Consider the following 72,089-nt stretch of genomic DNA (forward strand, 5'->3'; position numbering starts at 1 on the left):
AGTCCACGCACCAATTGTTTCTGTAGCCTTGTGCTTGGAACTTCACCTTTCTGCCTCAGTTCCCTCATTTACAGCTCAGAATTACATTTTCGATCTGCTTCACAAGAGGACTAAGTTCTGTGCATGAACAGGTATATTATTCACACTTTCAGATAGTCAGTGATTTGTATATGGCTACATAAAGCTCTGCGACAGCAAGTATTATTTTTGGAATTAAAATGAATATTAAGTTAATACTGCATTTGATGAAGTTACTAATTCATAAACAGAATGTGTGCTCAAGAAACTTTCTTCTTTTCTTTTCTGAAGACATAAGGGCTATTCCAGTTTATTGACAACAGCATTATTTGGAATGCTGCATCAGCTTCACTAAACAAACAACTCATAGTTGATAACTATGGGGACATGAGGAAGCAAAGTATACCAGTACAATTCTTACGGCAAGAGACAGTATCTTCCTCTGGGTTTAAACAAAACCACACAGAATGGTCCCAACTTCTGAATGCTTCTGTGCTATAAATACCAAATCATAAGTCAAAGCCTAAACTTCTCAAACTTTTTCTGCTGTTATGTCAGCAGAATAAAATGCTAAGCCTCCTGTAATGAGGAAGAAATTAGTCAAAAGGGGGTGGAAAAAAAGCATATTTTGTACGGTTAATATATGGTATTAGTTTAGCTCAGTGAAGCTGGCAGCCAGCACTGCTTTTCTAAGGAGGGTGGTACAAAGTTTCAGGTTGATCCTGCGGTTCCCTCCCACCACCTTCCAGCATGTATATAAATTGTCAGCTCTCCAGACCCTTTGCCAGTTCTCTCTTCTAGTGTTGCCAGAAGCAATAGAGGACTAAAGATGAAGATCCTTTCCTTATTCGCGTTTTCCGCTTTTTTATTGTCTGCTTTTGAACAAGCAGATGCTTCTGCTCACTATGACAAGATTTTAACCCATAGTCGAATAAGGGCACGTGACCAAGGGTAAGTACATGAGTTTTTCTATATATATATTTTAAAAGGGGACTTGTTAATCTTTCTTCTCCTTGTATTGTATTAAATGTGATTTGTGTGCTATGAATTTTTACTGAGCATGATTCAAGTAAAGCTTTCTTTCTAAATTAATTATTATGTTAACTATTTCACAGGAACAGTTCCTAAATAAAAAATTTTCTGGGGATTTTCAAAGAGAGACAGCATACTGTTAAACTTCATAAAATCTGGAAAAATCTAAAAAAATCACTTAGCAATAAATAAACCACATGCATTTTACTATCACAGAAGTTAATTACAATTCACGGTTAATATAATGAGGCATCATATATGTTTAATGCTTATTATCAAACGTTTTAATAGAATTGACCCCTAATCCATGGCATTTGTTCTCTTTATCCTGTCCTAATGAAAATCATGAACTCTACATAAATCCTTTTTAACACGGGATTATACACTGGGACCCCTCTGTGAAACGTCCGTTCCCACTAGAACAGTGGGGAAGACTTCTTGGCAGGGCGCGCAAAAGGCAACGCGTACAAGCCAGTCCGCTCAGGGAAATGCAACTAATTTGAACAAGCAGTGTCAGGGAAACACATGCGTCTCAACAGTTTTTCTTTCGATTGTAAAAGGTATTCTGTGGAAGAGGATTGTCTACTATCCTATCTTCCTTTGTTGCATTCCCCCCCTACATGCATGCACGCACACACACACACACTCACACTTATTTTTTAAATAAATAGTTAACTGTTTTCCCACTGTTGTAAAGCAAATGTGAACTAACTTTTGAACTGCTGAACTTTTATACTGTAAAAGTGTGGTAATTAGTGACAAAATACTTTTGCTTCTTTAAAGTTGCTCTCAAGTAATTCCTCTCCTGTACACCACCGTACTAAGAATAAGTTCTCCTCACTTCAAATCTCTGACTCTTTTTATTTACATAGCATTTTGCCCTCTGATCCCCAGTAACTCCCAAAATGTTTACTTAGACGCCTGCGGTATGCCAGACGGTTGGTAATCAAAATAGCTGATTGACTTACAGAAGACAGGGTTTCCTTCTACATAAAAAAGTCACTTTTCTTCCCCAATTCCCCACGACCCTCAGCAGCACAGATGTGCACAAAACAAAACCTTCAGTGTGAGAAGCGCGATCGCATTCACAGCTGAGCCCCTGGTGGGTGGTAATCCACTTTTCGGGGTGGGGGAGATGTGTAAGGCATATTGAAGCTTGACACAGCTGGCAGTTGCTGTCCGTCAGAGGCAGAGGGCCAAGCCAGGACGGAGGGGAATTGCCTCTCCCCCGGGGAAGGTGGGCTGTCCAAGGAACTGTGCTTGCCTGAAATCACACCTGCCCTGAGGAGAGAAGCCAGATGTCCATTTCTCACCCTTGCCCGTTAGAGACTGTTTGCTGCTATTCTACATGTAAGTTTTCCAGAGGTGCACAACAAATTCTTTTTAAAATGATTCCCATTCCCCCCGTAGCCCAAATGTCTGTGCCCTTCAGCAAGTTATGGGAACGAAAAAGAAATATTTCAGCACCTGCAGAAACTGGTACCAGGGAGCCATCTGCGGAAAGAAAGCGTAAGTATCCTATTTGAAAACTATTCCCCATTCATAGAGATAGTATAACATACTATTAGAAAACCTTTCTTTTCTCAGGGGCAAACCACCTTTTTGTTTCAAATGCATGGGCAGGAAAAATTTGCTTCATAAGTTTAAAGCATTTCAGCTTCTCTTTAGCTGCTTTAAAACCAGCTGGATAACTGACTCAATAACTGTGGCCAAAAAATAATTACAAAAGGAGTGGAAAGTCTGAAAATGACAGCACAGTGTGCAGTGCCTTTCTAAGTTCAAAGGGCTTTAAGGCGTTAGTTGAAGCAATACTCAGGAGTGAAGTGTTAGCAGTTCTGTTTTTAACACAAGGAGATAGGAGGATAAATGACCTGCCCCAAAAACACAGAGGGAAGTAATAGGCAAACTGTGAAAAGAACTCAGCAACACATGGCGGAGTCGTGTGCCCAGACCACACCTCTCCACAGACGCATGAAATCAGAGCACGCTTGTGGATATAGAGTAGGCATCTTCAGTCTGCGTCCTTTGGGGGAGTTTGGCATTCTGTTGAGATCTGCGCCTACAGTTCTGTTTTGATTGTCACCTGTTCTCACAACGCCAGTCTCTGCTTTCTCTGTGGTGAAGAATCGATAGTACCAGAATCACTGCTTCTGCTTCAACTGCAGGGTATGAACACACCGAAAAACCCAGTCCAGAACTCTACCCCACCTCTCTCACTTAGAATTCAGTAATTTATCACAGAGAGATATTTTTTACTGAATGGAATAAACTAATATTTTCCTAGCGTAGCACTTTTTCTCCTGCTGTTATGCAATTACTCGGACAACTTTCTTAGCAGTTGTCACAGGAAATCTTTACGTTCATTTTCCCATTAGCTTTTCACAGCATCCAGACAGATCTAAGGCGACAAGACTTTGTGAACTTGTGTGAAATTCATTAAATGGTCTTTTCAGAAAGTCCAAGAAGTTTATTTTAACAAAGTAAATGCAACCACAATCTGAGTTTGTGCTGGTGGATAGGGGGCACAAACGTGATGTAACTGTACTTCTCTAACTATGTAATATGATGCAGAGTGTGCATGCCTCACTAGCAGGGCTAAAATGCGAAGTGCACTACATTTCCTCCTGCTATCCTCAGTACATCTACATATATGACAATTTCTTAATGATTAAAAAAATACCATTTCATATTTAAAATTGTTATTTTACTTCAAAGTCAACTTTCCATTTTATTTCATTTCTCACTTGGTTCAGCTGTCATGGCTAAAAAAACAATTATTTAGTAGTTCTTCTTGGCCATGATCCCTACACTTATTGAGGTAAAAGATTAAGACTCCCAAATTATGGTCATGTACATGAGAGAGATGCATGAAGTAATGATTTTTGCATTGTTAAAGTCAATCATATGAATTTGCTGACAGCAGTCAGGCAAAGACCTGAAGCTTGTACTGTGTTTTCTGGTGGGCGTCAGAAGTTTTGAGTTTTCTGAGATTCCGGAAAGATGCTATGTATCATGACACAATGTTGGAAAGGATCCTTCCTCAATGAGGAAATATGTCGCGGGAGGAAGTTGTCTCCTATTTTCTTTCTGAGAAAATGTTTTCAGTACTCTGACAGCATACCAAAAAAAGATGGAGCTGAGCTATACTTCTAATACAGTGAGGCAGATAGATAGCCTCACAGTCTTGCCTTTCAAGTACTGCCATGGCTTTGAAGTCTAAACTCTAAAGTCAGTCTAGACATAAGGAATGATATCATGGCCCCATCAGAGCCCAAAAAAGACTTCATTTTCATTGGTCAATTTGTCACCCTGAGCTATTATAAGCTTTGTTGGATTAATCATTACTTTCTTTCTTTCTTTCACCTCCTTAAGGAACAGCGTTAAGCGAGAGCAGGACTAGCACAAATCATATTGAACTTCCTAACCAAACAGGTGACGCGATTATTCTAAATCCCCAGAAGTTTCTCGGGAATGCAGTTTGCTACCTAGAATTCTAACCAGTCCGTTGCTCCCATTTTGATTTTGGCTTTGTTTTTATAAGCAGTTCCAGCCAGATTAGAACCTTTTTTTCATGCAAATTGTGCATAAGGTTTGGGGATTTGAGGATGATAATAAAGATCAATTTGCAGTCAAATTAGACTCTGTCTGGTCATTTGTCCCACCTCCATGTTCAGCTTTTGAGGCTCTACAGTTTGATAGTCTTCATCAGAATCTTCCCTTGCCCTCCAGGGGGCATTATAATGCTAACTTCCCCGTTTCGTCAATGTACGTATTGTAAACAGTCCAAAATATTTCACCTTTCAGTAAAGTCTGCCATACCACTGACTTCTTTGGCACTGCATTTTATTCCACTACAGACACATTAGGAAGAAAGATATTTCCTGAAAATGATTTAGACTGAAATTTGGATATTCTCAAAGCCAATTTTAGAAAAAAAAACTGTTTCTGTGGTTTTATTCCTAGATAGATGTCATGTCTTCCCATAAGCAAAAGTGCTCTCAGCACAAAGCTGAGAGGAAATTCATCGCTTTACTGAGCTACAGCAGTAACATGAGTTATGCAATGAGAGATACCTTGATAAGCCAGAAAAAATAGTTTGAAGCAATAGACAGTTTGGATACAATGAACTATAGTTAGATGGTGACTTGGTTCACCTCACTGATGAGGCTTTAGAGGAAGGTAGGCTGAAAAGCATTTCCCAGAGCCTATGTAAGACCCTAAAGAAGAAACCTGCTGGAGCCAACCACTGGAAGACACTTAGCAGTGGGACTCGGGTGTTATTTTTGAACATATGAGGCTCCACAAAAAAGAGAGGCTGGAGGGGGGAAAAGGATATTTATAAGACTAAGTTAAATTATAGAACTTCTGCTATTATTTTGGCTATAATAGAGCATTGGTATAATTCAGTCTTAGCGGTTAATGGAAAGTTTTATAATCTGTGTACACACACACACACACACACACACAAAAGTAAGACCAGCAGATATTACTAAAGAGGTTACTTTAACAAGAAGAACAGCTATGCAAACAAAATCACTGTTTGTTCTTCGTGTTAATATCAATGTTAGCTATTCTTCTCCCAACTTTTGTACATGATCTATAGAATGTTAATTTAAGATTGGCTTTTCAATCATTTACATTTCCTATCCACTACTGTTAATTTCCAAGTGGGATACAATCTAAAGATTTACTAAAGATTTACTAAAATAGAAGTCTATTGGACTAGAAAGCTAGGCATTATTTTTTTAGAGAATATTTTATCATCATGCCAGCAAGGAGAAGAACCGGATGAGTCTCAGACCTGATCTGAATAAACTGCCAGCTGCTAAGACAAAGAGAACATAAGATAGTCTAGCTCTGTCCCCTTTCGCTAGAGATTATACTTTCCACATCAGAATGAGGTGGGAATGGCTTAAGTGCTTAAAAAAAAAAAAAAAAAAACCTTAAGAATGCAGCATTGCACACTATCTGATTATCTGAGTATCTACTCTCTTCACTTGGACTTCATCTTATCCTGAACAAGCAGGGTGATACAGATGAGGATAAATTATGGTGTGAGATGGTACTTCCCCTGTGTACTGCCTCAGTACGTGGGTGGTGCTGAGGAACTGCATCTTGCATTGAATTTTAACTGATTCTGATTTTATCTTGGGATCTGCCTAACAGACTCCCCTTCTCCCATTTCATCTTCCTCACTACATTTTGAGCACAGCTGATACAGGGACTTTTTAATTGTAATCAACCATGAGGGACTGTGAATACTATAAGTAGGAAGTTATAGTCATTCAGATTTGGATGACTGGAAAATATTGCACTTTACATTACAAGTAGTATGACAAAAAAGGCACTGATCTTGCAATGCTTGGCTGGAGGAGCATTATCTTGGTTAACTATGCTCGTCAGCCAATTCTCTGCATTTCATTAGTTATATCGTAGTTGGACATTGTAAAAAGAGCAAACTTGCCATATCTTATGCTATGCTTATAACTCAGCTTCCTCTTTGCTTTCTCCAAAAGCTAATTAAGACTGCAGTCTTCCATTGTTGCCTAGGGGTGTGGGGCAGGGTCGTGGTGGGGGGAGATAAAAAGTATTTTCTCATGAAAAAACGGTTCACAGAGTTGGGAGGACATTCTGACTGCTATTCTGCTGTACAGTTTTCTTTAGTCAGATTTCTTTTTCCATTAGCTTCTGGCAGGGATGTCACTAGGAGGAAAGGGGCAAGGTTAATTTCCTTATTAGTTAGAGAATCTATAGCCCAAACTGCATACTCATCTTGCCTTCCCTTGAGATAGCCATTCAGTAAACGGCTCTTTTCAAAAAGCTGCACGAACACTTTTGATAGATGTCTTGTCACCTGAAAAGATACACATGCCAGAAAGATGAATATGTCATGTGTGTATGTGTATATGAGAAAACAGAGATGAGAGACAATGTATTTTCATAGCACAGAGAAATTGAGATTTTTTTTTCATTCTTTGCCAGCTCTATCAATTTGCCGTGAATTATGGAATTATGATCCTCACTTTTAAAAACACACTTTGTAATTCTTCTATTGCTGTTCCAGTCTGTTTTCATTTTTTTAGTCTCTTCAAATAGTTTAGATAGACAGTGCAGTTGAAGTCCAACTTTTCATTTGAGTAAGCTTTTCAGTTTAATGTGTTTGTGGCTAATGTTTTGTCAGCTTTAGCTTATGAAAAATGAGAGAACCCTACACAGCTGCCGCTGAGAGTCTCCAGTTTAAAAGCTGGAATGCAGTGGTAAAGACTCAGCAAAAATCTTCAAGAAATTACTGTTTAGAACTCTAGTACTGCCAACATCAGCCACACATATAAAAATACATCTGTTAAGTAAAACTAGAATTGAAAATTGGCCTGGTAATTCACAGTGTATCATAATTTGAAAAGAAATAACTGAAGTCTAAGGTCTAAAGGTGCAAATTTTATTTTAAATTTTGTTAAGATGGTGCAATTTTTTGGCATTCTTTCTCCTAAAGCGGCCAAAAGCAACTCTGCAATAACTCTGTGGGCTTGACTCTGTGGGCTTTAGTAAAGTCATGCTTTCTTATAGGAGAGCAGAATTTGTCAGTCACGTCCTTTTTAAAGCTTTTGTTTCCATCATATTAACTAATAAGACATTACGCCTTTTAAGACATTCAATGTTAGGTTGAATGTTTATAAAATTATGACTATTAGCCTTGTTCTGCTGTTGTGTATACTTTACACATATTCAAGAATGAAGCTATTTTATTAACATCATCATACAACAGTTCCTTGGTATCAATGTATTGCTAAATTGTCATACATGCTATGATGACATACTCTTCTCACTCTCTTTTTGAATGATTGCAGTCTGGTTTTCACCCTCACTAAATTTACCAGTGAACTTTCCCTTGTCTCCAGACATCCTGTCTTTATTGACTTCCTTCTTCCTTCTCCATGGAGTGCTTTAATGCTTGTTTGTAGTTAGTTCTCTCGCTTATTCTTGAGCTTCTTCAGAGTCTTCCTTGGTAGCCTGAGGCTCTGCCTCTGCTGACTTTCTGTCGGCATCTATCAGTAGGACCTTCTCCTAAATACCTATTCTGTTCCTCTGTCCAGTATGTAGTTGACCTCACCTAGTTTAATTTCTGTTCAGTTTAAATAAACTTTCTTCTTTTGCCTTTACAGCCCTGCTGCCATGACTTCCACACAGTATCCCCACCATCTTTATGTCTGCCCTTCCTCAGTTTCAACTAATCTTTTCAGAATAGACCCATCAAATTAATTTTCCTCAGCAGCTATTCTAGTCACATCGTCTTTTAATAACTACATGATTTTCACATCACCTCCCATGCTCCTTCCTTGCATTTAGTCTAAACTTAATGGCCGCAATCATACTGTAAATTCAAAAGTCCTGCATGTAGTATACAGTACACCCTAACTAATTAGTAGTCTATATCGAAAAAAGTTGAATGGTAAAAAAGAGATGAAGATCTGGAGAGTGTTTACATAGCAATGCAAAAGTAGCAATAAAAAAGTAAAAATGAGAATGTGAGATAAATTTGATATAATTTTTTCCTAGCTATTATTTAACTGAGGCTTTAACTGTATTCCACAGAACTGTTTTATATGAATGTTGTCCAGGCTATATGAAGATGGATGGTATGAGAGGATGTCCTGCAGGTATAACCTTATTTTCATATGGATGAGTCAGTATACGAGAAGCATCACAACTCAGGAGAATTTAAAAGGTGGCCAATGTGAGATACTATCACCTGTTTTTAAGAAGAGTTGCCTGAGAATATGCAACTGCATTTCTGTACGGCCAGCAGAGTTAAAAAATCAGCGTGCGTTGAATTTGATCATGGTAGAAGGAGTAGAAAGGAGGACGGGAGTTTTTAATTTCTCTTACTTGTGCTATTATATTTGTGCATAAATAAACATAATTGCAACAGGGGACAGTCATCCGAGGTGGGATATATTTTATAACTTTAGATCCCTATATCTGAACCATCCTTTTATAGTCAATAGAATTTATAATAGAATTGGGCGTATCTTGGGCAGAGCTAATCTTGTTTAGATTAATTCATCTAACTTCAGATGTTTACTGAGTTTGAATGAGGTTAGTCACATTCTAAAATTGCCTGTTCCCCCCCATGACCATAAAGAGAGCCAAGGGTAACTAGCTCACGTGCAGTTGTCTGACCTATAGATGCCTAAAATTAGGAGACATCACTCCTGTTCTCATGTAGCAGTGTTTTAACAATGAGACTACAGCCATTCTTTTTCTCTGACTGAATTAATATCTACACATGTCACACACTGGAAGAACAGCAAGAGTCCTCAGAGGAAGAATTATAGTCCACCATGCCCAAATGCTGCCCACTCCTTTGCAGTTTTTGTGATTATGGATGGCATTTACTTTCCTCCTCCTCCAAAGGTCCCAAAAGGACAAACTCCCATTTCAGGTTGGGTTTGGCACAAAGCAAAACATTTTTCTACGGAAATTATTACAATATTTGTTTTTGTTTGATCGGAGTAATTTTTCAGCTCATTAAATAAACCAAAAAAAATAGCGAACAGATGTGTTTGAATGGATTTGGAATATGTTGACCATACAATTTTAATCCAAGTGCGCACTGTTTTAATATTGATTCGAACAGTTTCATAAAGCGAATTCTATTGTCCAAGCAAAACAGCCAAAGCAGATTTGATTGTGAGAAACTGAATGAAGAGTTTGCAGTGTTCTTGCCTCTTGTCTATTTTAGTTGCTCCTATTGATCATGTGTATGGCACCCTTGGTATTGTGGGAGCTACCTCCACTCAGCAGTATTCTGACATGTCAAAGCTGAGAGAAGAGATTGAAGGGCGGGGATCATTCACGTTTTTTGCACCAAGCAATGAAGCCTGGGAGCAATTAAATTCAGTAAGTGTGTGTGCGTATGTGTGTGTGTGTTTGTGTGTGTGTGTGTGTGTGCAAGCATATTTCACTTTCAGCTACTGTTGCTCTGTTAGCTGGAACTCCTAGTCTATTGTAAATTAGACTAGAAACAATAGTGAGATCTTAGATGTAAATGGACATTTCAAAAGTTACAATAAATGAAAGCATATGCTTAGCAGATACTACTGAAGCTAGAGAGGGAGTCTGAATTTATTTCAGTAGCACGAAGCAGCTATAAATGGTTCTTATTTAAGCAGAAGCATGACAAATATTAAAATTGTTGCTGTTTTTAACATAATTTGGGGGAAATTAACAGGAATATCATCAATATCAGGGAGTAAAGTGCAATTGTTTTGCTTTGTTGATGACTCAGGGGTCCTCCTTTTAGTAATGCTTTTACTTAAAATCAGTATTGAATCAAAGCACCTTCAGTGACTTGTCTGTCATGAAACCTCTTCTTTTCCATTTGTAACCAAATCAGATTAAAGCACCGTTTAAGTAACGGCAGGTCAATACGTACTGGAATCCATGTGACTCCATGGAATCCATTGCGGTATCTGGTGTCATATACATTGAAAGCAGATGTTAAAGTAAAATAGTATGTACCTCTGTCTGACTGGAAGAGTGTCCTTGAAGCTTCTAATTGATTAAACTCCTTTCTTCTTTAGGAAATTCACAGGAATTTGGTTGACAATGTAAATATTGAATTGTATAATGCTCTCCACCACCACATGGTAAACAAGCGCATGTTGACAAAAGATCTTAAGAATGGCATGACACTGGTGTCCATGTATAATGACCAGAAGCTGCTTATTAACCATTATCCTAATGGGGTAAGTCTAGTCTCATGAGGTTTTTTTTTTTTTTTTATTTAGATTAGAATGCATGGTAGAAGCAATTAGGGTTGTAGGGGACACACATCGATTATTTACCTAGGCTGAATTTTATTTTTAAAACATTAGAAATCTTCCAGTTAAGTCACTCATCTTTTTTTGCCTTAAGTGCATGGAAATGTTTATGTTAGACTACAGATTACATCAGTAGAAAACAATGCAATGACGATGCAACCAGATATGGAAAACTAATCTGAAGAACTGCAGTAACAAAACATGAATATGAAATCAATGTGGCTTGCAAAAAATCCATTGCTAGCTGAATGCTTTGCAGAAGAGTTTACTCAGCCTTTTAAATCTTACAAGGTTAAGGGTTTACTTAGTCTTTCAAGTCTTACAAGGTTTTATTTGTTTAAAAATAAAATTTGAAAGAATAACTATAAACACATGAGGCACAGTACATACATTGCCAATCCGTAAGAACGAGATTACAAGTGTATGGTCAAAGGAATGCTTACTCTTCTGCTGCTCAATTCTTCCAAAATAGGTTGTTACTGTTAACTGTGCCAGGATCATCCATGGCAACCAAATTGCTACCAATGGTGTTGTTCATGTCATTGACCGCGTCCTGACCCCTGTTGGAACTACCATTCAAGACTTCATTGAAGCCGAGGATGATCTTTCATCTCTCAGAGTAAGCGGACAAAAATAAAAATACTTCTCTGGTCTTGTAGAGTTTCCTTCTTTTCTGTCTATTCGTGTATGATACCTAAACGTAAGAGGGGTTCATTCAGTAAGGAACAGAAATAAAGTAAACCGAGGACTCCTCCAGGTAGTACTGCAAAGTCAGCCGTATAAAAAGGCAATGTATATTTTACATAAGGAGTCTGGTTCTGCTCTTTTTTGAAGGTTGCACCTCATATCAATATGAGAGAAAGTGTCCCTTCTCGTAACAAGTTGTGCCTTTTCTTAAAGTACTGAGGTAATGCAATTTCTGAACACAAGCTGCAGTTTCTTGTGCTAGATAAATAGAAATTATTTCAAAATGGACAGTATAAAATGGTAAGTTATTCTTTTCTAGAACCCGATTCATAGCAAGTCTCAGAACACCAACAGAGAAATGCAAGGAGGATTTTTCTAGCAGTGAGGAAGCTGCTTCTTTTCTATCCAAGTTTGTAATTTCCCCTTCTTCCTTTTCCATCACCTCCTCCTTCATGAGAAAAATTAGGAAATACAAGCTTCTTTTGTATGATAGCGATGAGGAGAGATATGAAGAAGATAAGAGGAATGAGAAATGTATTTTTAAATGCATTTCTGATATTTGAATTTCTGTTTTTCTTACTTCAGAGTCCTTGTTAGGCAGATTCCGCTCTCTGCTTAGCCTAAAGGGATTTCATACTGCACATGTTTAGCAAAGTATGCCATGGTTTTGTAAGTAGTTGTTGTCCTCTTCCCTCTTCTGTCTCCTTGATAAATGCAAAAAAATTTCAAATACAGAGGCACAGAGCTGAAAAAGACCCTCTGAATTTCCCCAATCCAGTCCCTTGCTCTTACAGACAACCACATAATTTAATCCCTTTATAAAACCGAATGTTCAAGCCAACCCTTTCTAGTCTCCACTTGAAAAAGAAATCTCTATTCACTTAATCTTTTTTTTTCTGTGCATTTTTACGGTATTTTTTTCCATTTAGGTTTAACTTTCTTGAACTCTTAAGTAGACCTTTTCCACCAAATCCTAGATGAGGTCTTACCTATTTCTTTATATTAACTTGCATACCTGCGTAACTCTGCTTGAGAAAACTTACTGGTTTTTCAGATACATACGACCGTCATGCTTGTTTTTCTTTCAGCTGTATCACTTTTCACTCTGCTCTTCTGACTTTTTGAAAGATGAGCTCCCAGTTTATAGCACACATACCTGCTAATTCCAATGTGCGTGCCTTTGTACTTCACACTGCTAAATTTCACTGAGTTCCCTTCTGTTCCTCCAGGAATGTGGGCAAGATCTTTCTGTGCTTTCCCTGTAGCTAACAAGTACGTGTCACCAGCAAATACCACTAATGACTTTTGCTCCAAAAGCAAGAGTGCTAATGCAAATGTTAAACAAAATCAGCCTTGAGACTCCCCGAGAAATTTTAGTGGCAGTCTCTCCCTCCAGCATACTTCTTCTTTTAGGATGGTTATACTCATCTTCTAGTTGGCTAGTTTCTTACCCGCTTTGTCCTTTCATCCTGGGTTGAGCTAATAATATTTCATACTGAACTGAGGAAATGCTTTACTAAAGGCCATATACATTCAGTTTTACATATGATCTTTTTCTAGAAAATCTGTTCTCAGTTTATGCTGGCATAATATATCACACTACATTTCAATCTCTCATATATTCTCACAATACTCTTAACTACGTTTTCCTGCGTTTTTCTTTCTTTTTTCAGTCTTTGATTCTAGGGAGGACAGGCTACAGCCACTAAACAAATAAATATTGTCCCAGTGTTCTGGTTTAGGATTTATCCAATGATGGAAACCCATGAATTGCAAGGTTGTGTGGAGGAGATTTTTATGAACAAATTAAGATTTATATAAGGAATAAGAGGAAAAGTATAATTTTTGGAAAAATACTGAGTTTGGTTTTATTTCATTCAGACTACTTCCCTCTGCTTTATTACCAGAAAGTAGAGGTGGGCTTTTATCAGTATTGTTTATCTTTACATTTTTATTTCCAAAACTAAATAAAATTTTAGGGATTAAAACCCTAGGCTCGAAGCTTGAGATGCATTTAAATAAATTAGTTATGCAGCTGTATAACAAATCTTCTATTATTCCAGGGTCAAGTAGTGTCTGCGATAGATCTTTACTTTGATCTTCAGCAGAATTTGCCAAAAGAGAATTTGGCAAAACCTATATTCACATTTTTCAGCTAAAAATTCAGGCAATGAAAGTAAGAATTTCTGCCCTGTTGTCAGCTTTTTCAGTATGTTATGATTAGTATTGGCTAAATGAAGGAGGTAACTCAGCATATCAAGACCTGTTTTTCCCATACCATTCTATTTTCTATTAATTTTTGTCATTTCTCTTTTTATCACATCTTTCCACTTAGCACTGATTTCAGTCTAGCATTAAAATGCTTGTGAGCATTTGGTGAAGAAAGCACAGGAGAAATTCTGTGATAAGTGCTGTCTTCATAGCAGTTGTCCTGCTATCAACAACTCACAGAGCTTTCAGCATAAATTTAACAATAGTGTTCAAGAGCAAGATTTGACTTTTTCATAATTCTAAATTAGGGAGCAATAGGTTTGTTTTGTGCACGTGCATGTGTGTTTTGTTCTCCTGTGCCCAAAAGGCTAAGGTATTCAGGTAATACTTTCATAGCCAAATTTTTTTTCTAGGCTGCTGCCATCACATCAGATGTCTTGGATACCCTTGGAAAGCCTGGTCATTACACACTCTTTGCTCCTACTAATGAAGCTTTTGAGAAACTTCCAAGGGGAGTCTTAGAAAGGATCATGGGTGACAAGGTGGCATCTGAAGGTATGTTGAAAGTTTTTTGCAAATGATAAAGACAGGGCAGTAGATCAAGAGGTATAAATTACATGATCCTTGTAGCTCTGAAATTAAGCTACTGAAATCTCGTAACTCAGCTGTCATCTGCTTTCTCTCTGATTTTTTCCAGATATCTAAAGATTCAAATGCAGTGAAAACTTAGTTTCTATAACTTCTTAAAGTAAACTTTATGTGAAAATGTAAGCACTTGGGTGTATTAAATAGTTTGGTTGCCTGAATCAGATACAGATTCCTACCTCTAGTAACGGAGGGATATCTGAGTTTGGGGTTTGGGTTCATAAGACTGTGAGGGAAACATAAACTGCTTTTCCATAAAAAAAGGAGATGCTCTTTTAAAAGTCAAGTTCTGCCATGTAAATGGAGGTTATAGGGTACTGTATTTTCTGACAAACTACAACAGGCAGCTCATCTATCGTTCTGGGAGCCACAATACAAATAAATAATGACTGAAACAGTCTTTTATGTGAACAGTAATGGAATGAACCACTAATAAAAGGAAAGTTATGTTACCATTAATGTGAAGTCAATCATAGGTAATCTCATTTTAACCTCTTTAACAAAGATGCAGTCCGCTCCTGCTTCCAGGAGTCCACCTTGCTGCTCATCACTACGTATTTCAAACTGGAAGGCTCCCGCCAAATTACTTCTGCCAGGAATCTGGTTCTTTAGACTTGAATACTCTGGATACTTGTGGTGTTAATAGCACAGTTTCCTTGCTGACTTCCATAGAAGCAATGCGTGCACTAGAACTGCACAAGTCTTTCATTGAGGATCCAATAAGAATACGCCAGAGAAATCCCAAAACAATCCCAGGAAGAACTTCACTAATGACATCAGACTTTCGCTCATTTCAAGCAATCCCTTGTGAAGTGCTATGTGACAGTGGATGTGCAGCTTATTTCATCATTCAGTTTTGATATTATAGAAGATAGCAGTTTTCCCCTTATCCAGGCTGAAGGAGTTTACAGAAAAGGTCAAGAAAAGAAGTGAAATTGACTCCATATTTGAGCAGAGAGACTGAAGATTAGAATATAGTCTTAAAACGTATTGTTGAGCAATAAAGTTCAGATTCATCCAAACAGATTTAAGGTAGCATACTTGACCATCCAGAGTTAACAGAAGAAAGTGCATCTCCAAGGCATAATTCAGACCTTTGGGATATATCGCCTTGTGGAGGCACCTCTTTCTTTCTACATGACAAGCTTTGATTTTCTAACTGAAGTGCCCCAACTAACTGCCTAGATTTAGATGACATAAATTCAGGCCTAAGTTTTATTCCTTTAGAAAGCTGATGAACAACCAATTACAATTCTCCTTAATATATTTACCTGTAAGTATGTGACTTTTAGGGCTAAGAATACTACAATAATCGAGGCAACAAATGAAAAGTAAGCAACTACATTTAATCAGCATTGACTAACTGTATTTGTACCTCAAAAAATTTACTTTCCATAAAACAAAAAAAGGAAGCCCCATTAGAATTATTATAGCTGAAATTGTACCAAACGTCTGTCCACCTCATTAAGGAAAGAGCAGTTACTGTGCCATGTAGGATTGCATTTTCTTCTTACTTTAAATTATACACAAAGAGACCAATTGATTCAAGATGCACGTACAAGGAGGATGTCTGGAAACATTATATGGAAACGGTGGAATAAAGTCTGAGACTGTAGTTTTCCCCCCTGGTGTGGTAACTATTTAAGGTCTCTTAGAGACATCCTTAGAGAATCCTCTTAGAGATGGGTTAGATATGCAAAGGATGCTTTTCCTGGCTTACTCCCTTTAGTTCTCCCTCACGTGGGCTAAAGGGTTCTGAGATTTCCCCCCCTCGCACACCAAGTGGTGACTTTTTTCTTTTCACTTTAGGACTGAAATTAACAGTCTGTTTCCCATCTACTTATTGAAAGGAGAAGTAAAAGCAGAGCTGCTACTAATTCTTTCATAAAGAGATGTTTTCTTGATATTATTTGTGCTGCCTTCACATAAATTCTCCAAGTAGAACAGACAACAGCTGGGACTTCAGAGGCAATCTTGAAGCTGGAACTGGCTAATTCATTCTGTAGTTAATTTTGTGTGGTAAATGTGTTTAATCCTGGAGTCCATCATCTTCACTGGAACCAAATGTTCTCTGAAAACTTGCGTCACATATGTGTACCGCTGTCTACCCCTGAAATGACCCCGTACCAGGAGCTTCCTACATTGAGCTGTTGAGGCTAAGTCCCTTTCTTCAATTATGAACGCCACAGCACTAAGTGAATTTTCATTCATTATGGCCAAATTAGGTCACTGTGCAATATCTCAGTGGAGACCAGTAGAAAGAGGGTTCTGAGCTAGTTTTAATGTTAAATAAGGGCTAGAAAGGGAACTCTGAAATAGCTTTTTTTTTTTTTTTAGTTCCAGTTTGCCTTCAGGAGTTTCAGCTGATTTTTATTGGTATCCCTAGGGGATGGTACACTGAATCTCAACGTTATATAGAAACACATAACAAGAAACAAATCTTGAGTTTGACTCTGAATAGCCAATAGAATTTTGTACTCTAAGGTCCATTTGAAACAAATCATCTGCAGCTGCTAAAGTATATTCTCTCGTATTCACAGGTCTCAGCATAGTAGGCCTAGTTTTCATAATATCAGATATGCCAAAGATTTCTAACTGTAGTTGTTATTTAGAGGTGTGTACTGTCAATTTTTCTACAAACAACTCTCAGTATAGAAGATATCATTAAATAAGTATTTGTCAAATTAGCTAGTAAACTATTAGAAATAAAGCTACTTAACTAAAGGTTATTTAAATGATATATTCATTTGTTCTACTTGTATCTAAACACCTACACATGGACTTTCTTCTCTTTTTCTTGCAGCTCTGATGAAGTTCCATATTTTAAATACTCTCCAGTGCTCTGAAGCTATCATGGGTGGAGCAGTCTATGAAACCTTGGAAGGAAACACAGTTGAAGTTGGTTGTGATGGCGAAAGCCTGACTGTCAATGGAGTGAAGATGGTGAAACGCAAAGATATTGTGACTAGCAATGGTGTTATCCATCTCATTGATCAAGTGCTAATTCCTGATTCTGGTGAGTGATGTAAATAACAAGTTTTTTTACACCGAAGATGTTTTCTACAATCTTACCTAGATTCCCTCACGTGTATTGCCATGAATAAGAATATGTGATTATGGACAATCCAAATCAAGGGAACAAATCGATTATATGTTAAAAGATCTTTTCTTATGTCCTTATTCAATTGCAGCCAAGCAAGTCATTGAGCTTGGGGGTGCCCAGCAGACTACCTTTACGGACCTGGTGGCACAGCTAGGACTGGCATCTTCTCTAAGACCAGAAGGCCAATACACTCTCCTGGCTCCTCTGAATGGTGCTTTCTCAGGTTAGTAGCCTTAAAAGATTACATTTGGAACATAAAAATAAACAAAAAGATTGTATACCACACTGAGCTATTTTCCAAAATAATCCCCAGTCCTTGTTCCAAGTCCCAAGGAAAGAAAGCAGCTGAGAATAAGAGATGCTTTATCCCTTCAAAATGCACGCTCTGCAGAAAGACAAGACAAGCCTAAGCACCAGCTTGCCCAGATTATTTACAGTGGTATCTTTTACTAATGGAAATATGATCACTGAAATAAGATACAAAACAGGGACTAGCAGGTTGTGAGGAAGGGAAAAATATATTCTTGAACTGCCAGTTCACTTAATCTTTGTGTCACTTACATTTGTTTCATTATTGAGTTATTTATTCTTAACTTTGTGTGAGAAGATGTTTTCCATCCCATTGAAACAGGGAGATTTTGGTACAAATGTGCTATAAAGTAGGTGTTTGCATTAAATGCATATTTGCATATCTGCAGAAGAAGTGACTGCGAGGGCATCCTACTCTCCCCCAAGGATTTGCTTATTAACTCACCACCACAGAGGCAAATTTGGAAAGGATTTCAGATGCAAACACAGAAAACAAAAGTTATAATAAAAATTATAGGAATAATTTAGAAGATAGAGCAGACCCACGTATAAATCATTTGCTATATCATTTCTAGTAGTTTTTCAGAGATCTATCAATTGATCCTTTCTAAATTTAAGAAAGGACAATTTGCAAAAGCTGTTTAACAATTCATTTTCTATTTACCCAGATCTTTTCAAGTCTTAACTTAGGCATTTCAAATGAAGATCTAGGATTTACGTAGTCTTTTAATAAAGTGTCCACAATTAACCTTACTTGAATGAAAGTTTACTGTATTAATCACCGTGTATTAATAGCTAAATGATTTTGTAGATGATACCTTAAGGATGGACCAACGCCTTCTAAAAACAATCCTGCAGAATCATATTATAAAATTCAAAGTTGGGCTCAACGAACTATACAATGGACAGGAACTGGAGACAATTGGAGGAAAATTGCTCAGAGTCTTTGTGTACCGCACAGTAAGTGAATGGGACTTTCTAAACCCTATGTCAGAGAATATAACTAAGAAAATGGAGCAGTGCGAAAGAATAAAATATAAAGCTGAATTAGACCTCCGATATTTACCGTTACCACTACCTAGCAAAAATCTCTAAGTTCTGCAGTGAGAAAAAATGAAAATCAAAGCTTTATCTATGGGACCTTTGCATGGAAGACTCTCTGGGAAAACTAAACAACTTCCAGGATTTGGTGCTTGATTAATTACAAATTTATTTTTTTTTTAATCTAATTTACAAAGCTCTCAAGGGAAAAAAATATCAAGTTTGGAAATATTTATACCATACTAATTCAGATTTTTCTACTGTCACTTTCTCAAGCGAGATCAGATTTCTTGGAAAGAATACACAATTTGACTGCAAGAAATGCACATTAGTATTACTTTTAAACCTAGGAGTCTGGTGGGGAGTATACATTTACCTCATTCTCTCAAATACATTTAAATGCATAACACTAAATGGCTACACTTGGGTGGCTTGTCTTTCTCTTAATTAGGCTGTATGCATTGAAAATTCCTGCATGATAAGAGGAAGTAAAGAAGGAAGGAATGGTTTTATTCATGTCTTCAGACAGATCATCAAGCCAGCAGAAAAGACACTGCATGAAATGCTGAAAAATGATAAGCGCTTTAGGTGAGTAGCGATTCTGACAGCACTGAGATTTTCCTAGATAGCTAGTATCTACCTATATAGCCAGCTGATCTGAGAAATAATTGCGGACTGTGGTGGTTTTTGCTTGTTTTTCTTTTTTTTTTTGAGTTGGGGGCAGTCCATCTTGCAAAAAAAGAGGAGAAAAAGAGGGAGAAAATGTGTTTTTCCACAGCTATACACTGAAAGAGCTCACAGGCTTTATGCTAAGATGGTTGCTTATGGCAATCAAATGTCAATACGACACCAGGCAGCAGAGTCTGGAGGTTTAATTAACCAGAAGTACAATCCCTTAACAGCGCAGAGTAATAGCAGGCCTATGCCTCAAAGTATATATTTCTGCTCCCCTGCCTGTAAGCATCCTGGTCCTTACCAAGAGAGTAATCACTCTTGGAGTTCTCCCTTCATCTCTGTGATCTATGCAATTTTTATTCAGTGAACTTTGCTGTGATCAAGGTTGCCAATATTTTTTTTTCTCTAATCCTTTCTTCCTCAGTCTACTATTTTTAAGACAGTCTTTTTTTTCCCCCCTCTCATGTTCCTCCTCCACCGTCTATTCCCGGGAAACAGTAGGAGTGTTTGAAGACTGATGCACTACTAGAACAAATGAGGTGGCTAAGTAACAGAACTGAAGAATGGGTACTAGACTTCAACAAAATGTATTTATGGTTTCTTTGTTTAATTTAAACAGCATTTTCCTCAGTCTGGTGAAAGCTGCTGATTTAGATGATGTTCTCTCTCGGCCTGGGGAATGGACTCTGTTTGTTCCAACTAATGATGCCTTTAAAGGTTTAACTGATGATGACAAGGATGTATTGATAAGTAAGTAGCATAAGAAAATTAAAAATGTAGCCAAGAAGAGTAAAATCCTGGCCTATTGAAATCAATGGGAAAGGTGTCTAGTATAATTTTTGCACAAAGGACATCTGATAATCTAATTTACCTTTTGCATACAGCAGGTCATAGAACTTACCTAAATTAATCCCTAGCTGGCAGAGAAAATATATCTTTTTGAGAAAAAGCATCTAACCTTAATTTAAATTTGTCCATTAGTCTCATTCCTTGATATGTTATCCAAAGCATAATTACCTTCCAAGTTAAAATCTGTATTTCATTTTAGCATCAACTCTTAATCATTCAGCCTTGCTATAGACTTATTAAGCTGTAGTCTTCTATTACACCCAATTTCTATTCTTAATATAGTTACTAACTGTAATCATTGCGTTACAGGATGTGCAGTGTGGCTTTCCTACCTTTCCCTCCTGTCTCTATCCAGCACTCTCTGACATCACCTGTGCTATAAGAAAGTTGTATATTGGATATATATTGTTAGACCCTAATTAATGATATTTCTTTCCAATTTACACCTTTAAACTCTGGATTATGTAGATTATCACATCATTTTAAGCAATTTATTTAATGTCATGCTTCCTCTGACTAAGAGAAGGAATGCACAGTGATTGCTTGAAACGCTCTTGCAGTATTTCCCACTAGAGAGGAGGCTTGTGCCCAGAACACTGCAAGCATTTTTAGATTATTTTGACTAATGTGAATCTGGCCTATGTGCAAGTATGAGAAGAGTGGTTGCTTTGAATCCCACATGCAGGTCAGTCGCAGTTTCCACTCCTGCACTTTTCAGATCAAAGTTCGAAGACCTGAGGCCAAATCTCATCAATCCTTAATGACTTCAAAAGGTCCAGTTCAGAGCACTGATGAGCAGCTGCCCTAGCCTAACCCAGCTCTGTATAGCCTTTAACCCGTTAATGAGACACTGTGAATATGAATCATCTCTTCAGCCATTTAAAGTTATATCTTTGGTCTAAATTAGCTTCTAGTCTGTCTGCTGACTAACAGTAAATTAACAGATGGCCTGACTGACTAAGAGTAGATAGCTGTAAAGCGAAATGAAGCTTTCTCAAGGTTTTGAACTGAAGTAACTGAATGGGCATACTACAGCTCAGTTTTTATCTTTAAGATTAGATATTCTTAACAAGTAAAAGAAAATGAGTTCATCATGTCTGTTACACCGTGTCTTCAGTTCACAACTTGACTTTGTATCTAAGGTCTGTCTCATTCTGGATTACTCTACATTTGAGAATACAATTACATATCCCATTTGGGTTTTCAAGAGTTTTTATGTAGCTTTTCTTATCACTGTAACTTAATTTCTACTCCGTGGCGGCTGTCTGAAATCTTAACCTGCTTCACTGATTTTTGCAGTTGAAAGCCCATTTTTTGTGTCAGATTACTTTCTGTAGCTCTATCCTGGCTTTCTTTCAAGACATTATCTTGCTTTCTCTGAATAAATTTAACCTTAAAATATATAAATTTTTGAAGAAATACAGAAAAATACTCTCTCTGTCAGGACAAAATCTGAGATTATTATGCTGGAGTAAGCGATATTGCATAAAACATAGGAAATCTGATAGTTTGGGAAAACAGTTTTAGAAAGGCAGGTTTAGGCTTTGTGTATGTGATTCAGTCACAAAAACTTAGTGCTAATTTTTGTAGGACAAAAGATCATTTAATTGTATTTCAGTAGTGAAGCCAATTGCAAGATCTGTGATCAAAGAAAACAGTTGAAAAGGGAAAAAGTTCACTGAAAGAGACACCAGGAAAAGTTTATAACCAGATAGTATTTCCACTGCAATTTCATCAAGGTTGAAACTCCTGGTAAGAACAATAAATATCAGCGTGTGATGCTGATGTGCAACGTGTAATAGAAAGGGTCAATATTCCAGGTAGTGGAAAGCAGATGTGTTTTGAAACTGCTCTGCTTGTACCCTGTCTCCTGGGCAGGCTGTGAGTAATATTGCAGCTCTGGAGCAGCCCATCCTGTGACTCTGAACCTCCGCAGACCTAGACCTCCGGGGAGCCCTGCCAGGACACTAACCTGGGCTCCGGAACCACTTCCTTTTTTAGACAATCTTGAAAACATTCTCCTTTTTTTCTTCCCAAATAGGAACGAAACTGAGCATTGAAATGTGGAAATCTTCCACAAAATAAGGTTATTTCCCCTTCCTCAATTTTCCTTCTACACTACCTCTGTTCTCTATAGGAAGAGGCAAAATTAGAACTCCAGACGGCTTCCTTCTGCTCCTTCTGAATAAAACAGTAACTTTATCCTGCCCTAGATGGGAAAAGATGTGTGCATTTAGAGAGCTGTCAGTTATCCCCAGCCATCTCAGAAGGTTGTTACTGGAAAAGGATAATTACATTCATTTAAATGCCAGCTCTACCAGCTATAGTTCCCTTTAATTGCAAGGGAATTGAGTCTAGAGTTTATCTAATAGCTTTGTGAAATTTCATAGTGCAGTATGCTTAGTGGTACTGAAAACTTACTGTGTTTATGAACGTTTTGTGGAGGATAATTAGGAAGAGATTTAAAAAATCTGATCAGAGTAGCAAGCAAATAAGAGAAAATAATACAGAATAATAAGAAAATGTTGGCTACTGTTCTATTCTTCTGTTTTGGTGTTCTCATTGCATTTTTATGATTGTCTTCTGAATCCTTTCAGTCATATGTTTTTTCCCTTTATCACCATTTTATCAGGCTAGCTAAAATTATGCGTCTGTGGTAGTTCCATTCCATGCTTAAGGATAGTTGAAGCCTGTGTGAATCTTCAGTATTTCCGAAAAGGAACTAGCCAGTACCATTTAATTTTTTTTTTGTTTTTTCAATAGGGGACAAAAATGCTCTCAGGAACATAATCCTTTACCACTTGACACAAGGAGTTTTCATTGGAAGTGGCTTTGAACCTGGGGTAACAAACATTCTTAAGACCATCCAAGGAGGCAAACTGTACTTGAAAACAGTTAAGTGTTGAGTCTTCCTGATACAACCTTGTAAACAGGGATTTGACACTCCTTATCTATCCGCATTAGAGAATGCAACGCGTTTCTCTGAAAGGGGTTAAGGGGTTTGTTTCATTTTTAATGTCTCTGATAATTTGCATTCTCTTTTCATCCTTTCCCAGGTGAACGATACACTTCTCGTTAATGAACTGAAATCCAGAGAAGCTGATCTCATGGCAACCAATGGTGTCATTCATGTTATTGACAAACTCTTATATCCAGCAGGTGAGTATTAGTTTATTTTAGAAGAAAATATATGGAATTATACACAGAACTTCTGAATCTGTCTACACTTTGTGTAGGTGCGGTAGCTTTTTGAAGTTAATTCCTTTAAAAAGGCAATACCTATGTGAAATAGGAAACAGAAAACTTACCTCACTACACACTTTATGGAGGATCCTTGCCTGAAACCACGGTGACTCTCTGAAATTTTATGAAAGTCTAGTATATGGAATACAAAGTGGTTTGGGATATGTTTCCCACTAATAAAGGAGAATGTATAGGTTCAAGTATATGTTTGTGTGAGTGAAAGTGATTACCTCTCCTGATCACTGTAAATGGAAGTAAAATGATTAGTTAGAGGTGCATGCGCTTCCTCTTACATACCTATTTCTTTTGTCAGATCTGCCTGTTGGAAATGATCAGCTGCTCACAATCCTGAAGAAGTTGATTAAGTACATTCAAATTAAGGTACTGTTAAATAATGAACAGTTTGTCCTTTGTCAGGATCTGTGAAGACAGATGTACAGTATCATTCAAAAATGATTCTCTGGTCCCTATGTTTCTTCAGTGGGCAACACTAACAACTCCTAGTTACCCAAGAGTAATGATGAACGATACACTGTGCTCAACAGTTAGAAATTACAATTTTCAACAGCTAATGTTCATAGAGTATTTGCATGTGGATAACTCCATTGCGAACTAGCCCAGACCTGCTCTTTGCTCCAGGTATACTTTGTCACATCAGTGACATAAATCACTTCTCAGTCCTTGGAAAAAATACCTCTCTGTAAGAAATACCGAGTAGCTAAGTTGTTAAGCCATTAGACCCTCCAATTTCAATGGCCTGTGGAAAAAAATAGGTATCCTCATCTATCTCAGACACCTTCTTGAGATTACTTTCTCTCTCAATGGATAAACGAGAGGATCCGGGTAAATAGCATAGCCTTGCTTTTAGATCAGTGAAGCTATGAATCCTACCCATTCTGCTTAGAAAACTAAAACCTGAGTGCTCTTTTTTTAATTTTAAATTGACTTTTCTTCATTATAGTTTGTTCGTGACAGTACCTTCAAAGAGATTCCACTGACATTTTACAGTAAGTTCATTTTAAATATTTCCAGATGGGTTTGATATTTCTTTTTAAATGTTGCCAGTTCAAATTTTGAATTATAAATCTTTTTTGCAATTAAAAAGAAAAGGATTTCTAGGGCGGTAGTACTAGCCAATGAAGCATGGATAGAGAAAGACACTAAGTAGAATGTTTCTAGTTTTTGTGTTGCTGTATGTATTTTTTGCCTTTCCAGATGTGTAACAGGGAAGTGTCCCTGCGGTAAGCTGTTCTGTTCCATTGGGATAGGCAAGGTACACATGGAAAATACACTTTTTCAGTTTTTACCACAGTTCAGTGCTTGGTGCACAGCTGAGTTGTACTACCTTACGGACTCTCCAAGATGTATCATTGGCCAAACTCTATGCTGATGAGCTTTCTTCTTCATAAATCCTTCTAGAGGGACTGAGAGTTTTTCTGTCCCACCTCTTTCCTATACATGCAAGTGCAAGACTTGTATGCGAAGCAGTTGCTATGACCATTTTCTCTTATAGGGAGCAGATGTAAAAGAGGAACCTTTTTTGCTATCTTGCAGCCTTTCTTAGGAATTGCGTTTAGTATCTGAATATAAAGTAGAGTCTGTTGAAGCAAATTGTTAGAAGGCGCAGATCCTGCTGAGACTTGGGCCTGTGTCAGAAATTGAAGTTAGGCAGATGATTACATTTCTGTGAGATTCTACCTACATTTCTTGACAGAAATGGAGAATATTGCATTAGGCTTTGGAAAATTCAGAATAGATTTGCTGAAGTCAAGACTTGTGGAATAAAGAAGGGAATAAACTATCTTCTGTAGACAGTAAGGGTAGCACAAGAAGCAGTGTGTGTAAATTGGAGCAAGAGAGAGCAATTATTTTAACGTCTGACTGAGGTAATGTGATTTAGTCAAACACTGTAACGGGGAAGGCTGGAAGCTCTGCCAGTGAAGGCTTCTAGGAATGGATAAGAGTTGGATAGGATCTGTCAGAAATGTTTTAGGAATAATTGAACTTAATAGTTGGACTTTATTCCCAAGGCTGCCATAGTGCCACTGTCTGTGATTTTCTATTAAACGTAGAAATAAATCTGAAAGTCAAAGAATCTTTTCTGTTTAGCAGGTGAGCTCCCTAACAAAAAAAAAAAAAAAAAAGGGCAAGGTTCTAATTTAAAATATACTGAGGAACTGTACACACTTTTATTTTTCTGTATCTTAGATTGTCACAAAACCAGTGATTTCATGAGGCACAGATAAAGGCAAATAGGACAGAAGTAGACACCGTCTGCAGATGACTTGTATACAAAACTATTTAGTAACTGGAATTGAGATTCGTACTGTAAATCCTTTCAGATTATTTTCCATCCATTAATCACTGTGATTTTTACCTAAATCTTTATGACCAGAGCAAGTCTAACTGATCGCTCGCATAAAGAAACTATAAGAATGGAATGTGCTTTATATTCCAATTTCTGTACTTTCAGAGATTAACATAATTGAAAGCAACGTCCAGCCTATCATCAGAAAGGAAGGTAAACGGGGCCCTTATTAATTCAATATATTTCTGTATCTGTATATGTATACAGATACAGAATATATACTACCTTATTTATTTCTGTAACAGGATGCATTTGTTATGTAATAACTCCAGGATGTTCAGCACTTTGCTTGAAAAGCAAAGATACAAATATTGCAACTAGAACTGGAAGAAGTATTTTATATGAAAAAATGTCTTGGAGCTGTTCTCCCCAAGTGGATCTCCTTTTTCTATTGGCATGTTTTAATGTAATTTTTCCAAAAAAAGTTATCCTTTTTCAAAGCATTTCTTTTAAATGCGCCGAGTATTAAGATACTTCCAATGAATGAAAGATTAAGTATTTCTAATATTTTGTATTAAACAAATTATTTTTAAAAATGAAGTGAGCTTGTTCCTTATGCTTTGAATTTAAAAAATTCAGCTCCCTTCTCTATAATTCCCAACCAGTTCTAAATACCAATATCTGTCACATGCCTGGAAAGGATAGTTAGCCAAACTTTATTCTTTTTCATTTTCTCAAGGAAAAGCATGACCTTAAGATTGGTGGTGGGACTGAAGAGAAGAAAAAGTGGAGCTAGGACTGTCAAAAGTGTTTGTGGTTAATGGCTTAAGTAAAACAGCCTTTGATTTCACAAGACCAGTGACACTGGAATGAGCTCCTGTTTCCCACTGAAATGATAATGCTCAAAGGGAATCTAATGGAGCCCAACTGAGAAGAAAAGGAATTAAAAATGTCTTGCAAAGTTTTTATCCAGATTTATTAATCACTGTTTGTGGGACGACTTCCTCCCGGTAGAGTTACTTGTTCTGAAGCTTGTCTATGCTTCATCCCACCTACCATTAGACATCAAGAGACAGCCATCTAGGACATATAGTAATCTTTGTCTAGTCTCCATTATTAAATCACAGAGAGAGCTACAGAGCGATATAAGTGAATGGATTCTTCGATATGGCAATTCAACCAAGATATTTTAAAAACTTTCATTAGGATGAAGGTGAATCACTCTTTGGAGGTATCTATTCTTATCCATTAATTCCAGAGGCAGGATAGATAATTTAGGTTATTTATGTAAAATGTGAAAGTTAAGTGAGACAAAAACTTCCTTTAAAGAAAAAACAAAATGTCAAGTCACTGCTATAACCAAATGTACAAATAGTACTATTCACCAGAGAAAGAATAAATAATTGTATAAATTAGTGAACATTGAAGCGTCGTTCCCTCCTACTGCCAGCATGGTATTTCTGCTCTGGGAAGTTCTCCAAGGAGTGATCTCTGGCAAGCACAGCCTTCCTGCTGATGACTCAGAAACAATCCCAATAAAGCCAATTTAGGCCCTTCTGAGCTTCCTGCTAGCAACAGCAGTTGCAACAACTCTCCTCAAAACCACCCATGCACACAACTGTCCTTATACTAATCTAGCAAAGTTGCACGTTAGTTTTTGCAGTTCCAGCAGATCATGATGCAAGAGAGATTTCAGTAAAAAAAAATAAGTAAAAGAATATTCTAAGTCATTTTAGAGGGTGATATCTGCCCCTCCTGTCTCTATATTTTCCGCTTGACTGGTGCTTCCATTGTCCACATAGAGGCAAGTTCAGAGAGATGTGAAGAGTTAAATCTGGTTGAATGTGAACTCTTAATGGATTCCGCGTTCAAAGGGTTGGTGCCAGAATAGGCAGCAAACTCTGATTTTACCTTCTGCTCCACAAACATCTGCTGTATCAATCACATAGGAGGGTAAAGTTACTTAGAAGCTAAAAAGAGGATTTGCAAACATAAACATTAATAAATATACCTTTGATATGTTTTCATTAATATTTCTCAGGTGTATCAATGTATGTTATTCAATGGACTCTCAAAATACAAAAATACCTCTGAATTTGGAACAAGCAAGTGAGTGCAACTTGTTAGGTTCCTTCTTTACAATATTTGTCAAAGTTTAGCAGGTAGACTTGTTAGAAAATAATTTTTTAAAAATGTGATAGGATGTTCAGCCATCCAAAGTTTGAGCAGATCAACAGAGCTCTGTGACACTGGGCATCATTATGATCTCATCTTATGATCTCATCTGCAACAAAGAAGTGAATTATTTGGTACTAAGATCTAACTTATTTCTACAATTACCTTCTGCCACAAAAGTATACAAAAAAGTATATTTGGATTTGTTACTATTGAAGGACACTAGGAAGCCTCAGTTGTACTGTTTTTGACAACTCAACACCAGGCACATATGTTCAAACACTAATATTAAATCCTGATTCATAATTAAACAAAATCTTTATGCAGAACCAACTTTTATGGAAAGTCATATAAAGAAAGATTTTTTCAGGGATGACAATAAAATAAGAGAAATAGACCGTTTCTAACTCTGAGCAAGGCGTAAGGCAAGGTTTGCAGAAACATCTTAAGTAGAGCGTCATGTTACTCCTGTTAAGTAACTGCATCAATGGTATGTTCCTAATTTATTCAGCATCTGCTACAAGAGACTGTCAGCCAGAGATATATTTGGATCAGTGTGGTTTATGGGAAGTGCACAAGATTAAGAGGTTACAGAATGATTTTTTTTGGCCAGTGAAAGTGTGGATAACTTCTCCCATGCAAATACAAGGATGATCGTCATTAATGCTGACAAATATCCTTACCGCTGTCCTCTTGACGTCAGGATTTTTTTCTTTTAAGCTGAGTGACTGTTGGCTGAGTCTTTATGGCTTAAAAAGAAATCTAAAGCGAATTCTAGTTAAAAGACCTAATTTCATCTTGGATATTTTTGTACAGTTAGTAGGAAAAGCATGATAAACATTTCTCTCTCCAGCTCTCTTCTGAATTTTCACACAATACTTTAATGCTGATTACTAGCAGAGTAATATCCGTAAGATTCTAGCAATGCTACAGAACAGTCATGTTACCAATATATATACATGAAGGCTTCTTTTCATCTACCAGGTATCTGGTTTTACCTCAGGCTTGTCAACAGATATCAAAAATACCAGATACAGAGTAGTCAATAAATGTTTAAATAGTAAGTATGGAACAGGATGAAAGTTTAAAATAGTATGGGAGGAAGTACAAGATTGTACAGCCCCTACTGCAGATGGATTCTGAGATTTAAAAAATCTACTGTTGTGGTAATGTGGTTTATTCGAGGTAGGAGGATAATACTAGCTTTGCCTCGGCCCCATGGAATATTTTCATGAATATTTGTAACTTTATTTTTTCTTATATTGCAGACCCATCTATTACACAGCTGACTAAATTAATTGAAGGAGAACCTGAGTTCAAAATAGTCAGGGAAGGAGAGACAATAACTAAAGTGATTCACGGAGGTTGGTATGCTTTCAGCAGCTATAATTTTCTTAACTAAAATTTGAAAAATTCACTATTCCCAGTCAGATTTTACTTTAATGTAGATGATTTGTGTGATGTATTAGATGACTGATCTGTTTTTAACAGGTCCTTCTGGAACTGTTGAAGTGTTGTAATTTCATTTTATCATTTCATTCTCATTTCTCATAAATTTCTTTTTCTTTTCTTTTCTTTTTTTTTTGGCCTAGCTGTATCCCGTAGCTACATTCAGGACACTGTTAGAAATGCTGTGCGTGCTGACATACTGCCTATTTCAGTGAAGAATTAATTGCTGGGTGTTGTTCTGCAATCAGAAATGCAGTTGGTGGTTCTGTGATAGAAAGGCAACAGTATCAGTCAAATAAATAAGCTTTGTATCCTGCTTTGCTAGGACTACTGAGGAGTTTCTATATCCAGGCTGATTTCAAAGAAAAAATTGAATTTAGCTATCCTAAATTTGGGGGAAACTTAGTTCCTGGTCTACTCTGACCATTTTTCATTAAATATGCTGTGGTAGTTCTTGTGTGCTTCATTAAATTTTAGTATGAAATGAAGTCTCAAAACAGTGCCTGAAACAGTGTTCATCACTTAATTAATGCCTCTAATTTCAAAATCTCTGTAGAACCAATTATTAAAACGTACACCAAAATCATTGATGGACGACCTGTGGAAGTGACAGAGAAAAAAGTGACAGAAGAAAGAATTATTCAAGGTATGTCACACAGTAAATGCTATTCGTACTTAGTGAAGTTCACCATTATGTACAAAAGTAACACAATTTAAATCCCATCTTAATGCCTAAACTGGACTTTCCTGGAGATGTGGCTTTTCCTGCAAACCCTTCCTACTGCTTTTGTGTGGCTCAAATTCTGACTGTGTGTGACACATGCATAAATACAGAAATGGAAACAATATTTTAACAGGCTGCAGAAACATTAAAATTTATCTTGTTTTTTCCCCTGTTTCTGAAAAATGTTTATTTTTGCAAGCTTCTTGCTACCCGTTCAGGATGAGACTGGTTTTATTGTATTTTCAGTCTGGCTTGCTATAGAAAAAAGACTTTTGCCAACTTTTGAGCTGTTTCTATATCTCCTGGTAGGCTTCATCTCACTAGATGTAGACCTTCAGTGTGCAGATACCTACTTTTGCATGTCATCCCAGGCTCCCTTGACATTCCTTTCAGTAAGAAAACTTCTCTCTGTTTCTCTGTAAGGGAGGCCTAGGTTGTTCTGACATCCATAAGGTAGAAGTCCATTTTGAGGAAACATAAAATAAAATTAAAGTGTATTTATGTCCCTCGATCTTCTCCCATCATAGCTTTTAAACCCTTTGTCCAATTTCCATCATGTTGGACCTATGTTGGAGATTTTTATGTTTAAGAAACCTAGAAAATTTACAGAAACTGAAGAGCGAAGAGAGGGGTATTTGAACATTAATAGATTATCTGCTAACACATTTTGACCTCCTTGGTTACATATCTTGGTTTGAATGCCGCAGCTAAAATACTGCCTGCAATAATAGTTGTAAGGGAAAGACAATGTTATAGGAGCATGATGACTTGTCACAAAATCTTAATATTCAATTTATTTATAAAATCTTAAAATCCAATTTAAGAAGTCATTCAAGCAAAAGAATGGATTTCCGAATAAATCACGGACTATTTTTCACCAGATAAAATTTATGGGAGAGAAGAGAAAATACTATTTTCTCATAGCTGAAATGCAAGTTTTATTAATATGCCTTTTAAAATGGTCATTATCATGTAGAGTATTTACATCCCATGTAATGCCAGGATTCCAGAACTGGTATTTCCTTCTCTTACCTGTCAGTAGAAACTGATGAAGAATCAGTGTGCTAAACTCTCAGGTGATTCATAGCAGTAATAAGAGCAGTATCATTTATTTATAACAGTAGATCCAAACCCTTTTGCACTGAGGAAATATCTGGTCTACTACCTAATATAAAAAAGTAATTAAGAATGTGTCTTACTTTAAGAATATGTGGAGATATTTACATTAAGTATGTTAAATTTATCTAAATACTTTGCCAAATAGTACTAAACTATTTGGAGCCATCTTGCAGTTCTGTTAAAACAGTGAAAGACAAAACCATCATAAAGTGGATTAAAGCATGTTAAAGATAGATAGAACCAGCCTAAATACTAAAAACGAAAAAAAAAATCAAAAGGCAATACTATTGTATTAGATTCAGGTCTCTTTCTTAAATGTCTTTGTTCCAGGTCCTGAAATAAAATACACCCGAATTACTGCAGGTGCTTCAGACGATGAAGAACAGTTAAAGAAATTGCTTGAAGAAGGTTAGTATCATTGATTTATTCCTAAAAAAAAAAAAAGTTCCTTGAGATTACTTTTGTGTTTAATTACAGACTGGATACTCTGTGTTTTCAGCAAAGTTGTTCATACTGCAAAATCAGATCCAGAGATTAAACTCCAGAAACTGAGAAAAGTTTAGATCCAGGGATCCGTTTTGGATCTCTGAGCTTTGTGTTCCAGTCAGTTCTAGAGCTGAGATTGTTTGGATCTATGATATATATAGCTATACTTGTCATGTGATATAGTGTTTTCATTGTTTAGCATGGCACTCACTATCATAAGAGGTGGATTTTGTATTTCAGGAAAATGCTGTAACAGGATTAATTCAGTAATATTCTGTTATCGGATTGTCAAATGTTTTATGTAAATCACTTTTTTGCCATAAACCTGTATCCTATCAGAGGTTACCAAGGTGACCAAATTCATTGAAGGTGATGGTCATTTACTTGAAGATGAAGAAATCAAAAGACTTCTGCAGGGAGGTAATTCAGTGTATTACAACTAACCTTTTTTGCAACAGGTTATGGTAACTGAGATCTCTCCCAGATATATTGATCTCAACATTTTAAAGACTGACCTATTTGAAGCTTAATTTTAATGGAAAAAATTAGAATGTCATGTATAAAGTGCCAGATAACTGTGACATGGATTTAAATGTCAAAGTATGATCAATCAATTTCGACATTATGAAATTGATCAGGATAGATACAAGTTTATTTGTTTTTTCAGTCTTTAAAAAGTTATCTAATTAAAATCCAGGGGAGCAATGAAGATTTATTCCACTAGCTGTGAACTATTTTTTCCCAGCAAATTTGAATCTGTGGAAAACATTTATGAAGTGGAAAGTATTGTAATAGGCTAAATTCAACTTACTTTTCAGTTCTCCAGAAATGAATATTCATTGCCCTCAAGTTAATAATGAAAGGCATGTTTAGCATCTCTCTTTAAATGCTACAGGTGATGGATATCAAGGCATTAACTTTAATTCTCTTTTAGCATTCCGAGGAATGGTTTTCTTTCCTTCTTGCTCTCTTAATTCTAACAGTTTTGGCAAAAAATAACTAGTAGTTGTAAAAAACTGGTAAAAGAACTTGTGCTTATGAAATTAATCTTTAACTATAAATCTGGAATGTTCTCTGCTTGGTGCCTAGATTAGAATAACTATCTATAATAGCAATGGAAAATCAAAAAGAGAATTCAAGTTTTTTGTTTTTTTTTTTAGTAAAGGTTAGGGTAGACTTGAGTCAGAAATTCAAAAATATGTATATGGATGTTTCTCTTGGCATGCAGTAGACCTAATTTAGACTAGCAGAATTCGTTTTATCTTACGTTCACCTTCTAGTAAGTGATCCTATAGGTGGGTAGACTAGAGATAAACAGATTCTCTGCAGTAAATTTGGAAAAGATGACATTGTCTCTTGAATTCTTTTCTTATCCTTGCTATTATAAGTTAGTTTCTATAAGCATCCTGCTTTACAGAATGGACCAAATGGGCAGATTTGTCTCTTGTTTTTATCCAGATCTTTTCTCTAATCTTTTCCTTGATTTATCCAGTCGGCTACCCTTGGCTGCCATGACAAAACCCTACCATCCTTCTAGCCAAAAAAGCAGATACACATGGTGCTTTATGGCTGTTGGTGATAATAGAGATGTGCTTTATGGTCCCCTTGTCTACATCAGATCACTTCTGTTTTACCGAAAATTTTATAAGCCCTTAAACCTGAGACCAGCTGCAAATGGATGTATTCCCATTGTCTGAAGTAAAAGAATGATTTCACATGGGCTGTAATTCATCTCATATAATATCCAGCCATGCTTATTACAATTGGCAGTCTTTGCTGAAAACAAAACTTCCAGCCAAGCTTGCAAGGTGTGACTCTCAGCCCTACAGAAGTTGATCCCTCTTGCGTCAGGGCCAAGGAAATCCGCAGGACTTTACAGCACGTATAACATCGTGGCCTGCATACACCTACACCCCCAAAATGACATTGTTTCCACTGAAGGTTCCTTGCATATGGAAAAATGCTATCCCAGATTTAACCCATTTGTTTTTAATGCTTATCATAGCTGGAACTGAGTACACCAAGGTTACTAAAGTAATTGAGGGAGAGCCACAGATTTTCGAGAGAGAAATCAAGGAAGTCCATCTGGAAGGTTAGTCTGCCTAAAAATCCAATAGTGCTAAGACCTCCTTTGTGTGAAGAGATCATTCCAGGTCGGGTTTATAGCATCTGTTCATGAAAGAAGCCACAGTTTCAGTAAGAAGAGTATTATAATTGTTTCAGAAATGAATTATTTCACTAACATTGCAGAGAAAATATTTGAGGTTTATCTTGTGGCTCAGAATGAATAAAAGGTTTGGCAGGTGTAGTAGACAAGAGGAAATGTCTACCCACAAAGCTTAGGTAAAGTATTTGAAGGAACACACACCATAAGAATTGCCTTTTCTCTAAGCAGCACATCCAGGAGAAGACCACGTGAGTTGTTTTTAACTTGGGTTTATTTTTTGTGTTAGTGTTAATGTGATCTGTTGATGTGAGAGTGTCTTAACTTGAGGAAAAAAGGGGGAAGGAAGTATAACCTCTGGGGATGGATAGACATCTCACAGGGCCTTGGGTTTTCTCTACCCTTCTCCTATTGTTGCGTGAAAGAAACTCCTATGATCAAAAAGTTTAATAGTGCTGATGTTCCAAATGAAATTCTTAAAGGAAACAAATAAAATTCAGCCCAGGTATATGCTAGGAATTCGTCTTTCCGAGTTCAATGATTTTTTTTAAATGATCTTCATTAGAAGTCTAAAAAAAAGTGGTTTGATTTGAATTTGTTCTGTATTTGAATGTATTTCCATTTCCAATTCTAATGCTGATAATGTAGAATAAGAAGTTATTTATTCCTGCAGCCCTTTGAACTACAGATTCACAGAAAGAAATCTGTCTCTTGGGGAATTAAGTTACAGAAATGAATCTGTTTCTAGTGTATGTTTAAGTAAGCTTTACAAACATTAAAAATTCAGAAGGATCATTGGTACAATACATGAATTGATTTTTTTTTTTCCTGCAATCATAATTTAATGTAGGTGATTTCATAAACTATGTCAAATATTTGTATATATAAAACAGTACAGTGTAGAATAGAATTGTATGTATATATATACATATACAAATTTTTATATATGTATATACACATACACACAGAGTAAGCCATAAAAAGCCAACTAAATTTTGAAGCTGATGCTACATTCTGAAGCTATACCGTACTGTTTGTAAAACTTCAATGTTGAATAGTGTAAGACATGTAGAGAAAGCAAATATTGCCTGTATGTAAAGGACAAATGTTTAACAGCAGTTGTGATCTTCTACCATGGGGCTGTACCCGAAAGTGCATGCATTCAGTTGGACCAAGGTCTGCCCTCATCAGGGCAGTGCAGAGCTTGAAATTTGCTTTCACCTCAATGCAGATACCCAGTGCTTAGCCTCACCTGTAATGAGGTGCAGCCTGTGTCTCATGGCAGTGCACTTACGTACTTTGTACCTCACGATGAAAAAAATAATTAAGAGCAGTTGGCTAAGTGAAGGTACAAATATGTCTGACTGTATGTCTTCGCAAACACAACTCTTATTTCACAGAGTTTCATAAAGGAGAATTAGAAAAATGCATCCTGACCTTGTCCCCGACAACACTGTTCTTCCTTAGTACTAGGGTGCTCCATGGTTATGAAAAAGGAAAGATACCACGGTCCCATTTCTGTTGGCATCACATTTTTGTGACAATGACAGAAAAATTTTCTCTTAAGGCTCTAGAATATTTTTCCTCTTGATTAAAGGATACCATATTTAGAAAATGTTTCAAGGTTTGAAGAGAAAGAGGAAAAAGTATCTCTTACTTTTCACAGAGTGAGTATTTTAGAAAATAGATAAGTCTGCTGATGAGGGTAGCATCTTTTCAATGGCTCTTGCACCACTCTGTGCTTTATAACAAAAGTATCTGAGAAAATGAACTGACCCATAAATTCAGAATGATACTGTGAGGTTACATTGCAGTTACACATCAAGCCAGCTGGAAATCACATCAAGATCAGCCGGAAATCCAGCTGACATCTTAGGATGATTGAACTCCAAGTATATCACTAGTCTATAATTTCTGAAGAAATATCTATACAGTGCACTGCAAACAGACCTGAACTTCCTCTGCCAAAAGCTGAAAGACTGAGTCCCGGGCAATATATTAGTCAGGGCTTACACATCAGACAACTTTTGCTGAGTGAAGAGCATGGGCAAAACACCCTGGCACCTGCTTATGATGTATCATGTAACCATCTCATGAGACCAGTGTGAATAAAGGGTTAATGCAAACTGTTAAAAAGTAAAGCTACTATTGAAATGTTTATAAGATTTGATGAATGCACATGATGGAAATCTGTGGATTGTGTTTATTATTAGCGTTCATGTTTCAGGTTATCAAGTCAACAAGGTAATAGGAGGAAATCTGTAATTTACTACAAACCTTAAAAAAAAATGCAGACTTTTTCAAGTTTGCTTTCAGGTTCCACCATTTCTCATGAATTTTAAGTCAAATGTTCTTTAAAATAATTTTTGACTACAACACTTCTATTTTGTAGAAGCACCTGTACGGAAAATACAAGCAACCAGAAGGACACAAGGTAAAAGAAAAGCATATGTTTAAATGCTTTAACAGACATCAAATATTTTTTCCCAGGTATGATGAAAGTCAAAAAAAAAAAAAAAACCCTCCAAGCTTAAGAAAAAAGAATTCCAAAGGAAATAATTGTATTTACGCTTTAAAGATTCTTTAACAAAGCTTGGTATTGCTATCATAGGGTGTTAACTACAATATAGATTATTTATTTTATATTTTGCTATTGGAAAACCACTCACATTATGTGTTCAATCAAATACTGTTTGAAATTAGAATAAAAGTATTGGAGTGAGGTCTGACTCTGGAGTCTAACTCTGTCAAAAAGGCATTGTGTGATTTGACATTTGTAACTCACTATGATTCCATATAATTTTGGTCAATTGAAAAGCTGAGAGATTATAATAATTTACTTGATATCAACACAAACGGTGAAAGATTCATCATCAGAATGCATTCTTTCCTTCTCACATGTCTACTTCAATAGTAAATACAGTATGCAGCATAACTATATTATATGTAATTATAGCTAATAATGGGTTTTTTTCTTCATTTTTCCCAGGAGGAGCAGGAAGAAGGAGGACAAGACTAGTTCGTCCCTAAAAGTTTTCCAGGATAGAAGCCACAGAATTACAAATTAACAGCATGGCCTTTGGGAGGAAGAGAAATTCTTTTAAAAAAGAGAACGTAAGAAAACAGCATATATTGATAACATAATATAAACTGAACCCTGAGTCCACAAAAAAGATGTGAAGATGCAGATGCTCACTCCTGGCATAGTGCTTACTAGGAGGAGTTGTCCATTGGATCTGGTAACTCTTGTTAGTAAGCACTATGCTGGGCGGGATCCGGGCACTGCTGAAGGCACAAGCAAAACTTCCATTGACTTCAGTAGAACCAGGATTCCCACTCATGCTGGGTAGTAAGTATTTGCAGGATTGGGCTCAAAAAGAGCAGGGAACAATACAGAATGTATTTTTTTATTATTATTATTTCCACTAAATGAGAAATATAAGTGAAATTAGAGCATTTCTAGAAAAATTCACTTCAAGTGACTTTTAGGATGAGTAATCTAAGGAAATATGAGCTGCAAACGTAGCACTTTTGTTTTAGTAGTCTTGTATGCTCTTTATACATCAAACTTTGTCATGATGACTCCAACAACGTTACCTTTTCTAAACAAACAAATATGTCATATATTAAATGTATCTTTTTGTTCTACATCACATATCCAAGTGCCTTCTGGTAACATGGCTAATGGAAGCTCTTAAAAAGAAAAAAAAGCAAACGTTAGAGAAGAGCTTCTTGAAATGTATTTGGGATCATGTTGACCTTTTTGTCTATTTATATGAAGAATCATTCCCATGACAGGAATCCTTTACCAACACATATACTGAGACTCTTACAAATATTTTCCCACATTTCCCTAAATGTGTCTTTTGATTTTTAAAGTGTAAGGGATACATAAAATGCATGCAAACAGTTAACTCTGCATGGAAAAAGCTGTTACAAAATGTCTGATGGCTTTTATATCAAAACATGCTTTGCTAATGTCTGATACTTATGTGGGTTGTTTGTAAATTATGTCATTTTTATAACTCTAATTTTGTACTCATAAAAGTCATTTGCCTTTATTACCAAAATTGGAAAGCAATTACTCATGGAGTAAGAAAAAAAAAAATTTCAAAGTGCCTTAATTTTGCAGACCAAAGTTTAAGAGGAGTTATCTGTTGTGCTTTTATACTTCTGTTTTGAAACAAATACTCAATAAATAATTTGGTTGAACTGTGCTTGCTCTTATTTGTAAATAAACCTTTTAAATTTATTTACAATCTAAACATTCTTAAACTTTTTAGGGTAGTTTTTAGATAAAAATATGCTTTCACAGAAACAAGCAGATTTTTCCCTTTCTTACTTAGCACGTAAAGATTGTGCTACAGTTAATGAACCTAAACTGCATCACCCTGTTAAGCACTAAGTGGCAGATCCACAGCTCCTTGAAGATAATTAAAAATCTCCACTATTTCAATAAACTTACAGCACGAGCACTATTCCCTCAGTTTCATGAGTGGTAAAACTACCTGAGCGTCACACTGATAAGCTTTACGGCCTTAGTGGGCTCGGAGAGTATGACAATAAAGTGACCTCCCCTATGTATTCTCATAGTGCTTTGGTGGAGGGACAGCTCTGAGCCCTAAGAAGAGCTCGACAGCTTTTAGGTGAGAGTGAGTTAACAGAGCTCTTAGGGCAGTCTAGAGGAAGAATTCAAGCTGTCACCATTCACCAGGTCTTTGACTATCATTAGATCATGGAATCTAACCTGTTTTCTTCACTGCTGTGTCACAATGAGCTGTGAAGTGATATTTTTGAAGAACAAGAATTAGGTTGGAGGAAGGAGCTGTCTGCACTTTTGTCTCCCCACAAAAGAGCGGAAGCGGGGGGAGGAAATGCAACTGGCCAGCAGTGACAGACAGAAAAAAAGTATTAAGGGAACTGGGCAGGATGCAGAGGAAGGCAAGTAGATGGACCAAAAACTGTGCTGTATGACTACCAGCTTTCTTCATTTCTAACTTTTCAAGTGGGGATATATTTGTAACATGATAATTTTACTATATTTTTGTACCTTTAAAATACTACTGTCAATGCTTTTTAAAGAGATGCCTCTGATAGTGGCTAAAAATATTGTCTGTACTTCAGCATTCACTAATACACTGATATAGTTCACCTGCATAATATGAAGGGCACTCTTCTATGAACGTTTGTTTCTCTGATACATTCCAATCCTCTGAGTCCTTCCTTGACCACAGAAGATGTCTGCCCAGCTGCACTGCACACTGCCATCCCTTTTGATGCCATTTAGCGTCTTCTGTTTTTCTGAACAAGAGTCTGTCCACAACACACTGAAGAAAGAAACCAACACCTTTTTTGAATCGCTCTCCATATCAGTAATCTTATTCTGAGTCAGCATGGGCAGTCTTTTACCAAGAAGCAGATTTAGAGAATTTCCCTCATGAAATAAAACCCCTCTGTCATGCATTGTCCCTCACCTTGTAGTCATTTAAAATAATGTAATTTGACTAAACAAGGGATTAGCATACTACCAACTCATAGTGGTTAGTACAAGTACAATAGTTACTGTTTTCTCTGATGTCTCTTGGGGATTTACAAGCAGAAACGCCTGGTTGAGTTGGTGATAGAATTCTCAAAGCACTTTATCTGCTTCCTTTAGTATATAAAGGAATATATAAAAACCTGATGCCAAAGAATTAGTAACTGGAAGTGCTTCCAAGTGTGTCAGTTTTTCCAGCAATAGCTGTACAAAAATGATCTCTAATATCACTAAAAATTCGTGTTTGCTTTAAAAACATGACATTTTACAATTACACATTTAATAGTCAACTTGTGTTTTTCTGAGACTTTAGGATTCATGTCTACATGTTTTTCTTTGTCACCTAGGAGGGTAAGCAACATACTTTATAAAATGAAACCTTGGATGTTTCTATAATCCCATGAGTCCTGGAGCTGAAGCTTTAAGAAACAACCATAAACATTGTAAGACAAATATTGGATCAGATACACTAGAGAGATGAAGGTATATGCAGATACTCACCTTAAAACTTACCCACAATAATTCGTATAAGATCTTTTGAAGTCCCTTTGCTATAATACCTTACAATGACACTTTCACTTATTGCAAATGCCGATGAAGTTAACTGCAATCCAGCTAATATTAATTGGGTTTATATTAATATAAAAATAGAAATAATAAACATTCATACTTTGACAAGTATCATGTAGAGAAGAACGTGAGAAACGCTTTTCATTTGCCGAATAAGTGAAAGGTGTAAGGCAAAGACATTACAGGTGCATGTCCTGGAAGTGATAACACATCACATACTAATGTCACATTATACCTAATTCTTCATCTGTGTTCTTCGTTATTAAGGCCCTTACTGACTATATGTGTCAGGTTCAAAACAGTGCTGCCATCACCTTTCAATTCAGCTATGCAATTTAAGCTGTAATATTTAGCAGGAGGGGAACAGTGGAAGACATTGGGGTACATCTACATCGATACTCATAAGAAAAAAAAACATCATAATGTTCCGGGAGAACACAAATAAGTCCATTCTCTGAGGCTATGATAATGTAGGTTTCATCAATAGGTCATTAGAGCAGAGCAGCTTCAAAATCATGGCAGTCCACAAAATGGATATCATCATAATAACAGTGACTAGGTTGATGGAGAAAGACTTCAGACTTGTCACAGCAACAGACTTTTCTTTCATGTCATTGAAAGGATTAAACCACAAAAACAAAAAAGTAGGAATGAAGCCTAGCCCTAAACAGTAAAAAAGTATTGCCAGGGTTGAGAGTAATGAGTGAAGGTTTCACCAAAGCAATTTTTTTTCGGATAAAGTGAAAGATAAGGTGAAGGTCAATAGATAAGCAAGAAATAATTTAGGGGAGAAGAAAGCTGAAAACTTAAAAAATTGACATCTTATTACACGTGTGGTTTTATGAGAAAAACTACACTACTATAAATATCTGTAGTGGTGACATGCCCCATGATCTTCTGCCTCCTGTTCCTTTGGGTGGCCATGGACAATGTGCAGATTACCTTTCCTAGTATACTTGGCAGCAGATAATGCCCTTTATCTTAACACTGTGTTCTCAAGAGAGAATCTTCCTGCCATATGTAGGCTGCATTTGGAAAGCCACCGATTTTGCTCTTATATATGCATTTTGGTCTTGAGGTTGTCCAGAGTGGAATCCCACTTGCTTACGTAAATATAGCCAGTGACTTCTGTTTCCTTCTATTTCCTTCTATTTCTATTTTTATTTATGGTTATGTCTATAACAGTAACCTAAACGGAGAGTGGAAAAAAGCTGGGGCACTGACATTTGCTGATTCATGCTGTTTAGTTGATAGCATGCTCCTTGGAATGGTTTTGGGTTGTGACAACCAGGACTTTCCCAGGTAACACCTGGGCATGGTGAAGAAAAGGGACTGGTCCCAATAGGAAGTGTAGACCAGGCCATTTTGAATTTAATCCCATAGAAAGCCGTAAAATGCCACTTTCGCTCACAGTCAGGCCCTCCTCTGTTTTACTGGCTAGTATAAATGGTGCTTATAACACCAGTCTTGTGACCAATTGTGAACCAATTGGCCTGAGTTTTCACTATCCCAGGTTTATTGTACTTTTGTCCCTGTTTGTCTCCTTAATTTCCCATTTTCAGTGTTTTATCCATTTGGAACCTGATTAGCCTTTTTGCCTTAAAGAGAAAGAGAGGTTGTAAAAAGACCCTGTTGATGCGTCCTTTCCCCACAATGTAAGTGCTCTTCGCTCTTCTCAGCCACGTACAGGAGTTGAGCAGAGTAGCTGCTTCATGGAGATGAAGATGCATCTCTGACTCTTGAGAAAAGAGTGATAATATATTAAAACAAAAAAAAATCCTCACCTCTGCATGCTAAAAATGGAGATTAGGTGTGATTCTTCTCACCTAATTTGAGATATCTACAAGGTAAATTTCTACAGGTGAGATAATCACCACCAATACCCTTTAGTGCCAATGGCTGCCTCAGTACAGTCAAAAAAATTTAGCAATTTGGGTTCATATGAGCAAAATTAAGCGTCTCTTTTAGGATGAGATGATTTGTAACCCAAACAATCTGGACATCCCTTACATAAAAAGGGTTGTTGAGGTCACCCCTTTTCAGGGTGTGCTGACAAGCTCAGAAATAGACTACCCATACAGCACAGAAGATCTCAGTTGGATGAATCCTATCCAATGAGTTTTAAATGTACACATCAAGTTTCTTAAATGCAAGACTGTTTCTTTTGCAGAAATAAATATCTAAAAAACTAAAAAGTAAAATGAAACGTGTTATTTGATTCCTTTACGGAAAAAATGGTGTGAAATCTTAAATAATCTTAATGATGGGAAGAATTTTTTTACCATTTCCATTTTTACCAATGGAACAGTACTATGCATGTGACCATGTTCAGTGGAAGCCCAGTATCTATGTTTCATGCCATTCATCTGGCAAAAGATCTAGAACAGCAACACTGAATGAACGAATTGCACTTTTGGGCGACAAAACATTCTGTTAAGATAATTGGTGTAGGCAGCAGTCCTGAAAGATGTGTGTCTATCATCACTGATTCCTTTACTGTCTGAAGCTCAGAGTTTGCTAAATGCTAGTCACAGTCAGAGGGCGTGAGTAGGGATACCAGTGTTCAGGCAAATCCCAAATAAAAGAAGACCTGATTCCTTTGAACAATAAGTTGACAGGATTCCTACCGGTACCATCAGCTGTTTAGGGTCTGGTCTTGGTTGTTGGACTGTGCGTGTGCTGTGGAGAGTCTCTTTGAACTTCATTAGAGCACAGGGCTTCCTTTGGAATAGCCAAGGCCTGTTGTGTCTCAGCTCAGGCGGCTCTAATTATTACTTTGGCCTAAACTATTTGTCCAGTATCTCGTTGCAAATTATTAAATGACAGTTTGCCTCCCCTTCTCTTCTGCATAAGTCACAAGTTACAAAATTTCAAAAGTTTGCCTTCTCCTTTATGTCTCCTTTATGTATTTTCATAGCATTTAAAGAAAGTGAAGTATGAAAGTATGAAAGCTTGCCAGCATTTATCAAGGGTCCGTTTGCAGCATACAGAAAAATGTTCATAGCAGTATGTCTGTCTTTTTTTTAACCAGTACTAATTAGAAATTCAGCAATATAAAAGTTTTCTGATTATTTGCTAGCATAGAACAAAAAATTTTAGGTACAAATTTTAAGTGGGAAGGACAATAATTCCTCATGGTACAGGTATTTAGTAAAAGGATATCAAGAAGGCACTAAATCATGAAGAACTCAGCACATTAATGACTGAAAGCTCTAAGTACTTTTTATTTAGTTATTCTGGTCTTCTTTACAGCCATAGTAATTTATTCCTAATGTTATGCTAGATGAAAATATTTCTTTTCTGGTTGCTTTAACTGGCGTCCTTTAAATACCACAGAGCTCAAGCTTTGCTTTATGGATTTCTTCCTTATTAAAAAAAACTAACGTTTAAAATGGAATGCATAACTTAAAGGAATGACATCAGCACTTACACTACAGATTATAAAGTCCAGTCATCCTCATGTGTTACATAAACTGATCTTGACAGCTGGAGTCAAGAATGTTGATATGAAATAATATAATACAAAGTTTACAGAGAACTTGAGCAGGACACCTTTGTTTGAAGCACCCGCTTACATAAACAAGATATCTGAACAGATAATTATGATCTTATACCTGTAATGCTGGTGTTCTTAGAAGGAACAAGAATTGTACTTTACTGTAATATTCCAACACAGCACAAAAAATCATCCAGATCTCAAACAGTTAAAATCTAAAGAGGTAGGAGGATATTTTGAAGCAATGATATTACAGTGCTATAAGATATTGTCCATCATCTAGGCTATGGTAACTAATTGAATGTATGACCTTAGGCAGCTGCATTTGCAAAGTAAAACATGGCATTTTTACCAAAGAAGGCTGCTTAGATCAAGGAGTTTCAGCTAATCTTCTTGGTGATGTAAGTGAATGCTTTCCTACTCAAAAGGCCAACAGCTAGCTATACACTGAAATGCCACTGAAGGGGAGTAACTTACACCCTTGAAAAGTGTGATACAAGAGACTGAAAGGGCCAGGCAGCTATGTGAGCCTAAGAGCACATTCATATTGCAATGGCAATATGATAGCAAATAAAAAAATCTCGGGTTTTCGGTTTCCTTTTTTTTTCCCCCTCTGACTGAAAGTAAAGGAGAAATAAAAAGAGAATTCTGAAGGAAAACAATGAGTAGGTTGGCAAATGTTCCTCTAGAGCATGAAGAACAGAGAAAGAACAAAGATGCCAATCTGAAAATACAAGAAGTGGGTAAAAAACAATGACATCTTGGGTTAAAGGGGAACAGGGTCCAATGCATGGGTCCTGAGCTGATAGACAAAGTGAGGAAACTGCTTATGTTTGATGCATCAGAAAACAAGGACCCAGTGGAAGGATATTGGGAAGGGTACTATCGTCAAAATAACCGCCTCAAGGACTGATCTTTGCCACTGCATTCAGAGTGGATTTTTAAGAGAATGATGTGCCTGAGGCTTGGTAGTAAGAAGGGGAGCCAAGAGCACATCACAGTAGCGCTCAGGGAGTAACAGTCTGGACTGGAAGAGTAAGTAAGTGCTGCAAAAGGGTGTGGCTGAGACAGGATGAATGTTTGTGGTTGTTTGCCACTGTTTTTTGACATTTACTTTTCTAGTAGATGAACCAAATTCTTAGCCTAGATGCTGATTATTTTCCATGAAGCAAGGCAACTTGGAAGTTGCCCTTAAGGAGGAGCATAACATTAGTGGATGAAGAGTATGCACATCAGCTGAATCACAGCACTGCCCATCACAATGTTCCCACTTGTGTGTGGAGTCTGTCTGGCCCTTACACCATAGTGAACAGGTAATTTAAGGTCCATTCCCCCAGTTCTGGCATCTCGCCACCTTCATACAGTAGGGGCACAGAGCAGATGAAGATCTAGCCCATTGTATTTCACATCTGTGTGTCAGCACGTGCTGTAGCACCACACAATTTCTCTGCTTTCGCAGTACAACTTTAGATATTGTTTGTATTCTTGTCTTTCTTACTTATTTGATATATCTCTTACCTACCCTGATTTCCTACCTTTTGATAATACTTGCTAAATTTGTACTGCTGAATAAAAAAAGAACTAGAGACATTTCTCTCAGTCTAGGCCCTGTGGCACACCTGATCTGCATCCACACTACACTGCACTTTGCTCTCAACTTCTTGTAACAGTTGGTGCCTCTGCGGTTTAACTATTTTTCTGAATTTTTTTTCCTCCCTACTTTAGAGCATCTGAAATGACATGGTGCTTCGAGGGTGATGTTTTAACATGATACTAAAGCTTTATATTGTATGCACTGTGGTAAAGCATATATAGTGGTAACTGAGAGCACAAAGCCTGCTGGGGTAGTGTTGGAGAAGAAAGAAAACCAAAACTATGTAGATTTGTCTATATTGCCTTTTGGAATCTCTTTTAGAATGTGTTATTCACAATTTTATCCATGGCATTGGCTCAGAAATTGCAAGCTGGCATGGGTCAAAACCCCCTTTTCCTGTCACTGAGCACCACTGAAAAGAGTCTGGCTCCATCTGCTGTAAACTTTCCTATGAGATATTTATATACACTGATAAGGTCCCACCATGAGCTTTCTCTTCTCCAGGCTGAACAGTCCTAGCTCTCTCAGTCTTTCCTCATATGATAGATGCTCCAGTCCCTTAATCATCTTTGTGGCCCTTTACTGGACCTGAAAGGCCCCAGTATGTCCGTGTCTCTCTTATCACGTCTCTCTTGTATTGGGGGCCTCAGCACTGGACACAGCACTCCAGATGTGGCTTCACAATTGCTCAACAGAGCAGAAGGATCACCTCCCTTGACCTGCTGGCAACGCTCTTCCTAATGCAGCCCAGGATATCATTGGCCTTCTTGGCCACAAGGGCACATCGCTGGCCGATGGTCAACTTGTCATCCAAGGGGCATTCCCAAGTTCTTCTCAGGAAAACTGCTTTCCAGCCAGGTGACTTCCAGCTTGCACTGGCACATGTAGTTATTCCTCCCCAGGTGCAGGACTTGGTCTTTTCCTTTGCTGAAGTTATGATATCCTTGTTGGCCCATTTCTCCAGCCTCTTGGGGTCTCTCTGAATGGCAACACAGCCCTCTGATGTTCCAACCATTCCTCCTGATTTTGTACCATCTACAAACTTTCTGAGGGTGCATAATGTCCCGTTGTCCGTGTCATTAATGAAGATGTCAAACAGTATTGGCTCCAGTACTGGCCCCTGGGGGACACCACTATGAAATGGAAGATACTGCAGGTCATAGGGCATAGGATATTTAAGCTATGAGGAACGCTGTTTACTGCAAGCACACTTTATAAACATACATGTCACTAAAACTCCTTTTGACTCTTTTTAGAGTTATTTTAGTTCTTCCCGGATTGAATCACAGTCAGTTAGCCCTTTAATTGCTAATCTAATTATTTTTTTCTCACTAAAATATTTTATGTTTTCAACAATTCTTTTTCCAGCAATGAAATTAACCCTGAATCAGGGCCACATTGAGGCCCTGTGATGTGATGCTACACAGAATTTAAACGATATGTTTATTAAGGAAGAAAAATATGATAATGCAAAAACTACTGGCAAGAGATAGGGACATTTTTAGGGGCACAGATAGGAGTGGCTTGAGGCATTGCAGGAACTTACCCTCAGGCTGCAAGGGAGGCCTAAGAGCTCCTAAGGTCTTCAGTCTCCCTGAAGTCTTCCAGAGCTCAGGTGTCTGCATATCACTGTCTACAGTGAAATATAAATCCCCCCAATTCTATATAGCAGGCAGCAGGCCGTTTGCCCACAGACACCTACATCCATGTGTCTGAAGGACTGAGCAGGATTTATTTCTATCTTTTATAAAGACTAACAGTACAAAGTGTCCACAAAGCAGTGGAAAATGTGGGTACAGTAGGGAGGTCCAGGTCCCCAGTGGATCTAGCGTACACCTTCAACGTGACTCCTAGCCACCCTGCTCCACCTTTAAAGGGAATAGCTACATTTGGTGGAAATGACTGTTCCATCCAGGGATTTAGGCAGTGATATCTCATTTCTGGATCCCACCCTGTCAGAGACAGGAAATACAATTAGTATAATTTTTAAATAGGAATTCTATTTATGAAAATAAGATCTATATATTGTTATATTTTTGTTTCTTTTGTATTTTCATATGAAATCACATGTGGATGAGGTTGCGCTGTCTTTGGGAAGGTTTATTCTGTATTGCCAAGGCCTTTGCAGAAGGGTGTGGGACCACTTCAACGCATACATCTCCTGCATAAGTCTGCAGAAGCTCCAGAAGCATTTCCAGGATCCTGGGTCTTGGTGTGTGTCTTAGCCTTGGCCTTTGTTTTAGGATGACATCTGACTGCATAGTGTCCCTGTCTCCTGGTTTCCTTGGAAAGGGCTTCTGAAAACATGAGCCAAACAGATGTCACGCCACAATCCAAACAGAAGCGAGTCTGGAAGATTACAGCTGTACATGAAATGTGTTTTTATTATTTCTCCAGCTGCAGATCAGAACATCAGAGACATTACACATGGAAAAGTCTTATTAGATCATGTTGTCAATCTCCTTGCCAAGGCAAAATTGCTCCTCACTGTTATGGTCAGTAATTCTTTACCCAGGCTAGGGGTAGCTTCTCACAAGCATTATCTCACGATCTCCTCAAAGCCACTTTCCCAAAGTTTTCTGCCTTTCTGGCTTAGCTGCCATCACATGAGGCAGAAATTTTTTATAAATCACCCCTTCAGCAGAAAAGACAGCTGTTTTAGTCATAAAAAGATCAACAACCCTGCTAATAACTCAATAATGGAATTGCTCATACTTTCCTGAAAGTATCCATAACTCCAGGTTCCTGCATGATACATGGAAAAGGTCTTCTTCACACAGCTTTCAATAAAGGAATACACTTATAATTGGAGAGCTATCATGGTGTTGAACACATTATTGACTTTGATTTAGTTTGTGGATGACCACAAAAATAGGTTGCCACTTATTTTTCCGAATGATGCCACAAGAGTTCAGGATCTGTGGTTCATGGTTGGTTGCAACTGTGAAAAAAATCATGACAGCTGGAAATCCCCCTGTGTATTTCCATTCCTCTCCTCAGATAAAGTGTATTTTTCAAACATAGGCAAAAAAGGAATTATTCCATGTAATTGTTGGCACTTCTGATGAATCAAACAGAGTTATGGTAGGAGAAGTGTGGTAGCTGCTAATTATAACATCCTTTTCAGCTTCATCATTAGAAAAATTACTAGTCTGAAAGTCCTAGAGTCCTCCTCCCTTGGCAGCTGGGATGCCTCGGTAGCCCCCAAGAGGCAGGCAGCAGAAACCCGTTTCAAAGTCTTTTGACTCTTGACATCACAGCACTGAGAGTCAAAGATCAGAAAGCCCCTCAGCCCCTGATTTCAAAGCCAAAATTTCCTGTTAAGGGAGAGCAGACTTGACTGAAATAACGAGAGAAAATCTGGGAAAATCTGGATGTATTAGCTGTGCATAGATAGACGATGAGCCATATGTGCAGTCTTAGCACGCGTCAAGCAAGCTACCTGATAGAACGAGGTATTTAACGCCATTGCCAAGGACGCTGATGGCGCACACTTCCTGCAACTATCATCAGCTAAGTGAAAGTAGCAGCTCATGCTGCCATGGACACAGGAAAGAGCTACAATAATTATCAAAGGAGTGAAAGCCCTTTTTCTGAGAGAATGAGTAGAAGTTTTATTGTTTAACCTATAAAATTGAAAGGTAAGAGAAAACGAGATTGTTCTCTCCTCATACACAAAGAATGCTGAAGAGCTATTGAAAATGAATAGCATTCCTGGTAGAAGAGCTGGGCAAGAACGCTTTTGTGGGGATATTAGAAGGAGGGTTTTAAACACTAAAAAACAGTGCTTTGCAAAGCAGGAGTCAGGACTTAGTTGCTAAGAAGCACCTTCTGCTTTTATGATGCTAAGATTACAGGATGTGAAACTTCTGTTCTGAACCCTGCTGTCCAGCTGTCATGAAGGATTACCTTCTCTTTTAATCCAGTGCTGTTTACAACAAATGACAGGAGCAGAATCCAAAATTGAACCCTTCCATGTGGCTACCTCAACCATACCTGACAGTTTCCTACCCCTTCCTGTTCATCTTTCTCTGAATACTGTGTGCATTTCACACTTGGCATGGCAGTGACCCGGTTCATTAGGAGTGGACACTACTCAGATCCTGCTATCCCTGTAGCAAGGGCTGCCTCATAACAGACTAGAGGCTGAAGTCCCTCAGTCTGAGGAGAAGCCTGGAACTAAGATTTTCCTTCCTGGGCAAGACCTCTAGTCACTAGACAATTAAATCAACAATCAGTAATTCTATCACTACCTGCTCCGAAAGAAAAGGTTCATTTTTTTAAGTGCCAGGTCTGTTGTCAGAGGTTCTCTGAGCACTTCTAATTAACTATGGTATCAGAGATTGTTGCTCTTAGATTGATGCTCAGTACAGACAACTCTGCCCAGTAGCAGAAAATGTAGAAAACTTTCAGGACGATCGTGGAAGTCCAAAACACTTCAGTAAAAAGTGGCCTTTATAGACCCCCCCTTTGGGAAAGGGCGTAGACAGAAACTTCAGTCAGGACTAGGTCCTCTTGGGGAACTAGGCTTAACATAGCTGAACTCGGCCAGCGCTATCTACCCAAAACTCTACAGGCGCTAAAGAGTGTTACTGATTGTATGTGCCACCGACACAGAATAACTGCAGATAAAGTAAATGAATCCAATCTGTTCATTAGCGATCTTTAGAGTGTATCTATCTGCCTTATCTATCCATACCAACCATGAAAAAGTGAATTTTTCACATGTATTGTCTATGCATTTTGTAACTGCGTACTCATCTGCAAATATCAAAACTTATAGCACAGCCAGACAGCATGATTCAAATGGGCTTAGGACAGCAGCCAGCCATTCTGCAGTGCTAAATAAACAAAATTCCTTTAAATTTTACAGAAGCAGAGTTAGATGCTACCTATGTGCCTATGGTTTAGAAATCCTGGAAAACCCAAACTAGATGTTTTTTTAATCAAGGATAAAAATAGGTTAGTTTTGAAGGGTAGATTCTGTTTTTAAAGTTAAAACAGACTACACTGACAACAGTGACACCTTCACTACTAAGATCGTAGAGCCAGTGCTAAACAGCTCTTTTGGATCTTTGTTTTTTTCCGTACCCAAAATTCCAGGTCAGTAAAAAGGAATATGGCACGGCTCAGCTGATGACATTTATGACTCTCCTTCTAGTACTGCTGACACCTTGCCATCCAATCCAGTTGTGAAATTATGATCTCTTAGTGGTTTCTGGGTGAACGCTATTAACAACACTTTTGCATTGGAAAATTACCACGTAAGCAGTAACAAATGTCCAAGATACAAAACAGACTTTTTGTCTCTCTTCAGTTCCTCGATGCTTTTTCATTCATTCATGGGTGATGAGGCACTGTAAAAATCCTGACCTGACTCCTTCCTCACCCCTGGGCGTGCATGTCCCCCCACGGAAACCACAGCATAGGAAAGGAAATTGATGTATGTCCCAGTGTCACCCCAACATGGGGGTAACTGCACGGCATACTCATGCCCAGCACCCCAGACGTACTCCCAGGTCACAGAGGAACTTCCTCATCAGGTTGACTAACCTCCTTCCTCACACAGAGAGGATATTCCCCTATACCAATTTCTGTGCACTGTTACACTGTGGCAAGCATTTACTTCTGCAATTTTAGTGTGCAGGTTTCCCTTTGTGGTAGTTATAGTTTTAGTTTTTCCCTTTTGAATGTCACTTTCAAGAATGCCTGAGAATCTACAGGAATGTGACCAGGAGAGAGAATTTTCACTTGAGCAATGGCTGCACCTGGAAGTAACAGACAAGCTCTCAGGTACATAAGCCCTTCTTCGGGGCTGAAGTGGAAACATTAATTCATTAAGTCACACAGTACCAGAAAGACAGGTCACTTCACAAGGTTAATTTGGGAGAAACAAGAAGTATGTCTGGGACAAAGATTTAACCAGCTGTTTTATTTGAAATGGTAAGTGGATATCACATTGAGGGAGAAATCCTATCCCTACAGACACCGGTGGGTGTTTTGGCATTAGCTTTAGTGGAGCCAGGGTTACATCATAGTACTTTCTTTTCTTTGTGCTCTCTGTCTCTGTAACTGAATCTGAGTCAAACTTTAAAACACATGGTGTCAGTGGGTTGAAATATCCAATACTCTTGCTCGCAACACTAGCTGACTACAACAAAGAGAGCTGTGGGCAAGAGGCGCTGAACGGTGGGTGAGTGAGATCCGCATCACTCTCCTCTTGGACACAGAAAATATAGTAGATTCCTAAGTCTCGCCTGATCAGTAGTAAGCAGACAGAATATGTCTCTTTGTCCTTACTGTATGCAGGAAAAAGTAAGGTCAACAGTTCTGGTTATCACCTAGATGAGGCTGCAGAAGTGACTGGCTTTCAAATACCAGTGCAAGAAACAGATCATTTGGGCTATGGATTAACATACGCTTAGTCAAAACACAGCTTGACGCAAATTACTGATCTGTTTTTTTCAAGGGATTGACTTACTGAAAGAGCAAGGTGACTGGGATTCTGATTAATTGATGTTGCTACCAATTAATAAAACATTCTTCTCATATTTGGACAACTACACTATAGAGTTATTTGAAACAAGCTCAGCTAATTCACTTGAAGGGTGTTTCCCTCTTCCCCCTAACTGAACCATCCTTTTCCTCAGATATCCTTAGCAGCTTGGCAGTACATCACTTACATGTTTTCAAAATACCTGTAAGAGGTTAAGATGGTCATATCCGATTTCAGTCATGTGACATATGTGGAACCAGTTTGTAATGATTTACAAATATTGGGTGCAACCTGGCTATTGGAATTTTTGTGATGGGGTTATGTAGGTTAATTGAATGGTGTTACTGAAAAAAATAAATTATAAAGCAAACAGTGCTTCAGGGTAGGGCATTCTTCAGCAAACACACAGGGATCATTATAGGACAACTGGAGGGCCACTCTTAAGCAGACTATGGCTTGATCCCTCATTTTATATGTCTATGCTGCCCAAAACTTACTTCAGCAACTCACTCCCAGTTTCCTGACTGTCCATCGTGCATAAATGTCAGTCTACTTCTGGAGTTTCTTTGAAGCTTCCTCCAAAGAAAAATTATCTGTCTCCAGATGATAGTTCAGTCCAGTGCCCCAGTCCGTGGACAGCATGGAGCAGACTGTACAAAGTCTGTTCCCTGACTCCTACATATAGAAAATCTATGGGCTTTCCATCCTTAAAACTTGTTACAGGATCTCACACCATGCCCCAGGGCATTCAGCACCTAACCTCAGTTTCCTGATGCATCATTCTGCTGGGTTACAATGCAGACTATTTTAGACGTTTGGAACTGAAAGACACACAGAAATAATTGTGAAATCAAGAGAAGGAATGGACTCAAACACTGTGTGGATGAGCCAATCCACCCCAAAGAAACTGCTCTGAACAGCATGGATGTAACCACTGGCCTTCTTGTATCTTGAGGAGAAGGCATCAATCCCTGGAGCAGATTTATTTAGTTGTGTCAGTATAGCTAATAACTAATAGCATAGTCAGGAAAGCTAGGACGTGAGAAAACACAAGTACTCAGGCTTGATAAGAAAGCTGCACAAACTTGTTCAGGCAATCACACATGGCTACACAGAGTTATTCATAGAGGCCTGCCTGGTTAAACGCTAATATCTATTCTAACTTTCAACACAATAAAAGGTTGTCCAGCTAACTTTTAAAATCATTCTCTTACGTCAGACCTTCTTTCTACTGTTAAAATTAAACAATGCTTTGGTTTAGTGAACAATGTGTATCTGAACTGGGGAACCCAGCAGACACTTTGTAGCTCCAGACCTGAGGGCACATCTTTGTCACGTTGTGACTGCAAGCTGGACAAAATATGGATGTATACCACCATCTCATGGGGGCATATTTTCCGGTAGAAAGAAACCCAGGTACATAGGCACAGAGAGAGTGGCAATGTCAGCACATCAGGTCCCCTGAGCGGATAAGCAGGGGACCAGGACTATGAGAACAACTTGGAGCACACCCGCAGAGTTACAGTTCATCTCTGCTCACGAAGACACAGAGAAAGAGCCTCAGGGGCTAAACCCAACTGGGGCTGTTAGATAACTAGGGTCTGATCTAAGGATAGGTGAATCCTATGAGTTTGCCCAGGAGGGATGAAGACATGATGTTTGCTCTGCTATAGGTATACTTTCAGAGACACCATAAAATGGTCAGATGTTCACATAGCAGAGGCCAGACATGCCAAATTATCCAGTACGGTCTAAATATACAGGGACAACATCTTGACAGAAAATGCTAGGCTTATATTTTGCCCTAGTTTTTCTGCCAGGCCTCATTTTCAATACTGCAACAAAAGAAAACGAGGCAGGGCTCTAACCATGGCCCTGATCCCATTCCTAAAGCCAAGTTATATAATGTGATGCGTGCCGCAATCATGTAACTCATATCTCCTTTCCTCTACTTCTAGTAAGAAAGATTTATAGTCCCCCTAATCTTGACCAGTCTCAAAATTGTTAGATTCCTTGCATCACTGTATTTTGCTAGTAGTTTGGTCAGATTCAATGCACAAATTGGTCTCAGCTGGAAGTGCATCATACATGGTGCTAGCTGGAAGGGCTAGCACCAGTCACATAAACTTGCAGGCCAGCATGGATCTGTTCATGTTCTCATTCTCCCGTACTTTCTAACTATTTCCACAACCCAGAAGTACATCTGCTAGTGTCATCACACTGTGTATGTACTCTGCCTGCAGTTCCAGAGAGCCCGGCCAACAAGACCTTTGCCGTACTAACTCGTAGCAATAAGGCCTCTGCTGTGTGTTACTCTGCACAAGAGTGAGATTCCGTATAGTGAATTAAATCTCCTTTTCTGTAAACAAGGAAAAATCGTGACTTATCCAGGAGATATTTCATGTTACTAAATTGGGAATTTGATTCATCTCTCTCAGCCTGAGTGAATGTTCTTCACCTAAAAAAGGAAGAGACATTGTAATGAACGTAAGTCTGATGCACAGACTGTGCAGCATTCAGCTATTTTCATTAAATCTTTTAATGTATCCAGTGTCAGATTTAATCTTTAGTATTTAGATTTCATTCCCAACACATTTAGGCAGCCTCAGTTTTTAGCTAGCTGGAGTAAAAATATATGCTTACTGCCTTAAAGACTATTTAGAGGCCACAGGTTCAACTACATGTGTACATGTTATACATACAAAAATGATGACCTTAGGTAACATGTCTGTTTCACTTATGATCAGATTGTGTTACAGAGGAAACCTGTAAACGACACTACTTAGCTCCCTATTAAAATGAAATGCTGAACCAGTTCACTAAATGTGGTGTGGATATTAAGGGCCTACATACTGCACATAAAGAATATGCAAAAGAAGAAGAAGAAGAAGAAAAAGAAAGAAAAAGAAATCTGGTTGTGACTCTGCAGAGAGAGAGCAGGATGTTGCTATTATGTTTTCTAAGTGGCAGGTTTGCCACAGGAAACACTAGTTTCTACAATGATTTTTAAAAAATCCAAGACTGTACATAGAAACTTTAGGCTAAAGTAGAGATCACAATGGGTCACTTTAGGAGACCGTGCCATATTGGCACTCCTTAGGATATCAGATATGGATATCAGCATTTTCCAGAGAAGAAAACCAATTCATAGCAAAAATTATCAGACTATGCCCTTAAATTGTCATCCTGACCATATGATTACAACCAATATAAAAGGAAAAAAACGACAGCTAGGCATTTCAAGATAGATGCTTTAAAGGAGCCCAGAGGATGTAGGTGCTTAGCTCCCACACAATTTCAAATGAAAGACGAGCCCAAAGAAGAGTATGTATCTATGCCAAGGAGGATAAATAAAGGAAAAAAAGACTTTAAATACACATTTAAATTGAGAATATAAAAATGTCAGTATCAAATTTTCTTCGGCTAGAAGTCCCAAGCATCAACATCCACAGGCAGAAGCAGCATGAGGGTCCCTTTGACAGAGCTTTATTGTAGATGATAGTCAGTCAGTCTATATACCATACACGTTTGGCTGTTTCCTAGACCATCTCTCCCCTCTCTCAAGCTCCTGCAATCCACTGGTTTTTATTTCAAGTACCATAATGTCCCATTTTCTCCAACGGACCTTGAGTGCCCAGCCTCTCTGTAAGAGAAAGTAAAGGTAGTTTTTCTTGAGCACTCTCTGATAATTCTTCCCAAAACAGCTTTAATGATACTTAATGTAGAGAATATACTTTCCTAATGTCAGAGTTCTACTACTGCATAGGATTTTGAAAGCTGCACTAATTAATTAGATAATACCTAATACATAAATTTCAACCAAAAATTGCTGTAAAAGTTGCAATTTAATGTACCTGTTGTGTGATTTTGATCTGTGCATTTTGCCAGCTGCTTAAGTTTTTAACCTACGTGGTAATAATAGCAAGTTTTAAATAAGTCACAATGATTTGTGTTGGTTAAGACTGGTTAAGGGATGCCCTTACCAGAGTTGATATGTTCATAGAAAAATGCTATCATTTTTTATTGTAATACAATTAAATGTTTTATTCACATAAATAGATGGTGGGCATTTGTTACCCTTTCACCACTAGCCATATTTGGGACATAAATCACATATACTAGGCCACAGCAATTAACACATGTAAAATTTCTCTTGTGCACTGTAGAAATTCAGTGAAATATGACACAAGATTAAAGGTGCTAAATCAGCAATAGGACGGACCAGAGCAGCCGAATGGGAACGTTGGTCATCACAGATGAACAACAGAAAGTAATTTGAATGCACTGCATTATATAACTCAGTGCACTGAGACTTGTAATGTCCTTTTTTGAAGTGTACCCTTTACTCCAAACTGAGCTCATTTCCTGAATGACACTGAAGCTATTTCTCAAAGACACACAACTATTGTGTTCTGTCTATATTTTAATATTAATTATCTGCCCTTTAGCCTCCTTTATGCATTTTATCTTTTATAGTTCTTATTTATAGTCACTCATCTTGTTTGTCCTGAGAGAATATCTCTTTAAACTTGACTCACATCTCTAAGTTTTTGCAATGCATGACACAGTATCTGATAACAGAAAAGGATCTGTACTGAATTTCATTTGAGAAATTTCTTTATCATGTTTATATGAAATAATGTTCTTTTTAAACCTATTTTTAGATTATATACCTTAAGTAAGTTTTTTAAATTGAAAAGAAGCCACTTACTTAGAATGATATATTTGTTTCTTTCATAAACTATATATATTTAAAGATAAAATTAATATTCCTTCATCAAATCACATGATGAAAATGAGTGTAAATAAAACTCTTAGGAATGATGACAGCCAGCTGGGATCCCAGGAGTTTCATGGGGCCATTGCGTAGCTTGGAGCGTTTTGTTTCTGTACTTTCCCACAACTGTCCATTCCCCCGAACCCTTGTCTCTAAGACATTTATAAAAAATGATGGGTCCCCAGAGCTGTCTCAGTGCAGGAGACAGCAAATCCTGCAGCAGACCGAATCATTAATTATAAATCGCTGTGCACAGTGACCCCATATTAGTGAACTGCTCAGCAAATGAGACAGTGAGTAGTAGTTAAAAATTGACAATGGGAACTGTTGGGTTTTGTTGTGATGTATCTTGGGTGATATGAGTCTATGTTCCTGACTCCCTATGCCTCGTGAGGACAGTTGTGTGAGGTGCCTATATTCAATTTTTAGGAGAGACCACTGTGGGATTTTCTCAGCTAATGTATTCTGCGTTTGTGCAGAATTATTCTGGTTTCCCCTGCAAAAAAATTAAACTTTTCATGAGAAAACACTTTTGAGCAGAATATTTTTGCCCCGTGTTTTAGTCAAATTGTCAATACATCCATTAACATTTTATTTTTCCAGTTTGGTAGGAGGTTTCTGTGTAGTGATTTCCTTTCAGATAACAGACTTTTTTTTATCCTTTACAATTATGATTTTTATAGAGAATCAGAGTCTTCAAATACGAACTGACATGGAGAACTTCTAAAGTAAGTTTTCATTTGAACAACCCCTTAAGCATATGCTTATTATATCCATTTACCTGAGGAGACTTGTTTTGTGCATAAAGCTCTGAAACTGCTGAACAGTTTTTGAAACCCAACCTCAGCTAAGTGCGCTTTCATAAGCAAGAGCTTGGATTCCAGTTAACAGAATTGTTCCTGTGTGAATCAGAATGATGAAGATTTCAAAAAACAGCCCTGAAGTTGTCCATTCTCATGTTTTAAAGGTGGGTGGATATTGCGCCCTTTATTCATAGAAAGCAGTACTTCACATCTTTAAGTACAGTGGTTTCATTAGGATTATGCGGGAAAGGTACTACTTGTTATGGGGAGAACTTTCACAATCAGGCCAGAAATGGATTAAAAGGAGGAATGAAGATAAAATCATAAATAAGTGCTTTCATATATAAACGGTGACAAGATACATCCTTCACACTTTCATTATTGAGGGATTTTCAGTATTATCTGGCTTGGAGGTGTTTGTGTGTTCACATACACCTTTTGAGAACTTCTGTGGTAAATGAAAAATTAAAGGTGTCTCTAAATATTTAGATATCCCAGATAGAGACTTCAGTCAGCTCTCCAGTAACAAACTGATTTAACCAAATAATTTAATGTTGTGAGATGGTAAGCACAGCATGCATTCAAGCATGCACGTAATTTTCCTGCCGAAGAATTGCAGTCCTGTTGATTTGATATGTATATCAAATTCACTTGGAAGCAGCTTCTAATAAAAGGCAGTTGTATGGAAATGTTACATTATGTTCTGAGATCAGCATTTTCGATGAAAGAATTGTAGTAATGGTGCTTATGCATATTATACTACAAAACATAACAAAACATTTTATCTGTTAAAAATTTCCTGAGATTTTATTTCTATACAAATATTTGGCAATAGACTATCTCACTAACTTAAATATTTGTTCCAAATTCTTTTTCTCATTAGAAAACCAAAAAAAAATACTACTGAGAAATAGGATGTCTATTGATACATTATGTTTTTTAATTTTTTCTGTCTTGTGAAACATGAAAAGATATCCAAGTTTTAACAGATCTATCCATCTTTCATGCCATATTTTTGAGGAGGAAAACAGCGCAGTAAAGCTCTTTCTGCTGGAAGGGAAATTGCAATTGGTGTTCAAGCTGCAATACCTTCCCCATTACTTGAGTAGAGAACCTTAATCCTATTAATATCATTAAAAATTATTTATACTGCAGTAGACCCTATGTGTCAAGGTTAGAAACTATAAAAATATCAGTATTTTCCATAATAGAAAGAGTTTAAGTTTAGATATTTTAGGTCAGCTACCATATTACTGGTGTATCTGATGAAGTCTGAAACCTAAGAAAACAATGAGATAATACTGGTCAACATAATAAACAGCAGTCATAGATACCTCACCAGGCTGGTCCAAAGAGTTTTATAGTGTGGCCTACTTTTTTAATAGATCATTTCAGCTCATCATGTAATGAGGGTACTCTGAAGTTCATATTTATGCAATCAGATAATATTTAAATGACCAGTTGTTATATCTTTTACGGAAAATTCTATTCTGTGAAAATATATTCCAATGGCACTGTTAGTTTTTCCTTACATATTTCCAAGACATTTTTCTCTTAAGTGTTGTCCTAGCTTTATTTATTACTGCCATCAGTTACTCTTGTCCCCACACTTTTCTTTCCACAGTCCCATTACGAAAAATATCACCATATGTCTAACGTAATCATCTACTCTAGGTTGCCTCTGGAAGCTGTTTACAGCAACAAAAACAACTGAGTTCAAAGAATTATGTTTTGTTTTTCATAAAATCTGCATCCTATTGCATGATTTTGGAAGCAGAAGCCTAAAGCCCAGACTCTGTATACCTGTACAGGTAGGTGACCATTTATCTTTAAAGATGCCTGTCTAAGTCTCGTTTTTAGGCTTGGAGTCAGCAGATTGTCATATTTTTCCATGACTCTACAACATAATACATTCCATCTCTCTACTGTATTCTGTCTACAAGATCTCTCTGCAGGACTCAGTCCATAGGCAACAGGTCTTGCAAAGATGCCTTATCATGCTCATGCTTTTATCCATTTGAGGTGTCACATGGCACATTTTTTCTTAAGAGATGTGTTTCTGTTATCAAGTACTCATACTTACCCCACTGAACTCTATACTTCCTTTGTAGCATGAGTTATTTTGTGATAATTGTTTTTAGTGTTGCATTAAGATCAATTTCACTTACTCCTTCTATTAAAAGCAGTATAGTCTCCAGGGTAAATGGACTAAACCCAGCTGGACTTCTTCCCTTCCTTTAGCAATAAGAGCCTCCCGGTTACCATATGACCATAATTCGCTTCTTGCCCAGTCAGCATTGTTCAATTATGCAAAAGAAATGAACCCAGTTAATGCTGTTCCCTGAGGCTAGTGGAAACTTTCAAGGGTGGACCCACATTTCTTGCATACATCCTTGGAAAGGGTTTTAGAGCCATTATTTTAAAGAATTTGTGAGCTGCTCCTTATGTAGGTATTACAGTTATTTCTGGAATTTATGAACAGACAACAGATTAATGTTCCACTTGTTCTAATCTGTAATATTTTGACTTCATATCTGAGTAAAGTTGCTGGCAGCATATTTCCATTGATACCTGGTTAGCACGTAAATCACCGTCTGAATTGTCTCTGAATCACAGCAGCACAGATCCTGTTGCTTTGATGTCTGAGAAAACTGATCCTGCCTTAACTCGGCATATGAAGAGCTGAACTTACGCAAATTCCTTTCCAGTGCTCACCACCAATGCCTTGGACAGGGCTGAAGTGATGTGTTTGGTTGATTTGGCTTAATAATGCCTTTAGCTATTTGAATCCTCTGTCATTTCTCTAAACGCTCATGCGTAGCTTGCAGAATCCTCTTCCTCCACTGGTTGCCAAAACCTGGAGATAGCAGAATTCTCCTTTTTTTTCATCATTAGCCACCATGCTACCTCCATCTGCCTGCTATATTTTGCCAGCCAGTAATACCCAGGTCACTCAAAAGCCATTTGTTGTCTAAGATCTACTGTAACTCTGAACCACTCAATGTGATCTAACTGCTCAGGAATCACTACCTTCTGTTGCTAGCTTAACTTCTGTTTCTGCAGCATGGGCTGCAATTTTCTCACCTCTCCAAGTAGTCTGCTAATGATTGCTAGCCGGAAGGAACCGTGCAAGAGTATAGACCACACTCTTGGGTACTTCAGCTTTTAAAAGGTACATCTAGCTCTAAATCTAAATACAGACAATACTACTCAATAGTTATCTAATTTGTTTTTGGTTGAAGACTTATTCTTACCCGACTATACTCATTGTATCAAAAAGACCAATGAAACGCAGCATTCCTAAATTTCCTGTCTATCTCTAGGGACTTTTTGGAAATTTATAAACTTTTTTTTGATTTCATGTACCGCAAAAATCATTTCAAAGCAACAATTTGTAGTTATTGGATTCACTCTACAAATTGATAATGTATTTTATAAATGTTTTTGTTCTTCATTGAAGAGTTCTTAGAACACAGAATTATTCATACATTGTCAAAGAATACACCAACACTAAAAAATACTTGATTAAACACATTTCTCCCCAAAAATTAGGGTTTACTAAATCATTATGAGCTCTATATTTGTTCTAGCATACTATGTTTTCAAATGAATGGCAATAATTTACACGGCTTTTGGTGTCTGAAGTTCAATTATGCAGTTCCAGGAAATATACAGAAATCTAGCAGTGCTCTAAAAGCTGCTCAGTGCTTCAAATGTTTCCTTCACTACTTCTTATTTAGTATTTTTACATAAAGCAATCATTAACTCTTACTCAGCCAAACTTCTTGTCACAGGAGCTCAAGGAGACAGGAAAATATGTTTTAACTATTTTAATCATAAAGCTTTATGATTAAAAATGTCCAATTTGCTTCTCCAGGTAGGTCTAAAGCTGTGTGATTCCTCTGACGTCAATTGAATTTCAGTTCACAGCACTGTAAATAAGAGGGGAATCCATAATAAAGGAACATACATAGCCCTCAGAAAAATGCGCTATTTGCAGTCAAGTTTATGCCAGACTAACATCTGGCCAAGCATTAAACACTAAAATCACCTTATATTTCATTACTATGATGATATATAAAAATTATTTGCCAATATTTGACATTTTATTTTTACAATCCTCAAGATCGAGCACTACCTTTAAAATAATTGGACAAATGGTAAGAGATATATCCAGATCAAGAAATTCATCATCAGGTCTATTAAGAACTTTGCTTCTGGATATACAATTTCCTTTGTAAAACAAGATATTTCTCCTCTTATCCTATTTTTGAAGAAAATTATTATTGTCTTGTCTGCCTATGTCTATATCTGTCCATCCAGTTAATGGTTATTCATCTGCTAAGAACTGTCGACCGTTTGGCAACTTTCTACCAAATTTCACAGAAATAGTTGTGACAGTGATACAGCTTTGCTAAAATCTTTGCAAAAATCAACAGAGAAAAACCTAAAATAATGTTTCTAGCAAGGGATAATCTGTGATACAGGTTCATCAGTTGTCTTTCCTATTAGGATTAATGGCTATTCGAGCACATATGTGAGAAAATCCATCCGTAGGTGCATCGTTCAGGGCCAGGAATAGTACATGTTGCCTCTTGTCCCAGCAGTAAGTGTAGACATGGGAAAGATCTGAAAATGCTGTGGGTGTGTTTGGGAATATACCTGTGACAGGGGAGGAAAGGGTGGTATTATGAGAAGGTTTAATGCATGGGAGTATTCTTATGGAGTGCTGCGAGACACACACACACAAGCACACGTAATGTGTGTGAGCTAGGAGAGCTGAAGCTCTCATAATAAGCAGATATAGGAAAAAGAGCAAAAATCCTCAGGGAAATCAGGATTCCTTTCTTATGTTGCTCACCAGAGCAAGATACTTTTCCCTGATATATTTCTCCATAGTGACTCTAGCTGACTAACCTGGTCACAGCTTTCTTTATAAATAGCTCTTCTTTATAAATGGAGACCTCCGCTTCCCCATAAACAAACGATTTCCCCTAAGGTCTTCAGAGAAGGCAACACTGTAGAAACGCCATACGTGTACAAGCACTAAACATCTGGATTTCATTGCTACATTCTCTGAGATGATGCCTCACCTAGCTAACCTGGGAGACGGTTAAAAGCATTTCTCATCCCAAAATGCCCTCATTACCTCTCACTGTTTCCGTCTACAGTGCTCCCTGCTATGAGGTACATTCTTATGGACAGATTACGAATTCCTTACTGTCATTATTAAGCAATTCAGTTTAAGTAACTACTTCAATTAGTCACACTGAAATTCCTTCTTAGAGTAGTCATCCAATATGTAAATGATGCTGCAAAGATGAATGTAATACATTGTTTGCACTTTTTGCAGATGAGATGTTAGAGATTTAGGCTAGATGATAGGAAAAAATTCTTCAGTGGTCAGGACAGCTAAGCACAGGTATAGGCCCTCTTGGGACAGTCTTAGAGTCTTCCTCAATGAAGATTTTGAAGAATAAATCATTCACATATCTGTCTACCTGAGATCAGCTGAAGGGAACACAGAAAGTATGAAATAACAACACAAGATTCTTCCAAACATACTTCCCAGGAAATCAGTTTTCCTCGGATGAAAATGAGGGTTTATAATCTCACTTTTGTGCAAATCTGGCAATCCAAGATGAATGCAAATGTTCAGTATTAGAGGTTTAAGTTAATGAATTCTGTTAATATTAAGTTTTTTCTAATTGCAAATGTTCTTAACTGTTGGTTATGAAATATTTCATGGCAGAATTTTCATTTCTAAAATTCCAAAATCTTCATTCATTAAACATAGTTTCAAACTACATTTAAAAGGGGACTAATGGTCACTAGTATGAGCTATTTCCCTATATACTTAATATTAAAAAGTAGCTTTAATAAGTTTGCTTTCTGGAAGGAATTAAAGTGAAGTTCTTAAAAAGCTGGTGCTATCACTTTTAATTCTAACATTGGAATCAATTACAAGAAATAAAATTTTTATTTTCAATTTATAGAAAAGTAAGGCTTATATAATCACACTGAATATCTGGAACTCCCCTCCCTCTCCCACCTTTCTCAGCAGCTTGTCACCAATTTCAACTGAAACTGACAGAGGATTACAAATCTCAGCAATAGGCAGGCCATAGATGTCATGAAAATCAACAGCTAGGGAGAGGGAAGAGACACGCATTGGTTTCCTGCAGGAGAACAAGTTCTGTTATGAATTCAGATATGTCAGATACATAGAGAAAGCCCGTAGAAGAAAGCCACAGGAATCAGGAATTATAAGTCTCATATTCATAGAATTATTTATTTACCCTTACATTTATTACTTCTGGGATAACTGATATACAAACATGCACACCTGTGCCAGAAGTACATGCTTCTGTCATGCAGTGTGATGGGTACCTTCAGCTGCTGTTGAAACGTCATTCAATTTCCCAAAAAAACCTCTCATTAGTTCATATACATTCATTATGTATATGTTCAGGTTCTTTGGCAACTGAATCCAGTTTTTGGTTTACAATGTGTTTGCTAGCTTAAAGACACAGCACAATATCTTGTAAGAGGATGAGTATAGTATAACAGACGATAGCAGTGTAATTAAATGATTTATTGTATTTGGTCTTCTGCCTGTGCTAGGTTGTACAGTCCACTAAGGCATAGCAATTCCTTACAGAGAAATATTATTTTGCTTTTATATCCGTTATTTGCACTTCCTTCCATTCTCTCTGTTCATTCCTGTATGTTATTTTGTACCAGTAAATTCCTTCCTTGTTTTGGAATTTCTTTTTCACTCTTAAAATATTTATAAACAATTTTTTTTATTCCTCTTAGGTTATCCTCTTCTCAGAGAAAGAAAAGACAAAAGTCACCTTACTTCACTGCAGTGTATTAGCTTCGGGTCTGAGTTCAACAATTGGTTCTACGTCTCCACTCTTGTCTCTGGAAAATGACAAATTCTGATTAGTTATTTCACACTTTTCTTTCATCATTTCCATTTGAGCCTTCTCTAATTTATTGGCACTATTCCTAACAAATCTCTACTCCGCCAAGTAAGGGAGTAAAACTTCAATTTCTACAGATTAGCAGGTGTAGGTAGAGGGAGATCCCAAGTCTGGAAGCTGAAGAGGAACAAATTCAGAAATAAAATGCTTTTCAAGTTTAGAAATGAAATGCTTTCCACCCCATGCAGTATCCCATCACCATTAGTTTTAAAATCAATATGTATTCCTTTGAAGTTCAGATACATGTTTTACAAGAACCGATTCAGGAAGCCTAAGGCTATAACATAGGAGACTAGATCAAGGACCACAGTGACATCTTCTGGCATATAATCTTTGAATGACAATCTAAATGTATTAACAGTTCATGTAATCCATCAAATTTTAAGAACTTAAGAACACAAGAAATGCCCCACTGGGTCAGACTGGTAGTCCATGTGCTTTCTTTCTGACAGAAACAAGGACAAGCAACGCAGGAACAGCACAAGAGCTTGGCCACTTTCTGGGGTCCATTCCCTTCTTAGTTCTCCAGAATCATGTATTTTTATCAAAGTGATATGATTTCCCTGGCATGGCTTTCGCTTCATAAAGCCCTGCTGTTTGCCCTGTCATTCTCCGTATGTTAAAAGCTTCATCTTTAACATTTCTCTTTTTTTTTTATTTCACTGTAAAGCTGAAAAGATTTTCCAGGTAATATTATATAATTTAATGAAATTTAAAACTTAATACCTCATTGGTCTCTTTTATAGCATGTAAGCGTTCTTATTATCACATTATATCTGGATATTCCCAGATTTTTCTAACTTTCAATTTATCTTTTCCTATGTTACTTTCTCCTTTTGAGTGCATTTAAAAATGATCTCACTATATGTTAAAATGTTCTAAATATTAGAAAGGTATCGCTGATTCAATAAAGAAAAGATTCTTAATGAAACCACAACAGTGGCTAAGGGGAAAGAATATGAACATATGGTCATTTAGAAGAGAAAAATGAGGCAACATGATCATATTCAGTATTTTTACTAAATTTAATTTAGATTTCTATGAACATAATCATTCTACCAAATGAATTTAGAGTATTAATAGATAAAAAAAAGATAAAATATAAACTAGAAAATAAGCTAAAGGAGCTGGAAGTTCCTTAGGGGAAAAAAAAGTATAAAGCATGCCTATGCTTAGAAAAATAGAAAAAGTAGTAAGACAGTAACTTGACCTGCATATAAGTTCTTTATTGACCTTTAACATAAGGTGGAAACACCCGGACAGCAGAAACAGGATGAAATTGCTCTAACACCAACTATTAAAAATTCACTCAACCATGCAGAGCCAATTTCCCGAAAAGGCAGGTCACAAAGTGAAATGGAATTAGAATAGTAGGACGTCATTCTATGAGGTCATAAACGCCGGGCAGAGCAATGGAAGTGGTGGTATACAGGCTCGCTGAGAGAGAAAATGACCACACAAGCTGACGCTTTTAGTGATTTTTGCAACAATTCTCAAAGTCAAACTAGTTCCTAACAAAATTCACTACAGTCACAAAGAGGAAAGGTATTTCTCTAGACTAGGGCTAAATACTTTCACAATTTGATGCCTTCAGAGTGTTTGGACCTGATGAATTTCATTCTAACAGATTAAAGAAAATTTCTGATATAATATCAGAAACGATAGAGATTATCTTGAAGAATTTTTCAAGAAGAGTGAAGTACCATAATACTGCATGAAGTATCTTTAAAAAGGGTAAAAAATAATAAATAATTTTAGAATTTTAGAGTATTTTTAACTTTAATCCTGGAACAGTTCTGGAGAAAACAGTCTTTAGCACTAAATAAATAATAGAGAGATCTGTAACTGAAAGCATGGTCAGCTACAACTCATGTTAAAATAGTACACTTTTCTTCCAAGTAACAAGCTTTCTGGATACAAGAAAAGGGCTACATAAAAAATAAAACAATGATTTCCACTAGTCTTTTGTAAACTCTCCAAATATTCTTACAATAATTTTACCATGTTACATATATAATGTACAAAAAAGGCAAGATGGTGTGGTATATAAAAAAAGTTTGCATTGACACCCATTTGAAATAATCTGCACAGGATCAGTCTTACACTTACAGTTTTGCTTCCGCAGTTAGGTGCAACGTGGGCAGCTTGTGGAGCGTTTGAAAATATGTCATTTTTGTCAAAGGCTAGTCATAGCACACGTCTGTTGGGTCTTACACATCACCAGAACAAACCAAATATTTTTATCCCAAAGTAAAGGCTCATCTAAATGTTATATTTATCCAAACGTCTACTAGTTTATGCAAAGAGGTTATAAATTTCACCAAGTATTATATTTCTTACAAGATTTCTGGCACTTCAACTTCTGATTTTAGATGGGAAAAAGCTAAATAAAGCACTTCATGGTAGTCAAGTGTTTTCTTTTCTGGTAGCCACCCAAAATTCAGTGAAGAAAGTGAAGAAGAAAAACTCTAGCCTCAAAAACCCTAAACAATTTTCAATTTAATTTTGCCCCTGGAAAGGGACAATGACCCCTTGACATTTTTCCAGCATTTTGGCCAAGATGGTGGTGGGCATGAATAGGAATGAAATGCATTCCATGTTAAGAGAGGAAATATTTTCTCATAAAGAGAGGTTAGTCTGGCATTGCTTATGGAATTTCTGTCATACAAGACCCTTTTGTCGGTTTTTTTTCAAAATAAGTTACTTTATTAGAAATTTACTCAAATTCTGGTGTCTTCTGCTTACGCATATTCTGCTAATTCTCTCAGGACCTGGCTGAACCCCAGACAGCACCATTCTGTAGCCTAGGGAGACTGGTGTTATTTCTGTCACACCCTCTATATGGCCGTTACTCAAGCAAGAGTTTAGCAGTTCACCATTGACACAGATGTGGTCAAGCAAAGCTCAAGCAAATTATTATACAAACAGTATCACTGTTTCCTTTAGCTCTAGGAAAAGATTTATAGCTTCACATAATCTAATAAATCATTCAAAAAGCCTGGAGTTTCTCAGATACAAGGAAAATATTTCTATTTTAGCAGTTATAAAGTCCGATGAGACTAGGTAAATGAAAAGGCAGGTAAAAGTCAGATAAATGAACTTTAGCATTAGCCTCCCTTCAGCCACCAGTCTTTAGTTCCTTTCTCCCACTAGGCTATGTAACTTTTGAGGTACCCATTGCAAAGGCTGGAGTAGCAGCATTTTTCAGTGAGACCAAAAGGCTGGTTCAGGGTAGATACCAGCAACCCTGTGTCAGGCTCAAAATACAGCCTAGGTGTTAGGGCTCTCACAGGGCAAACAGGAAACCCGTCTGAGTCCTCCTGATCACAAAAGGTTGTGAACACAGAGCTGCTCCTTCCACCAGCAGGTACCAACATCGTAACTTCTAATCCCAGAGACAGGAGCCGAAATTTTAGGCATTGCAGTACAACATTGCATTGAGTACAACAATAATTTGTCCAATTTTGGCAATCAGTGTATTGCTCAAATCCCTTGTCAACTCGTTGGAAGAAGAGGAAGGAAATGTTTTAAAAGCTAATGTCCAGCTTGTAGAATAAACTATAAATTATATACTCCTAATTCATGCTGTCGTGGAAAATGAAAGCTGGAAAATAAAGAAATATATATATAAATTTTATTTTGAACCTCTTTGCTACCAGTTTTGGCATTGTCTAGTGCACATGCTTTGAGAGTTGCAAAAGAACGGAGACACCCTAACCTTCTTCCTCTTAGCAGCGTGGGGGCAGCCCCTTCTGAAATTGAGCTTTGACTAAGGACAGACACTGCTTCTGATGAAAGGCCAAAAAAACTGATTATATTAATGTTAATGTTTCCATTTTCCTCATACCGCTCCATGCCAAACCAAAATATGTAACCTTAGCATGGCTTTTACCAGCCTCAAAGAGTTAAGTGGGAAAATGTATATGGGGAGCTAAAGAAAGAGAGCAGTAAGAAAGGCATATATAGGGTAGCACCAGGTGAGGCACTCACAGATAGAAAGATACTGAGCAATACAAGTCCAACACTGATAAAATCTAAAGGGAATATGCAATGAGGAGCATGTCGCAATGTGAGTAGGTCTGTACAGATTAGAGGAAGGGTCTTCACAATCTAATATACCCCTCATAAGGGCTGTTGAATATTACTACTCTTGTGTTTGGGAGCAATTTCTCACGCACACGTCCTCTACAGCCACACCGAGACAAGTGGAGATGGCTGATGGTGTAGAGATGTGGAAAGAGCCTCAGCTTTCCTTGAAGGGTCACAGCAGGTTTCAAACAGAGCCCAGCTTAAGAGATACTCTGAAGCTTAGGGCTTCTGACGTGTTCTTTCCCATCTGTACCTGATATAATGCCCTGTGAATTTCAGTCTCCATGTAAATGATTATTACGACTATTACTGCTATTTTATTTCTATATTCTTCCCTGTCCATCACACATTCTAGAATAGCTTTTGTCAAAAGCTACTCTGTATTACATCATACGAAACCTAATGAGGTCACTAAGCTCAGATAACAAGCAAGCAAGGGTTGTGTCTGATTACAGGTGTTAAGACCATGGTCAAGGCACTTCAGCTGTCTAATGAAGCAGTATCCACCAGCCTAACAAATTCTATTTGATGCAGTTGAATTCTGCAGGAACTAGATGCTGGGAAGATGAACCTTTAAAATCTGGAACCTAGGAGGATATATGGAACTGGAGAACCGCCTCGATTTGTTTTAAGACAACTGTTTATTTTAGGCTCTGCTGGGTTTGCAAGGAGCTACCTAACAGCAGAATTTCTAGATACACCTTCTACATAATATCCTTAAGGTTAAAACAAACTGTGCTATTAAACATAGTCCAGAAGTATCCAAGCTAAATACGATTCATTTGAGCTATTTTCCCACTACATATTGCAGAACTGCAGCTGCATAGTCCGCAGTCTAATCCTTTAAGAGGAGGTGAAATTTGCCCCATCAAGCTAAACTTTTTTGCCTGGAATTCTTATGATTATAAAGAAAACATAGAATGCATGCATTACGGATGCAAAAAAAAAAAAAAAAAAAAAAGACTTTGAGACAAAACTGGCTATCTTCTGAAAAACAGCCAGAAATCCCAGGAAATCTATTTTAAGTATCACACCAATAGCTCTTTCCCATGAATTACATACAGGACTGTGTTGAGTTGTAAAAAACTTCATGAGTCATTTGTTCTACTGCTGAGGATTCTTAGTGAACCTTGTGATCTTATGTCCCCATGTATTGTGGTCATATCAGATAGTTTGTACATTACTGATTTGACCTTAGAATGTCAAAGGACAAGAATTCATGAAGCTAAAATGTGTTGAACATAGGGGGGAAATGTCTTCTGCTGAATAATAAATAAACTAAAAATTTATTTTATCTTGATTAAATCTATATATACATCTATATCAAAATCAGTCAATAATGTTGATTAGAATATGGACAAAAATGCTTATTTCAGCATTTCCAGATCTTTTGTGCTTGTGTTTTGTAATGGCATTTCAAAAGACAGTGCTCAAATTTAATTAAATAAGAGTAGAAAATAACTAAGACTTTTCTTATCAAATTATTTTTGACGGACCTGAGAATACTATTTAAAATTTTTCATTTCACCAAGAAAGCACAAATAAGGTCCGTCTTAGATCAATTCATTTCACACTTAAATTTTCATCACAGCCCTTCAGCCAGAAGTTAATCATTAGCAAAGGCTTAAATTCATTTCCATAATACCATGGGAAAAGCCACACAGTTGTACAAACTGAAAATGGACCTGACTGCTGTAATATCTAAGCTTATGCAATAGCTATTGGGGAAAAAATTCAAGTCAGGTTATAATGTAACTGTAAGTATAATTTTAGGATTTCAATCATTCAGTTACTCACCCACCAAGAATTCACTGGTGGTCCCATCATAGTCTAATTAGACACCTCACCTGCAGAATTAATAAATTTCTGGACTTGGAATTCTATAAACACATTTTAAGTACATTGACCTTGGCTCAGCCCCAGAGGTTTCAGAGGTCCTTTACAATCTGGCAAAGTTATGAAGTTGGCAAATATAGTGATATTTCATTGTCATTTCAGTAAAGAAGGACACAATACTTTTTCATTTGAAATGATCTGCAAAAACATTCAAGAAATGATTAATAAAATAACATGGTTGGAATTTTCCAGAAGCCTTAATGAATCAAGATTTGTTATTCAAAATATGTGTCTGGATTTATAAATTAAAATTGCAAGAATGGATAAATATTCTAACCTTTCATAAAATAATATTTTTACAAATAGGATCACATTCCCCATGTCTTAGTAGAAAGCAAATCAGTTCCTTTCCCATTTAGAGAGAGCTAAAAATAGCATATGCTATTTTCCAAATACCAAAGAAAGGGAATGAACTAATAACACTGTAATGAACATTTGCATTACTGGCTTTATCTACCAGCCTCTTGTATAACAATAGCAACGTAACTCAGAAATCTCTGTGCTAGATGACTCTCTGCCAATATCACTGAACTCCTGACCAGCAACCAGGTTTTAATAGTTACTAACTTATGGAAAATGAATCCTGAGGAGAACTTAGGTTCCGAAATCCAAAATTCCCATCCACTACCTCCTTCCTCAGATCCTGCTGAGTTTTGGAGGCTGCTAAACTTGCCAATTAATTTATGAAGTTACAAATAGACCATTCCCCCAACGTGAAATTCTGAAGGGGTTAAAGAATACCTCAGTCTTGGAAAGGTTATTGTCCCACAGATAGATCTGTTTGAGATACAGGAATGACATGTTTCATCTAAATCCCCAGAAGGCCAAATATCTGAGAGTATGTGACACATATTGGACTGGATTCTGCCCAAAATACCCCACCAACTGTAGCTTTTACTTAGGAAGAGCATCACCTGCAGGTCACAAGAGGTGATCCTACCCCTGTACTCAGCACTGAGGAGGCACTTCTGGAATGCTGGATCCAGTGCTGGGATCCACAGGCATGGATTTATGGGAATAAGTCCAGAAATGTATCACAGAGATGATTAAAGGACTGCAGCATGTCTCACGCAAGGAGATGCTGAGAGAGCTGGGACTCTCCAGGCTGGAGAAGGGAAGGCCTGGGGTGTGGACGGCAGGAATCGCATAAATGTGTATAAACAACTGATGAGGGTAAGTGAGAAGACAAAACCAGAGTTGCCAGCCCAGCAGTGCCCAGTGACAGGGTGAGAGGCAAGGGGCATAAACTGAAATACAGGAAATTCCATTCAATCATAATTGTGTATATTTTTTATTTTTGTTTTTGTTTTTGTTTTTTACTGTGAAGGTGAGCAAACATTGGAACAGCTTGCCCAGAGTTGTGGAGTCTCCATCCTTGAAGATATTCAAAACCCTACTGGACGTGGTCCTGGGCAAGCTGATCTAGCTGACCCTGTTTTGAGTAGGGTGATTGGACTAGACGAACTGCTGGGGTCCATCCCAACTTCAATGATACATGACTCTGTGATACTATGATTTGTTTTAGCATTTCATTACTAATTATCCCTTTCCCTTAATTTTAATTTCACTGTAAGAGCATGACTGCTTATTCGAATCCCCCCTTATATTCATGGTTGTCCATTTGTTCCAGTTAAAATGAGCTGTTTTATATTATGACTTCCATAAAACAAAAATATTCGAAATTTCAGTCATCTCAAAATACAGGTGTTCTTTACAATAATTTAGAGGCAAACTTTTGTTGACAAGTCAAAGAACAGTTGACACCACCTAATCTTTGTGAT

General features: G+C 37.3%; 1 protein-coding gene across 6 annotated transcripts; it reads left to right on the top strand.

Moving 5' to 3' along the window:
* Positions 1 to 758: 758 nt before the first annotated feature.
* POSTN (periostin) lies at positions 759 to 38,279 on the top strand. Of its 6 annotated transcripts, XM_009686444.2 has the most exons (24): positions 759 to 969; positions 2,461 to 2,559; positions 8,644 to 8,708; positions 9,794 to 9,951; positions 10,635 to 10,799; positions 11,347 to 11,493; positions 14,186 to 14,327; positions 17,221 to 17,433; positions 17,609 to 17,743; positions 18,641 to 18,789; positions 19,322 to 19,458; positions 20,165 to 20,295; positions 23,158 to 23,288; positions 23,451 to 23,553; positions 23,951 to 24,018; positions 24,599 to 24,644; positions 26,111 to 26,158; positions 29,389 to 29,484; positions 30,126 to 30,215; positions 31,743 to 31,820; positions 32,238 to 32,318; positions 33,904 to 33,990; positions 36,455 to 36,496; positions 37,052 to 38,279. In XM_009686444.2, the coding sequence occupies exons 1-24, from the start codon at positions 848 to 850 to the stop codon at positions 37,090 to 37,092; spliced, it is 2,574 nt and encodes an 857-aa protein (XP_009684739.1). In that variant the 5' UTR covers positions 759 to 847; the 3' UTR covers positions 37,093 to 38,279. The 6 variants fall into 6 exon arrangements, with proteins under 6 accessions (XP_009684739.1, XP_009684741.1, XP_009684740.1 ...); XM_009686446.2 differs by lacking the exon at positions 33,904 to 33,990 and having other exon boundaries at positions 783 to 969; XM_009686445.2 differs by lacking the exon at positions 26,111 to 26,158 and having other exon boundaries at positions 783 to 969.
* Positions 38,280 to 72,089: the final 33,810 nt, after the last annotated feature.

This window comes from Struthio camelus, chromosome 1 (genome assembly GCF_040807025.1).
Source record: "Struthio camelus isolate bStrCam1 chromosome 1, bStrCam1.hap1, whole genome shotgun sequence".
Lineage (NCBI taxonomy): Eukaryota > Metazoa > Chordata > Aves > Struthioniformes > Struthionidae > Struthio > Struthio camelus.

What these genes read in the sequence shown, in the direction of transcription:
- POSTN (XM_009686444.2), top strand. Translation starts at nt 848, where the DNA reads ATGAAGATCCTTTCCTTATTCGCGTTTTCCGCTTTTTTATTGTCTGCT. An exon ending in GCCATCTGCGGAAAGAAAGC is followed by an intron (nt 2,560 to 8,643) that starts GTAAGTATCCTA and finishes TGTATTCCACAG; the next exon opens with AACTGTTTTATATGAATGTT. An exon ending in GCAAACTGTACTTGAAAACA is followed by an intron (nt 23,289 to 23,450) that starts GTTAAGTGTTGA and finishes ATCCTTTCCCAG; the next exon opens with GTGAACGATACACTTCTCGT.